The 68,341-nt window shown below is 44.9% G+C and overlaps 5 protein-coding genes and 1 long non-coding RNA gene across 14 annotated transcripts; 1 reads left to right on the top strand and 5 right to left on the bottom strand.

The window, feature by feature from the left end:
• Positions 1-969: 969 nt before the first annotated feature.
• Positions 970-8,420, bottom strand: BCL6B (BCL6B transcription repressor). 2 transcript variants are annotated; one of them, XM_043999562.1, is made up of 9 exons: positions 8,324-8,420; positions 7,430-7,619; positions 6,851-7,072; positions 5,328-5,690; positions 4,747-4,838; positions 4,326-4,505; positions 4,088-4,218; positions 3,708-3,845; positions 970-3,306 (listed from the first exon to the last, which is right to left on the bottom strand). In XM_043999562.1, the coding sequence occupies exons 2-9, from the start codon at positions 7,606-7,608 to the stop codon at positions 3,187-3,189; spliced, it is 1,425 nt and encodes a 474-aa protein (XP_043855497.1). In that variant the 5' UTR covers positions 7,609-7,619; positions 8,324-8,420; the 3' UTR covers positions 970-3,186. The 2 variants fall into 2 exon arrangements, with proteins under 2 accessions (XP_043855497.1, XP_043855498.1); XM_043999563.1 differs by lacking the exon at positions 3,708-3,845.
• Positions 8,421-14,443: 6,023 nt separating this feature from the next.
• Positions 14,444-17,826, bottom strand: C4H17orf49 (chromosome 4 C17orf49 homolog). Of its 5 annotated transcripts, none has more exons than XM_043962481.1 (6): positions 17,492-17,824; positions 16,891-16,985; positions 16,144-16,245; positions 15,201-15,391; positions 14,872-14,976; positions 14,444-14,562 (listed from the first exon to the last, which is right to left on the bottom strand). In XM_043962481.1, the coding sequence occupies exons 1-6, from the start codon at positions 17,510-17,512 to the stop codon at positions 14,498-14,500; spliced, it is 579 nt and encodes a 192-aa protein (XP_043818416.1). In that variant the 5' UTR covers positions 17,513-17,824; the 3' UTR covers positions 14,444-14,497. The 5 variants fall into 5 exon arrangements, with proteins under 5 accessions (XP_043818416.1, XP_043818417.1, XP_043818418.1 ...); XM_043962482.1 differs by having other exon boundaries at positions 14,444-14,558; positions 17,492-17,818; XM_043962483.1 differs by lacking the exon at positions 17,492-17,824 and adding an exon at positions 17,176-17,485.
• A 134-nt stretch (positions 17,827-17,960) lies between these two features.
• RNASEK (ribonuclease K) lies at positions 17,961-19,637 on the bottom strand. Its single transcript, XM_043962486.1, has 3 exons — positions 19,429-19,637; positions 18,569-18,648; positions 17,961-18,397 (listed from the first exon to the last, which is right to left on the bottom strand). Exons 1-3 carry the CDS (start codon positions 19,504-19,506, stop codon positions 18,256-18,258), a joined length of 300 nt encoding a protein of 99 aa, XP_043818421.1. The 5' UTR covers positions 19,507-19,637; the 3' UTR covers positions 17,961-18,255.
• Positions 19,638-19,694: 57 nt separating this feature from the next.
• On the top strand, positions 19,695-20,639 carry LOC122725387. Its single transcript, XR_006352733.1, has 2 exons — positions 19,695-19,983; positions 20,347-20,639. It is a non-coding gene; the product is annotated as an uncharacterized LOC122725387 (long non-coding RNA).
• Positions 20,640-21,913: 1,274 nt separating this feature from the next.
• On the bottom strand, positions 21,914-36,498 carry LOC122756231 (polyunsaturated fatty acid lipoxygenase ALOX12-like). Of its 4 annotated transcripts, XM_044005412.1 has the most exons (14): positions 36,284-36,498; positions 33,933-34,140; positions 33,122-33,203; positions 32,649-32,771; positions 32,410-32,513; positions 31,962-32,122; positions 30,425-30,568; positions 29,899-30,108; positions 27,356-27,442; positions 26,240-26,409; positions 23,488-23,609; positions 22,720-22,820; positions 22,413-22,580; positions 21,914-22,296 (listed from the first exon to the last, which is right to left on the bottom strand). In XM_044005412.1, exons 1-14 carry the CDS (start codon positions 36,416-36,418, stop codon positions 22,117-22,119), a joined length of 1,995 nt encoding a protein of 664 aa, XP_043861347.1. In that variant the 5' UTR covers positions 36,419-36,498; the 3' UTR covers positions 21,914-22,116. The 4 variants fall into 4 exon arrangements, with proteins under 4 accessions (XP_043861347.1, XP_043861350.1, XP_043861348.1 ...); XM_044005415.1 differs by lacking the exon at positions 22,413-22,580; XM_044005413.1 differs by lacking the exon at positions 27,356-27,442.
• A 9,300-nt stretch (positions 36,499-45,798) lies between these two features.
• On the bottom strand, positions 45,799-59,367 carry LOC122756232 (polyunsaturated fatty acid lipoxygenase ALOX12-like). The gene is made up of 12 exons (XM_044005416.1): positions 59,266-59,367; positions 58,864-58,986; positions 58,636-58,739; positions 58,177-58,337; positions 56,175-56,318; positions 55,649-55,858; positions 52,063-52,149; positions 50,997-51,166; positions 47,469-47,590; positions 46,519-46,619; positions 46,218-46,385; positions 45,799-46,099 (listed from the first exon to the last, which is right to left on the bottom strand). The coding sequence occupies exons 1-12, from the start codon at positions 59,346-59,348 to the stop codon at positions 45,920-45,922; spliced, it is 1,653 nt and encodes a 550-aa protein (XP_043861351.1). The 5' UTR covers positions 59,349-59,367; the 3' UTR covers positions 45,799-45,919.
• Positions 59,368-68,341: the final 8,974 nt, after the last annotated feature.

Below are 68,341 nucleotides of genomic sequence, written 5' to 3'. Positions count from 1 at the left end.
CAAAAGGGGGCCATTTCAGGAAAAAAGTTAAGAACCTCTGCCCTGTCTATATTTCTAACAGTCTATGTGCTCCACAAAGGAGGGGCAGGGACCCTTCCTCATCTGACCTTTGCACCTACTCCAGTGCCTAGCATCTAATTCTGCAGGTCAAATCACAAAATCTCAGAATTGGAAGGGAATTCAGAGGCCATCTAGGTTAGCCCATACCAGAAAACAAATCCCTAGCCTCTGTGAGAAGACTTCCAGAAAGGGGAAACCCATGGACTCCTGAGATTGTCCCTTATACTTGAGGATAGCTTTAATTCTTAGGAAGCTTTATCCTGACATTAGGCCTCTCTGCAATTTCTTGCCATCACTCCTACTTCTGACTTCTGTGGTCAAAGAGAACAACTCTATCCTCTCTTCTAAGTGATGGCAAATAAATTAGCTGAGTTTGAGTATTGGAAGAACTTTCTTCTCTTCTCCAAGTTGATCATCTCCAGTTCCTTCTCATGTAGCATGAGGTCCTTCACCATTCTGGTTGTCTTCCTCTGTATGTTCCCCATATGATCAACACCCTTCCTAATGTGCCCAGAACTGAACTTAGTATTACAGATGTTGTCTGATCAGAAGGAGTCCAACGGGATTACCATCTCCCTACTCCTGGACACTGTGCCTCTCCTAAGAATGCATTAACTTCCTTAGATGTTATCACATTGTTCTCATATTAGGTCTGTAATTGACACAGCTGACTTAATAAATCAAACTGTTGAGTTGAATCAACCTATGCAATGTACTTCCCTTTCCCTCTCAACACACATACAATATATCCTGAATTGACAAAGTTGAGAAGGGATATCTGTGTCCTAGGAGGAGAATAAGATGGAAAGAAGGGAAAGACAACACAGAAATCAGGATGTTTAATAATATTTCAGGAAAAAGGTATTACTGCCCCTTGACAGAGGTAGCTTTCTGGTTTCCTTCCCTACCACTCGACTCACATAGGAAGTTACCTCATATGGGACAGGATGCAGGTGGCTCCGGAGCTTTAGGATATCACAAGCAATGAGCCGGAAGATAGGGAAAGCGTAGTTGGAAGAGGCTGGTGTTGTTAGTCTGGAGAGTGTAAGTTAAAATTCACCTAAGCACAGGCTCCCCATCCCAGATCTGACCAAGAAACCAACAAACACCAAATGACATCGATGCTTCTTTATTCCAAGGCTCAAACAATATGTCATTTTAGATCTCCATTCATTGATCCAGCTCCCAGTCACTTCCCCTACTCCTTCATTCTCCCTCTAAATACCACCTCTGGTCTCTCACTTCTCTCCTCTTTCTATCTTCATTTGGGCATAGCGAAAGAAGGGCCCCTTAACTTGAGCCCTTACCCCAACCATATTCAGCTGCCCAACTCAAGGGGTGTACCTCTCCCACACCACCACAAATAATCTATAAGGGAAAATCGGTCTATCCATTGAGCAGCTTTGATATAATAAACTTTCTCTACCCTGAAAGGAATTTATTTTATTCCCAACCCTTTGTTTAACTAGCAGTTCTCATTTGGCCCTAGCTTGTGAAACCAACATCAATTGGAAATGTCTTCTCTAATCCTGGGCCCAGAAGTCTACTTTTCTGTCCGATAGTCACGGAGTGTCTTGACATATTGTCCTTTTGGAATCCCTTAACCTCAACTCAGCAATTACAACCAGCCCCTTAAATGTTCTGTCATAACAAAACCCTTCAATTCCATCAAGCCCATAGTATCCATCTCCTCACATCTGATGCCTTTTGTGGTTCATGAGCAAAAAAAAAAATGATATCCCAGAACAGTTTCTAAGTTTAAAAGAAAACCCCAACAACAACAACCAAAGAGTATTACACAGCATCCGAGACTTCTTGAGCAAAAGGAGAATTTTCTAGTTATAGTAGGAGACCAATGAGGCAATATCCAGGATCAAGGTAAAATAAATGGTCATTCTCTTCTTTGGAAGAGAAAACACTAAAGGTCATAGACCCAAATAGACTCTAAGGTCCTTGTCATTCCAGAAGACAATGTAGAGAACTGGAAAATGTCACAGTTGGAGTTCCAGCAGCCCAGCAGATAAGCAGGCTGAACTCTAGGGTAGCAAGGAATTCTAGATTCCTCTCTAGAGCCAACATAGAAGTTCCCAGTTTTTGCACAAAGCTAATTTTTAAAATGCCAGGTTAAGGAGCGGCTAGGTGGCGCAGTGGATAGAGCACCGGCCCTGGAGTCAGGAGTACCTGAGTTCAAATCTGGCCTCAGACACTTGACACTTACTAGCTGTGTGACCCTGGGCAAGTCACTTAACCCTAATTGCCTCACTAAAAAAAAAAAAAAGCCAGGTTAAGTCCCAGACCCAACTTGACAGTGTTAAGAGAAAACTCATGATTTTATATTCAGAATCACCATGAAGGATCCAGTCCCCCGCTTTCAGGTGACTAAGTATGGACCAGTGAGATTTCTGGAGGTTACCAGCCCCCACTTTGGAGTAATGCAGAGCCCCCAAACTTCTCATGGAGTCACAGTGAAGGATTTATTTTGTCTACATCTAGATTACCCAAGGGGTCAGACTGTTCTATAAGAACAGAGAGAAGCCTTGATCCAGGACCCATTACTTTTCAGAATGGCTTGGCTTCATTACCCCACAGGGTTCCTAACTGCTCTAGAATAAAGGTTCGTATTTTTTTGTAAAATATCTTTTAAAAAAAAGTTTAAGTATAATGGCAATAATAAGAATTATATGAAATACTCAAGCTTAGATACAGAGGGGGTCCCCAGGCTTGGCTCTGCCAGCAGAGCTGGGACCTCACCTTCCTGTGGATCACTTCTAGCCACATAATTCCCTAATGAGGGTGGGGGGAGGAATGAGAAAATTGAGAATATAGTTCCCTGTGAGGAAAAATTATCAACCTCACCCAGTAACTCCAATAAATTATATTTACAGAAGAACTGAAAATCGGTTCTAGGGCTTGAATTCTGCTCCTTGTCAAGGCAGGCAACCTGACTAATTCTTCTTAGGGAACTAGGCAAAAAATTGGGAAGGGAAGAGATTTTGACCAGCAAAATGGAAACAAATCTAGTAGATCTGCTACCCCTGCTCTCCCCCAGGGTGAAAAACAGAACTACGATCAGCTCTGGAACCAGAGAAGGGTAAGGGGAGGAAAGTTGGGCCACAACTCTGGCCCTCAACAAGGGGCCCTTAGAACATGGTAATGGACTTTGGTGTTGGTGGCAGCTCCGTGTTTCTGTCGAAGATGAAGGCGCAGTTGACTTTTGTGGCGGAAATGCAGATTGCAGGCTTCACACTGATGGGTGAGAACGGAGAGTCAGAACTGGGAACATGCGCAAATATTGTCATACCCTGGAGTCAAACCTACCATTTTCCCTTTAAAACTCTACAATAAATTAATTTTACTTGGAATGCTGATCCCAGATCATCGGTCCTACTCCCTAAGTCGTTCCTGAATGACAGCTTTGGTCCCCTCAAGCGGGGCCAAAAAAGTGGGGGTTTAGCTCCATATCTCGATCCCAATATTCCACCTAACAACCATTACCTCGTGCTCCCACATCTCACTTCCAGGATTCTCCAACCGACAAGTCCCCTACTCTGCTCCCGACTCATCACCCCCATAGACTCAGCTCTCATACCACTGATGGGCAGCTTTTCTTTTAGGGAACGTGGCTCTCCCCAGCCCCTAATACCCACGTGATACGGTTTCTCCCCAGTATGGATGCGCACGTGGCTCTTCAGTGTTTGTAGGTGTCGAAAGCGAGTTCCACAGGTGGAACAAGGATAGGGCTTCTCCCCAGTGTGAATCAGCACGTGTGCACGGAGGTGTGCCACCTGCGCGCAAGGGTGGATAGCATTGGGCCTCTGCCATATTTCCAATTCACTTTCCACCTTCCATCCTCTCCCAACCTCTTAGCCATTCCGACCCTCCACATCTTGAAGCAAGCCTAAGTCGATTTCAGGCCTTTGAGTGCTCCTCCTCAGAGCGAGCCTGCCCACGCCAGGATTCAAACCCTGGATCGTGTTCGCATTCTTACTTAGAACTCCCCCAACCTTCCTCTCCGCAACCCCGGTACCTGCACAAAGCGAGAGCCGCAAGTTTCGCATTTGTAAGGCTTCTCTCCGGAATGGATGCGGCTATGCGTTTTGAGATTGGCAGGCCGGTTAAAACGCGCTCCGCAGATAGCGCAGTGATAAGGCTTCTCTCCTGAGAAGAGGAGGAAAGAAGGAAGCCGGGCTCGTCCTCTAGGTTCGCCTACCGCAGGATGGGCCGGGGTTCTTCCCACCCTCTCCATCTCTCTTCCCTCCATGTACCTGTGTGCACCGTGCGGTGACTGGCTAGGTTGCCTTTGTAACGGAAAGCACATCGGCAGAGCTGACACTTGTAGGGTTTGTCTTCGTTCCCCGGGCTGAGAGGGGCCAGTGCCCGCGATCCCACCTCTGCCGGGCAGCCAGTCCCCGCCTCACAGTCCTGGCAGCTGAAGAAATGATTCTCTGTAAGAGTAACGGTTTTTAGGATACTCTCTTTTCTTATTCCTCTGCTTCCCCAGTTGGAAGGAGAGGTAGGATTTCTAGTCTCTACGTGTGGTGGTCGATTTCTGTTCTGGCCTTCACTGTCCCTGGCTCGGTCCCTAGCTAATCTTACTCCCTCTCTGTGACAGCCGGTAGAAAACGCCTGATCCCAATCTGATGCTCTGAACTGCCTATTCTTTTGGGATCCCAGGAGGGCTCTTACCTGGTCGGGGACGCGACGCTTCGGAAGGCGATCCGAGGGGTCTCTGGCTGGGGTGCGTGAGCAGCAAGGGGGGATCGAGCGCGGGGGAGAGCCTGGGGGGGAGGAGCAAGCCAAAGCTCTCCTGAGAAAAAAAGCTACACCTCCCACTCGCGGAGGAGAAGCTGTGCTTGATCTAGAGCTGGTGAAGACCAACGCTTCTTAAACTTTTTCCACTCGCGACCCCCTTTCCCCTGAGAAATTTTTGCGCTACTCCGGGTATATAAAAAAGGTATACATAACCTTTTACTGTTACCAAATTTTGCCTGACCCCCACGTTCAGTTACGGGACCCCATATGGTTTAAGAAGCTTGAGGCTCCCCTCTAGTACTTTGGGATGTGCTCTCCTGGGGTAGTGATTGAATGTCACCCTACATACTAAGGCCATACCCCAAAGTGATCAGTAGACACCTCCTCCCCCAACATCCTAGGACCCCGCCTCTCCGGATGCCACTTGGTGCCAGCTCCCTGAGCGAGGCCACACCCCTTAGATGTTACGTGCCACACGTCCCCCAAACCTCAGAGTTCCCAAGGCCCCCCCGAACCTGCTCCCAGCCCCCGAACAGGAACCCTCCTCCCCGCTGCTGCTAGAGGCCTCCTCGCCAGCGGCAGGCTTTGCTGAGGCAGCTGGTTCCGCAGCAGCGTCCGCCTTCCCAGCTGGGGTCCCTGCTTGGGCTGTCCTGGAGTTGAGGACGATGAATTTGTATTTCTTCCAGTTGCAGGCTGCGGGGTCAAGACTAGGTGGGCTGTCTGGACTGGGAGGGCCATGGAAACAGCTTCGGGACTCTGTTGGGGGGTCTGGGTGCCCCTCAAAGCGGTGAGGGCTACCTTCCGGAGGAGCTGCTGGCATAAGAGGTGCCTGCGATTCTGCATCAAGTGTTTGCAGGGAGATGCCTATGGGCTCATAGCTGTGAGATGGAAAAGTTAGTATTATAGGATTTCCAGCTGGAGGTGGCCTTAAGATCTCTGGTTTTAATTCCTTCAGTTTACAGGACAAGATAAAATGAGGCCTAGAGAGTTTAAGTGATAATCCTAAGCAAGGTCTGACCACGTCACTCTCCTGTTGAATGACATCCAGTGGCTCTCTATTACCCCAAGATCAAATACAAGCTCCCCTGGCATTTAAAGTCGTTCATAATCAGACTCCAACCTACCTTTTGACTCCCACCTCTCTAGCCACACTGGTCTTGTTCACACAACATTCTGTGCCTTGTCTTTGTGTTGTACATTATGCCTGGAGCACAGGCTGTACACTGTTCACATACACTTCCTCCTTTCCTTATCTCTTAGAATCTTAGAATTTCCTTCAAGTTCAGATCAAGTACCACCTTCCACAGGCTGCCTTTTCCTGATACTCCCTCCCCCCAATTACTCTACATTTTCTGTATGTACAGATTGTCTACCCCATACACTCATTTTGGGCAGAAACAGTTATCTTTGTTTTTTAAGTTGGCAACACATAGCATCTAGCAGACATATAATAAATACTTGATTACACTGCTAGGAAGCTGGAGAGCCAGACTGACCAATTCTGATCAAACTTAATCCAACCCTCCAAGCTGGTCCACTCGAATGGCCAACTTATCTTTTTTTTCTTTTTTAGTGAGGCAATTGGGGTTAAGTGACTTGCCCAGGGTCACACAGCTAGTAAGTGTTAAGTATCTGAGGCCAGATTTGAACTCAGGTACTCCTGACTCCAGGGCTGGTGCTCTATCCACTGCGCCATCTAGCTGCCCCAGCCAACTTATCTTTTAAGAAAAAAACAAATGTAGATTTTCCCATGGCAAGCAAGACTACTAGACCCCTGTCATTATTAGGCCAATGGGGATTTTTTTACAGAAAAGAAAACTGAGGCTCAGAGGGAGAAACTGATTTGTTTCCAAGGTGTTAGAACCTTCAACTTTTTCACTATCTCCAAACCTACCCTCTTCTTAGATATTCTCCAACCTGGAATTGTTCCCTCTTTCTTAAACTACTCTGATGACCCCCCCCCCCCCAATTGCAGGAATCTAGTCTTATTCAACTGCCATCTCTCCTTCCAAGCCTCTTCCCTCCAAGGCCCCCTCACCTTGCCTGGATGAATCGGTGACAGGCCTCCACCACGTGGTCCATCTGTAGATAGGTGGCTGCTGCCAGGACGGCTGGGGCCGTAGCCGGTGAAAGGAGGAGGCGGGAAGTGTACATAAAGTCCAAAAGAGGAGCAAAGCCACCAGCTTCAGGGCCCCCAGGTAAGGATAACAGGTCCACTCCCACCCCTGCCCGGCCACGGAAAATGGAATAGAAGAAGCCACTGCAGGCCAGAAAAGGGGAGGTGAGTTTTATTGCTCCCTTGGGTCAAAACCACCCTGCCATTGAGATAGCAGGCATTTGATGCAGCTTAGCCAAAACAAAAACAACCCTCTGCTGAATATACCCTGAGATCCACACATTGGACCCCTGGGCTCTGCTTTTACGGAATATTCTGCTCCTCCCAAGTAAGCCTAATTTTCCCACTGGCCCCATTCCCCAATGCAGGGAAGCTTTCTCTAAACCCCCACATCTGTCTAGTCCCCCCTTCCCACATTTCCACTCTTTTAGGTCTTATCCGATTCAGGTCCTGCCCAGCATTGAAGAACACATTCCTTCCCACAAAGCAGTCCCCTCGAACCTGCAGGCGATCAAGACCGCCTTGTGGGCCCGGAGTGCCCGACCTCCCACTAGCAACGTGACATCGGTGAGGATCCCACGAAGGCGTAACTCGTTCAGGTTCCAGAGCACGTCTGATGCATGGCGTGTGAATTCTCGCACGTAGCCCAGACTCCCAACTGCAGCCCCAGCTGAGCTCATGGCGAAGGAGGCTTGAGAGTGAATAAGAAGTGGCAGTGAAAGACCTAGAATGTTTGTCCTTTCCTCAGGATTTTGAGTAGCCAAACACCTAGCCTGGGCACTTCTTGTTTCCCGGGGAATGCATCTTTCCTCTACCCAGCCTCTTCTCAAGATACAGCCGCTGAACCCCATTCCCTGAGGACTTCATATCACTTAAGAGTTGGAAGTCAAGAGTCCTTTTCCCCCACCTCCCATTTGCCAAAGCAGGGGCTCTTCCCAAGTCCTGGTGCACCCTCCACTAGAACCCCAATTCCCTATCCCATGCCGGTTAGGAGAATTTAAAAAAAACCCCTGCTTTTGGAAGACTAGACGCAACCAATTAACTCATGATACTCTACACTTACTGGAGATAGTGAAGGGCTATTTAATGACATTCCAAAAGCTTAGATTTGGGATTTGCTCTAAATCAGGCATCTTGTTCCTCCCTTCTCCTCCACCCACCCCACTGTATTTCCCAGGGTTCTGCTCTTTGCTCAATCCATCCAGAACCTAGGCCTCTCAAATCTCCAGTCTGAGGTTTATGCCTTCACACCACCCCCCCTTCTGACTCCGAGTTCTGCTGGTCTCACTCCCTACTACACATTACGCCTAAATCCCGGGGATCCTGTTTTTCCTGCTCAACTTGCCCCCACTCTTCTCAGGGTGCCTGGAATGTGGATTCCCCTCTGGCTCTCACCCCTGGCCGGCAGGGGCTGTGTTTTCTCCTCTTGCTGGGATAGGGCGGGGTATCTCTCCCAGTCCTGGCTCCTTTATCCCGGCGGGATGTTGGGGGCGGGAGAACTGGGGAGGAGGGGGTTATTTGGGTCGGCATCCTTCCTGCCTCCCTAGATGGTGGAGACTGGGGGTGGGACCTTGGAAACGGGGGTAGTGGCATGTGAAAAATGGGATCCTGCTGGGCCTAAGAGGAGTGACGTTAAAGGTTAATATGGACCAGGATTTAGGGTTAGAGAAGGGCCTCTTGGAAAGAGAGAAGAATGTATTACAGTTTCGAGGAGAACCTGGGGGTGGTTTGGGGGGGCCTATTGGGAAAGCAAACAGCGAGAGGAAAGTGGGGTATAGCCAGTTAAAAGCGTCTTGGCAGGGAGAAGAAAATTCCAACAGGAGTCAAACATCCTATCCCGGGAGGTGGAAAAAGGGTCGTTGAGAACAGAAGGTTTTGTCTTTGATGATGCAGTCTAAGAGTGCCTAGCAGGAAGGCTGGCCTCAACCCTAAACCTTGCGTGGCTTTCACGTAGCTACAGAAAATGTTCATGGCCGGGCCTCCTGGGGGCACCTGGGAGGGGAGCCCTGATAGGGAGAGGGGGTGAAGGGAGGGGCGGATGTGATTTCTAGTCCATTTCCTGCCATTGTACTGGGACAGGACGGAGAGTCCAGCTGCTTCCCCTAGAGGGGGTGGGGAAACCCCCCATGCCGGGGCGGAAGTCTGGAGAGAAACGGAGGGAACACTGGCATCTCCCCGACTCGAAGCTCTCACTTCCTCTCCTGCCGGGCTCCACCCTCTTCAAGGATAACGACAATATTTTATATTTATATATCAATTTAATTGCAAAGCCCTTAATAGACGTTTTCTGTGAGTTAAGCTATTAGCTATTAATGGCCAATATATAAATAGTAGCTATGATTCTCAATCTTGTATAGGTGAGGCAGCTGAGGCTCAGAGAGGTTAACTGACTTGCCCATGGTCGCACAGCTACTGTTAGAGGCAGGATTTGAACAGTCTCTTCTGACTTCGAATCAAGTACTAGATCGATGCCTATCTAAACTAGGGCTCTACCACATCCCCACCCGTCGCTCCTTCTCCGGGAGCCGGGAGAAGGAAGCTTGCCCAGACCAGGGTCTCGAGGTTTGTTTGTCTTTGGTCCAATGAGGAGTAGTGCATAATTTCATCCACAAGATGGTAGCATGCGCCGCCCAGTCACATCCAGGAGACGAATGGAACTTAAAAGGGAGTCTCAGAGGCCTTGCAAAAATTAAACCTTGAAAGGAACCTGAACCAGTCTTTTCCTCACCCCCTAGCTGTACCCCATTCGTTGCCACTTCATCCATCCATCTCCTCGAGTGTTTGGAGCAAGGAAAGCTAACCCTGTAGAAGCAGAGATGGGAATGGGGAGGGTGTGGGGAGGTGGTGGGGAGAGAATGAGTCTTTATTGATTATTTCCAATTTATCCTGTCTATATCTTGTTAGTACATAGTTACACATAGTCTTCCCTATAAGGCTTCCAACTTCTTGAGAGCTAGGACTTTGTATACCTTCTTTGTATCCCCTTCGGCTTAATCCGCACCCTGCACTTAGTAGGGGCTTCATAAATTTGAGAACTTGGGATTTCTTCCCTTACTGGGTTGGTTGGAGGAGGGTAGACCCAAGAGGCTGGAAAAAATTGTCAGAAGAGGTTTCTAGGTTTCTGGATGTGTGTGGGATTCTCTTAGTAATTAGTCATTCTAATTATCTAAGATTCAATCCTTTAGAGATCTTAAGCAAGCATCATTAATTTTTTTGTTTGTTTTTGTTTTTGTTTTTTTCAGGGCAATGAGGGTTAAGTGACTTGCCCAGGGTCACACAGCTAGTTAAGTGTCTAAGGCTGGATTTGAACTCAGGTCCTCTTGAATCCAAGGCCAATGCTTTATCCACTGTGCCACCTAGCTGCCCCAGCATCATTAATTTATAATTTATGGGGGCAGCTAGGTGGCGCAGTGGATAGAGCACTGGCCCTGGAGTCAGGAGGGCCTGAGTTCAAATCTGGCCTCAGACACTTAAGACTTACTAGCTGTGTGACCCTGGGCAAGTCACTTAACCCCAATTGCCTCACTAAAAAAAAAAAATTATAATTTATGGCCTGATTTGAAAGTGGAGACTGGAAATTTGGAAAGACACAGTAAAGGATTCCAGAGTGGGTCAAGGGGTTAGGGAAAGAGAGAAAAGAACATGAGAGGGAGGTGTGTGGGTGAAAGGGTGCTTGGGGAATAGGTTCTTTCCAAGTCCCCTATCTACTCTTAGTGGGGAAGTGACGGTCCTCTAGTTCTGTGGGGAAACAAAACAGGGGCTCTGGGATTATTTGGAGGTTAACTATGGCTAATTGGGAGCAGAAACAGGTTTTGAGGAACCCCTTTGAGGTTTTGAGAGAGATCTGGATCTTGCCAGGGACAAACACAAGCCCAGACAGGAGGCTCACTCTCTGATTTAGGGAGGGGAAGGACGCTGTTAATAAGTATTTTAGGATGTTGGTGGGTTCCAGGAACAAGAATTCAAAGGCCAGGCATTGGGAGTCTGCTGAGAATTCAAGATGAGGGAGGCAGTTTGGCTGGGAAGCATTTAACTCTTCTTATTTACACAGTTTTGAGAGTGAGAGGGTTCGGGGAAGTCTCAGAATCCAGCCATCACCTTTAAGGGTTTAATTTCAGGAGGGGTTTATGAGGGGGCTTCCAGGGATCGAGAACATGGGTTTGAGAGCTCTTGTCATATTTTGGGGGTGCTGATTTAGGAGCACTTTTCAGTTAGCTATGGGATACATGTGTCTGAGGGACTCAAATTGTTGCTAGATCCTACTAACAAAGAACTACTGTAGCTGTGGGGTTCAGAAGCCAAAGACGGTTTCTAGGGCAGTATAGTATGGGTGGGGATTTGAAATTCGATTCCTGAACAAGAATCACCGGCCCCCCGCCCCCAACCCCCATACCAGGTTGATAATCCATTGGGATTATCAGAAGCACACAGAAATTGGAGGGAGTTAGATTGAAGGATAGGTTCTCAAAGAGAACAAGATCTGGTGTGTGTGTGTGGGGGGGATTAGGGGACTCAAGCATTCTTTCTGCCTCTCCTTCGCCCGTGCCCCAGCCCCCAAAAAAACCTTATACTAAGAACAAAACAAAACAAAAAACCCAAAAACAACCACCAAAAACCCACAGAAAACCTGGCTGTGCAACTGCAATGGCAGATTCCAGTTCCTCCAAGCTTCTCTAAACCACCACAGGGACCCAGGCGGGGGGGAGGGAAGGGGAGGGGGACCCGGGGTTCTCAGCTTCCCAGGGGGGAGGGAGAATAGACTGGGTCCCATGTTCCCCAGATCCTTGGGAAGGATCCTTGATCAGGGACCCAGGTGTCGGGCATCTTAGCCTTGGAGGGGGAGGGGGGGGCGGGCTGGGGCACCCGGGAGGAGGAGGGAGAGAGTGACTTCCAAAATTGGCATCAGGACAGAGCAGGGCGGGCGGGAGGCAAGCAAAAGGAAGAATTTTCCTGGAGAAACGGGGGGACCTGAGTGTCCCAGATTTGGGGAGCTGATCAAGGGTGGTCCCCCCTCGATCCTCAATTTTTTTTGGATTTTTTTTGGGAGCCCTGGACCCCTATAGGGTGGGTGAGGAATGTAGTGTTGGTGTAATCTGACTTGGGCATTTCTGTTGCCTCTCCCACCCAAGTTGGAGACGGATGGATTGGGAGGGGGGGAGGGTGTCCCCAATTCTAACTTGGAGTGGGGAAACCCCACTCCTAAACCCTCTTGGGGGGGGTTCCTCCCATCTTAAGGCACTACCCATTCCTTAAGTCAGCCAGGAGAAAGAGAAGGCCGAAGATACGACTTGGGGTGTCTCCTCTCTCCTGGGCCCCTAACTTGGGGAATATGCTTCCAAATCGGCTCCCTTCAGAAATGAGGGGGGGGACCAGGAACCAGGGGGGAATAGCTGAGGTAAGTGGAGAAGGGGCAGGGAGGTATCCTCAGTTTGGGGGCAAAATGGGGGAAGTTGGGGGGAATGGGTGGAGTTGGGGTATGGACTTTGAAGATAGGGTGACAGGTTGAGGTTACTTCTTGAACCCCCAAATCCAGAGCACACATTGCCTCAAAGCTGAAAGTGGAGACCAAAGGATTCTTTCGTCTCCCCACCTCTCCCATTGGCCTCCGTCTCTAATTTTTAAGTAATTTGCCTGATGATTAAAATTAGGATTTTTTTAGGGGTTCTTAGGTTTGAGGGCTAAGGCAGGTGAAGATGAGCTCTGTAGTGTTGAGGGTAGAGAGATTTAGGAGGGGGTACCTAGGTTCCTCCAAAACCTGAAAAACTGTTTACACCATCTTTGTTCTTTTTTGGTTTCTGGGATTTCTTTTCTTAAGGAAACTGAGAAGGGGGTTAGTTTTGTTGTTGTTGTTTTTAAATATACATATATCTATATCTAGAAGGGACTTTTTCCTGAAGAATGATTTTACTCTTGCTTTGGGTTTATGTATATAACAGATTCACATATAGATTTTTAAAATTGCATCCCCATTACCTTCTAGTGTCCTAGACAAGATGGGAGGACGTGGGAGGACAGGGGAACGTGTCAGGAGGAAGGGCCTGGAGCTTGGGGAGGAGCATGCGTGAGGGAAAGAGGGAATGTTTGTATGTTCAACGTGGCTTCCCCTTGGGGATTTGGGCCTGGTTGATGGAACCAATATGGGGGTGAGTATGTAGAAAAGGACACAGGGATCCCTAATAGGACCCATAGTGGAGCTGAGGAGCAGGGAGAGGTAGGTGGGAACACCAGAAGTAACTTCTCTCTAGGCTTTTGCCTACTCGAACTCCCTACCCCTCCGAACTCCAGCCGTTTCTTCCTCTCCCTCAATATTTTGTGCCAGGCCAGGGGTCCCAAGTAATTTTTTGGCCTCCATCTCCAATTCAGACCCCAGCCCCATCCATATCCAGAACCGGTTTTCACTACCTGTCAGCCTTTCTCTGGCTGGCATTGTATTTGTCTACCTTTGGAGGATGTGTGTGTGTGTGTGTGTGTGTGTGTGTGTGTGTGTGTGTACACATGTGTATAGGGCAGGGGCTGATTAAGGTGGGATTCTTGTCAGTTACCTTGCCCCACCCCCCTCTCCTTTCTAGTTGGCCCCTACCTTATATATACCACCTGATCCTTCTTTGGGCTGGCTTCTCTAGGAAGGGAGAAGATGGCCCCATCTATTTGTCAGATTCTGTGAGAATTTTGTCTATCTACCTGCATGTTCACCTCCCTCCCTCCCATTGCCACTGCATCCCCTAAGATCTACCCAGCAAGCCAGGTTCCAATTTTTCCATTGACTAGCCTTATGTTTCGTTTCTTCCTGCTTCTATCTACCTGTCTCTGTACTACCCTTTTGTTTCTCCACAGCACTCTCTCCCAAATCCCATCCTGCCTCCGCCCCAGCAGCACACTGTGGTTTGTTCAGTGTTGTGGCCAAGTCCAAACCACACTGTGGTGTTAGAGCGAGGGTAGGGGAGGCATCGCCACCATCACAGCCTGGACCCTGGAGCAGGATTCCTTGGACAACCTGGAGGATGGATGACTAACAAAATGGAGAGACCCCATAAGAACACAGGGGGATCCTCACCAGGATCTTTCCTAGGGGCCACCTTTAAGGGAGACTGAACAGAGTACCCCCACATGGACTATGGGAAAAATCCTAAGCATTCAGGGAAAAGTTCTACCTCAACTAAATGAAGTCTTTTGTCTGCAACTTTGTTTTCTACTCCACTCCCACCACCACCTCAGGCCCCCCTGGCTTTAGCAGCACAAAAATATTGGCACCTGAGGGAAAGCCATGCCAGTATTGAGAGTGCTGCTCCAGAAAGGGGGTGGCTAGAGCAGCTGTGGAGAGAAGCCTCACTCGTCTCTGAATGCTGGAGGAATAGCCCCTCGTTCTCTGATGAGACAGAGACAAAGCCATCAAATTAAGAGTGAGATTTTTATTTGATTCTGTAAAAAAATGTCCATCATGGGCAGAGAGCATGTGTTCACACTGGGTCTGTAGGGCAAATATTTATTTTCCTCTAGCTTTCCTTTTTTTTTTTCCGGTTTCCACTCAGGTCCACGATAAAAGGGTCACAGAGGTCAGAGGTGGGAAGGTCATCGGGAGAGCAAAGGAGGATCAGTAGAGGTCGTGAGAAGTCCAGAGTCTAGTTTCAGGCTGTCTAGAACAGGAAATGAAATGAGGAGAGATAGAGAGCCCTAAACCCACCCCTCCAAGGAAATGCCTACCTGTCACAAAATGTATAGAACATCTGATTTGACCCATTCATTTTAGAGAAGAGAAAGGAAGTGACTTAACCAATGTCACACAGCTAGTCAGTGGCCAAGCCCCTAATCAAGCAGTCAAGTAACTCCAATCCACTTTTTTATTATACCATATCTCCCCACCCCACACAGTTCCCTCTCCCCAAGTATACCTTCTCCCCCAAATCCCAACCCTGCACTAATGTGGGAAGGGGAAGGACTCCTACCCTGGTCGAAGTTGAGTTTCTTGGCTGGGGGAGCCTCCCCTAGCCCCTCAATGTCCACTAGGTCACTGTTGGCATCTGAGTCATTCAGGGCGCTCAGCGTCACATCTGAGAGGGAGGCATCAACTAGGTCCCCCCCCCCAATTTCCCCAAACCTTCCCAACCCCAGCTCCCCAGCTCCTCAGCTCCTCCCAACTCCTCTTCTTGCTCTTCCCCCACAGGTTGAGGGAGAACTTTTCCCTTTTAGCCTCATTTCCAAGTTCATTCATTTGACCTCAGATCTTATCTTTCTCCTTAGCACTCCCCTACAAAAAACACTCCATGGCCCTCACCAGCCTTCTGCTTCTTCGGGGGAGGGCCCCCAGTTTCAGGGACACTAGACCCAGTGGGTGGGGGTACAGGTAGGGCAGGAACCAGGACACTAGATGCTCCCTTCTTGGGCCCCTTCTTGGGTGATTCAGTTGGAAGAGGGAGGCCAGAGTCTTCATATACCTTTCTTTTCACTGTAGACTTTATTTGAGCACTGAGGAGGAAAGACAGGGGACAGGGGAAAAGGGGAAAGGGTGTCAAAGGGATATGGTGGATAAGAGGGGGGATGAGATATTAGGAAACTTAGGGGAATCGAATCTGTGGCCTGGGAAACTCTAGCTCAGAAATCCCTAATCTTTTTCTAAGGAGGGATTACTTTTCACTTTTCCAAGTGTTTGGACCACTTAGGGGAAGGGCCAGGAGGTTTAGAAGTAAAATGTCTGAGAAAGGAGGGGAGGAGGCTTCATGCTTCTTTATTTGGAATTCCAGGAAACTACAGAGAGGGAATCCTATGACAGGAGTGGATTGGGGAGAGAGGGGAGAGCAGGCAGGAGGGTAGGACATTGGCTTATAAAGATCTACCATAAATACCTCTCTACAGTGTGGGAACCCCACCCTAGGTAAACATAAGGAAACAACTCCAAATGCAAGTCTCTCTAGAAGTAACTCTCTAGGAGGGGTCTTACAATAAGCACAATCTTCATAAGTACCTTCGGAGATCCTAAGCAAACTACTTTCTGAGGTAACCTAGGAGACCCTACCAAAATATTTCAATAATCCCTGCTTCAACTGTGGTAACTCCCATATCGTTTACATCCAGTTCCCAGGGACATCCTACCAAGATGACCAGAGACAGCAGGAAAGGTAGTACAAGGGGAGGAAGAAAAAGTGGGAGGAGGATGAAAAGGTGGGAGGAGGAAAAGCTGTTCACACCCCCCCATTCCCTGTCTAACCACCCTCCCTCACACAGTCCGGTCCTTGATGACACAGCTGATGCGATTAAGATCGTCCCCAAATCGTTTCACCGCAGCCCTCAGCATCTCTATCTCGGTGTCTGTCCACTTGGCACTGTCAGGAGGGGAGAGGGGGATGGGGAAGTGGAGTAGGGGAAGGAGGGGTAAAATCACCCCACACACCTCATGCTCTGGATTTTCAGTTCCAAAACCACCGAGCCAGCCCCCTTAGTCCTTCCACAAACCCTAAGTGTGTATCTGGGCACCTCACAGAAACAATTTAAACTACCCTGCATAAACCCCCACATCTGCCTCCCTCAACTCTGGGCATGAAACTTACATAAATATGATCTGATTCCTAACATACAAAGAGCCTGCCTGTAATGTTGAAATAACAGATTTTGTACAGTATGATAAAGTTAACAAAGCAGTTATACAAATCTCACTTGATTCTTATAACAGCCCAAAGACTTGTGCCTTTACTAGTGATCCCTCACAGGCATAGAAAATTTAAATGACATGCTCAAGGTCACATAATCAATAGTCTACAGAGACTTGTAAGCCAAGAGGCTAACCCCCATAGTCAAGGGCAAGGGCACGGGCACTAATTTGAAAACCAGGGGTCAGGAAATGGTGACTGTGGAGTGTCTATCCCTTCCCTCGGCTAGGGCAACGTGTGTCAGATCCTCCCTCCTCCCTCCTCCCTGGGTTGGGGGCAGTGGGATCCTGCTCCGCTATTCTCCTCCCAATTCAAACATACCCGGCAGGGGAGGAGTCCGACACTGGATGCAGCTGCATTGTCAATTCACCAAGCTTTGTGAAGGCAGCACCAGCAGCGGAGAAGATCTCCCCAACCTGGAGGATGGCAGGTGATGGATCCAACCACTAGGATTAGGGGGTACATGCCCAGGACACAAGCTAATCCCGAGGGGCGCTTTACTGGAGCATGCTTCTACCTTGGGAGGAGTGTGATACTAGCAGATTCCCGCTCTAGGGGAAGCACTCTATCAGAATCTCCATTCTCCCCGCCAGGTGAGAGATGTACCTGGAGTTCTCCTCGCTGGGTGAAAAGTGGAAACTAAGGACACCCAACCTCCTTTTCCGCTCCCGAGAAAGCGCTATCCAGAGGGTCCCCGTTCCCCCTTTCCCTGGGATGGTAGGGGAAAGGTGCTACAACTTCAGGATTGGTGGGAAGGACGCTAGGCTGGGGGGTGGTTGGAAGGGGGTCCTTTCCCGCGATTCCTCATTCTCCAAGTCCGGTGAGAGGCGTTATCCTCGGGGAGGGGGTCTGGCCTCCCCCCCGCCGGACTACCCTGGCTCTCTCGGTCTCTCCCGGGCGGGGGTGGGGGAGGAGCGCGCACCTTGGTGGAAGCTGACGTCATGGCCCTGGACGCCAGCTCCCGGGGACGCAGCTGCAGCAGCTGCCGCACGAGCAGAGAACGGGAGCAGCCCAGCCACCAAACGGCCGCGGAAGTCCCGCCCCTCTGTTCGGCAAGCTGCTTCTCACCGGCCCCTGGAGTCCGCCGCGCTCGCGCTCCTCCCCCGCACCATCAGTCGGAAGGAACGCTCAGTCCACGGGGCATGAAGGGAAGGCGGCGGGCAAAGGCGCTCGCCCCTACTACCGGGGTTGGTAGGCGGAGCTCACTCAGCTTCCGGCGAGGCACCGGGACACTTCCGTTTCTGATTAATCCTCCTCCGGGTTTGCTTTCTTACCACGCCCCACCTCCCTAACCCTATACTGGTCGAGGGTTCCCTGCTCTCCCTCCAACTCTGCGAGCTCCCCAGGCGCTTAAAGACGGCAGGGGCTACAAGTACAAACTCACACCGAGGCCGCAGAGAACACCATCACTTTATTTTTACTAGCGGAGACAGCCGCGGGGCTAGCACGGGAAAGGGAGAGCCACTCCCACACAGCTGGGATAAACCGCCCAGCAACATGCCCAACTGGGGCCCTCCTCTTCCCCACCCCCCACCCCGACCCACTCTCCAGGGGGCAACCAGCAACACCCTCAGCTCCTAAAGTGAAAGAAATGGAAGAACCTCAAGAAGGAAGGGGAAGGTTGAGAGAAGGGAATTTAAATAAGAGATATGGGGCAAGGGGGACCCGGAAATCCTTGGGGGTGGCCTAACGGACCATGTATTCTTTGCGTTTATTGAGCCGTACTTGGCAGAATGAGAAGCCTCCCAGGAGAAGGTAGAGGCCAGCAGCAATGAAGCAGTTGTAGCTCACTCGTTCATAAAGTTCATAGATTTTCTGAGGACCACTCCTGGAGGATGAAAGTAAGGGTGAGGACGGCTGCTTGGCCTCCCAAGTCCTCACTGCCCCCAGGGTACCTGAAATCCAGCCCCCTCTGTTTTCCGCCAGCTCTCCAAGCTAATTGGGGCCTGAGTCTCCAGCCTCTGTCCCTGGGAAATCCCTCCCATTCCCTACAACTCACTCAGTAAAATCATTTTCAGTAAAAGGTACATCTTCAATTAGCACAGCAGAATGGACGTTGAAGAAAATTCCAAGAAGGACCTGGGGAAGGAATATGAGGCTAAGTGAAACCACAAATCTAGGTTCCCAGTCGCTCCTCAAGAATCAACCTTGACCTGTCCTTCTTCCCTCTCGTTGCCATAACACCAGGCTCTCAGCTCTGGCAGTACTTAGGGATGGGCCCAGACTAAACCAGAACAGGCCGCCTAATTCGAGAGGTCACTGGGGTGAAACTGAGACCACCTTCCCTCCATCCCACCCCCAACTCAAAAAGGACAAGGCCCCATCAAGGGATCCAGCAACAGATCTCACCCACATCGCCCTTGTCTCACCGAGGTGAGAGCACGGGAAGGACTTCCTAATATGGCTTTCTACCCCATTCCCGGGGCCAGGGGAGAATTAGGGGAAACTACCCCCAGCCTTGTCCTTTAACAGATTCGGAATCTCGCTTTCCTTAATTAGCTCTTGTTCCTTAAGCTCGCCAGACCTTTCCCTCTTCCTAACTTCGATTTCACTCCATCAGAGTAGGCTCCTCGAGAGCAGGAGCGGTCGTTTGCGTCGTCTTCGTAATCCCCAGCGCTTAGCAGTTGGCTCAATGCTGTTGTCTGACTTCGCCCCTTCCTCCCCTAGTTCCTCAAATTCTCATTCTGTCCCCCGCCATCCTTTTCTCCCTCAAGTCGGCTCCCACGATCCCTTGAAAACGCTCTCAGGTCCCACCCCAAAAGGGTTTCAATCAGTCAATCCCTCGGTGCCACAGATTTTCCGTGCGGCCCGTCCTAGAGATTCTCCCAATTGCGTCGCGCCCTCCCTCGGCCTCCTCACCAACATGATCACCCCCCAGGCGCTGAGGACGATGCCGCAGGCTGCCAGCTTCGGCCCACAACACAAGAGGGAAGCCATGGCAATCCCAGTCCGGGACGGACAGCGTAGGGGCTGGAGAGAAGTGTCGGTCCCTGGGAACCGAGGCCAGGATTAAGGTGTTTTAAGGAAGCTGGAATGGACGTGGGAGGTTCCCCAGGAGGGAGGGCGGAGCACGAGCCGGTAGGGTCGTGACCCGCGGAAGGGGCGGGACCAAGGAGTGAGGGGTAAGGAGCAGATTTAGAACTCTGGAGACCGACTGTTCTCAGAGAACGGACTGGCAGAGAGAAAAGCTGTAAAGAAGGCATTCCGAGGATGAAATCTGCAGCACATGCAGCTCCCACAAAGTCCTATTTTATCGGATCCGAGGGCAAATACGGATCTTTCCCTCCTCGTTTTCCCGCTGAATATGGTACAGTCCGCGGGTGGCCGGAACAAAAGGGGGGGGGGCGCTTCACGTGACTGAACAATTCCAGAGTCACGTGACTCCGAAGGTCTCCCTGTTAACCTCTCCGAACAGTGAGTGCATCAGTGGATTTCCAGTTCGAAGCACCCCCCCCCCCTTTTTCGGGGTAGATATCGGCCTAGTTTCTCCCATCCCTTAACTGGGAAAATGCAGAGAGGACGCGGGGCAGGGCGGAGGGGACACCTTGCCCAGCTGTAGTGGAGGGGGTACGTCTTATGAGGAGAGGGGAATGAGATCCATTTCCACCTTTGGTTGGGTGGGATGCGGTAAAGCCTGGTTGTCCGAGGGCATGATGGCATGTATGCTCTCAGGTCTGCCAAGTGGGCCTCCAGAGATGTCAGGAGAAGGGGGGCGGGGTAGCAAGAACCAGGGACTGAGACAACCTGAGGGAAAGGTCCTTGTTCCTTCTTTTTCAGTTAACACTTTGGAACCAGGAATAGCATCTTCGGACCATCTCAGCATTAAGCTCCAATTCTCTGGAGTCAGTGGGCCTCTGTGATCCAAACTAGAGGCTTGGGAGTCATCAGGAAAGTAATTTCTCATTGAGAGAAAGCCATATGCTTCGTGCTTCAAGCTATAAGACCCATCTTATCTAACTCCCTTGTTTGCCAGAAAGGAAATTTAGGTTGTGGTTTGTCCATTGTAACAGAGTTGATGTCATGGTCAGAATTTGAACCCAGGTCTCTAAATTAAATGCTCTTTCCACTATCGTACACTTTTCCTTCCTACAAAAACGAAAACAACATTTACCCATTTCTGGAATACTTTATTCATTTCTGGCTCATGAACTTAGAGAAAAGTAGAACAGACTTAGAGCTGATCAGAGTAGCTGTAGTGGAAAGAGGACTGGACAAGTAATCAGTAGACCTGGGTGCCATTCATCTTTTACTGCATAATTTTGGGCAATTGGATTAATTTATATTAATTTCAGTTTCCTCATTTGTCAATGATGATAATACCATTTATACTTCCTACCATACAAGGTTGTTAAAAATAAAGTTATTAAAGGATTTGTTTGGAGGAGCTGTGTGAGCAGACTAAAAGGTTTAGTATTTGACACTGGAGAGTCAACATGGTGCAGTGGAAAAAGCATCGGTGATTTGAAATCCAGGTTCTGGGTTCAAGTTTCACCTCAGATACTACTTTAATGATATAGGATAGGATGTTATTTAGACTTTGAGTCTTTGTACCCATATGTATGTTGATCACAAGATAATGGACATATAGTGTTCCGAATAATTTAGAAGTGTTTTAGAAGTAAATTGTTGGGGGCGGCTAGGTGGCGCAGTGGATAAAGCACCACCCCTGGATTCAGGAGTTCCTGAGTTCAAATCCGGCCTCAGACACTTGACACTTACTAGCTGTGTGACCTTGGGCAAGTCACTTAAGCCCCATTGCCCCGCAAAAAAAAAAAAAAAAAGAAGTAAATTGTATGAAGCTTGAAAGACACAAAATTAAAATAAAAAGAAGGGCATAAAATCAATTACCCTTAGTGATAGTACAGAGTGATGCTGGAAACAGCTTCAAAAAAGGCTATTTGGAGAACTACTGTAAACTTTTGAGCCATGGAAGATGACTGTGTCCTAGAATATCACCTGGATGGTACAGTGGCCTTATGCCAGCATTGCAATTATTTTGTTCTCTGAGCAATATAGGTTGAGATAGCTTATAGTATATAGATTTATCTCTTTATTTCCTGAAGATTGTGGCAAAGGGACGGGGATATAAAAGGACACAGAAGCAATGAGGTGTTGTAGTTAGGGGGACTATCAGTGCTGGAAATAGGGGATACTTTCACATCTGGTTACACTGGCAGCTTTCCCTTCCTTGGGCAGAATGATATAAGCCTGGCCCAGGAGGAGTCAAAGGGAAGGTCATTTCTTACCAGGAAGAGCAGTGCCAGAGAATGAGATGCATGTGTGGGCAGTGGGAGAGGAGTGTTGCCAAGCAGTGAATATGAAAAAATGACCCATGACACTGGAGTGTGATATTAAGCATGCTTTATACCAGATGGAGAAAGACTCCTCAGTGTGGGGGTGAGAAAGAGCAGGCAGGTCCAATGTGGGGACAGAGCCTCAAGTTTGTGGTCTTTGTTTCTGTGGATATGAGAGTAAAAGGAGTAAGGTTAGGAAAGGAAACAGGGCTTTTCCAACCCAATCAGAGTGGTGGTCAGCCAGGTGTTGGACTTAGATGGTAACACTGTTCTCTATACGTTTTGGCTTAAGATGTTCATAGGGCAGGTCCAGGCCTTTATTCCGGGCCACAATCTCCCCTTCCAGGGTTTCTAGATCATCCTGAAAACGTCTCAGTACAGCCTTGGGCCCAGGTCCTGAGAAGTATTCCTCCTTGTGATGACCAAGGGGTACCTGGGACAGAGAAGAGGGTCATCTCAGTCACAAGCTTCAGGTTTGCAGACCCTTGGCTAACAGTTTTATTCCTTTACCCTCTGAGCCCTATTCCCTCTGTTGGCCCTGGCTCTCACCATGTCTGGCTGGAACCGACCCAGGTGCCATGAAATAGTTATCTGGAGACAGGCCTGATGGACATTGGGAAGTGTGGCCATCACCATCTCTAATGTCACATCCTTTGTGGTTGGTGGTGGCTGCCTCATAGTGCATGGAGCATTAGGGACCCAGCCATACCAGTCTAGCTGTGGTAGAGAGAGACTGAAGTCACTTAGAGACCTAGGGATCTGAGCCCTTAGTTCCCTTCCTCTAAACCCTTCCTTTGATAAAGAAAGGTATTTGGCCTGCACACACTCAGGGATTCACATTTCTAAATTACTTTACCTGTCCCTGATTAACGGCTGAGTGTTGAGCTGAGCATGTGAAGATGCACATGGTGACAAAGTAGCAGAGCTCAGCACGGGACTGGAAAGAGACAGGAAACCCTGGAGGAGAGAAGAGTTTGTAGATGAAACAGAAGACTCAGGGAGAAAGAAGTGCTGGTGTCCCCATGAGGTGGCCAAAATACTGGGATGTGTGGACTTAGGAAAATATTGGCTTTTAGAAGCTGTATGATCCAAAGTCTCATTTTTCCCTTCACTTTTAGAGGGCTTTAGAAGTGTAAATCACTTCCTCCACTCACAAGTCTTTGTGTTCTGTAGGTTTAGATATAAGTTTAGATTTGCACAAGGACTGTATGTGGTGGACTACAACAGGCAGGGGTAGCCAGAGACAGCCAGAGGACTATAGGTGAGGAAGGAGGAACTTAGTCCTTGATGGAAGAAATGTCTCTTACTTTTATCCTTGCAGAGAGGATGGAGCTTGAAGGATGAAGATGCTAAGATCTACCTACTGGAAAAAGAATCCTGCCAAGTGGTGCCTTATGTGGCTCTTGGTGCATTGTGTTTGTGGGCTGGGGTTGTTTCTGTCTCTGTGTTATCAACATTTGGGGTGTAGGGAAATGTTAGGGGCCTGGGGTCTGAGATGATCTTAGGTGGTCACTATGCCTGCAAAGAGTTTTATGAAGGTAGAGGAGCTCAGGGAGACTTTTAGAGAGGTCTCTAGGAAGCGTTTAGAAGAGATGATTTTTCAGCATGAGATGTGGAGTCTTACCTCGGTCCTGGGCCCCACACAGCCCAATCTCAGTGATCTCTCGGCACCAAGCCTGTAGCTCAGGGTCACTCTGCACAACCTCATCCCCTGAATAATGGAGTTGGACCATTCCTTGCACATACCTGCTCCCCAAAAGAGAAAGGGGTCAGGGAAAAGCAGCTAAGGGGGACAGATGGGGCTTCACTAAGAATCATAGAATTAAAGTTAGAAGTAAGTTCAAGGAACATCTTTTTCACCCCAAACTGATAAAAAATTCTTTATATCATATTGCCAAAAAGTTGTGATTTTGGTTTCATCTGAAGATCACCAATAAGGGAGACCTGTTACTTTTTGAGGTATCTTATTTCCTGTTGGGTAGCTCTGTATTTTAAAAAACTTCTTTTTACTTTTCTCATTTGCTCTTAGTGCTGCCAGGTGAGGCACAGAACAAATCTAGCATTTCTTATAAGTCCTAAGCTGGTCATTTAAGTGATTGAAAGCTTCCTATTCCTCTCAAATCTTCTGCCTTCTCTTCCCAATTTGGACAGTTGGGACCTTTGTCCTTCTCCAGTCCTGCAGTATCTTTCTCATTCTCCTGACCTTTCATACATCACTAACATTCCTTTAGCAATGGTATTGATTTGGGCTCAGGGACTTGAACTTGTCCAAAGGGCAAGTTGCTGACTTTGGCCTTCCAGCCATCATCATGCCATCTGTCTGAGCAGTAGTTCTGTCTTTCCTTTGGACCTTTTTTGCCCAAACATAACTTAGAATGCCTTTTGTTGTCTTCAGCATTCATTACCAGAGTCAGATCATTCTGTGCTTGACACTGTTCTCCTAGGATTGTTCTACTCTTGTGTTCATCCCCAATTAAGGTTAAGTGGTCAAAAGATGCAGTAGTCTTTTCAGAGGATTTTCACTTTTCTTCCTCATTGGCATTTTTCTATTTCCTTCCTTAGATATTAATTTTTGAGAGCTTCCCCTCCTTCCTAGGCTAGCTTTGAGTATAGACTTTGGAATTTTATTCTATACTTTCTCTGAAGCTTTTGAAATTTTCTCTTCCTATCAGCCAGGTTTGCAACCTAGGTGCTATCCTTAGACTCTCTTTTCTCTTCTTCACCCCATATATCCAGGAAGCTGCCAAATCGTGGCATTTCTACCTCTGTGATATCTCTTGCACCATTCTCTTTCTCACATAGCCAACACTCCTTATCACTGTATTGACCCATATCACTTCTTGCCTGGACTATTGTAACAGCTTTATGTCTCCTCTTTCCAATCCATCCTACACACAATGGCCAAAGTGATTTTATAAAAGTGCAGATCCAGTGGCTCATTTTTAATTCAAATATTATTTCTTCATTATCTTGTACTTTTTATTTCTATTTTCGTATCTTTTACAGTTTATATACTTATTAGTTCAGTATCACACAATACTAATATATATATATATACAAATAAGTATAAATATAGATATATTGGAGGTGCATGCTAAAACAATTTATTTATTTATTTATTTAATTTTTTTAGTGAGGCAATTGGGGTTAAGCGACTTGCCCAGGGTCACACAGCTAGTAAGTGTTAAGTGTCTGAGGCCGGATTTGAACTCAGGTACTCCTGAATCCAGGGCCGGTGCTCTATCCACTGCGCCATCTAGCTGCCCCTAAAACAATTTTTTACTGAAATGATCACATGGTAACAGGAGTTGGGAAGACCAGTTGTCCAGGATATAAAAGCCTAGCCCATGAGTAGTCAATACTCTTTAGATTTGGTGGACTTCTGAGTGCCCTATGAGGAAAGATCTCCTGATCATGTGCACCACTATGCCTACTATGGAATTGAGGGGAGCAATTGAACTCTTGCTCTAGGTTTGCTTACCCTGATTGAGTGAGCTTCCTTTTGTCAAATGGTATATGGAGCATGAGTGTCTCATCCTCATTCTGGTCACAAACTTGAAGTATCACACTGTCCTGACTTAGGCTTGGAGCTTGAGAAATAACTTTTTTTTTTTTTTTGCTTTTTGTCCCTTGTTATCCTTTACCATTTGAATAAGCCATAACTTTCTATAGCAGTGTTCTATTCATGAATCATACTAAATCTCACTGGTGCCAATTTGCGATCTTGCTTCTTATTCATCCATTGTGCATCTGTGTCATGTATTTGATGGATTTGTGGGGTTTTTCCCTGGGATTCTCCTGTGAATTGTTGGGCATCTCTCCTGTTATTCTTCCTCCTATGCTGTAGCTGCTTCTCTCTCTCCTCCCTTTCCTCCCTCCCCTCATTCTCATCATCTTTTTTTTCTCTCCATTTACATTTGAAGATTCCTAGACACCTTTTAGTTTCAAGTTTCTTTTCCATAGGCCCTGAGAATTTTTCATCGCTGTGTGACAAATCATGTAATGTTGCTAAGTCTCAATTTCCTCAGCTGGAGTGAAATGGAAATAGCATTCACTCTCTATAGAGTCCCTACACTTCATAGGTAGTTGTGAAGAAAGCGATTTGAAACTATAATATGCCATGTTAATGTGGACAATGACTTTTTCCTCCAAAAATAGAGATGATGCAAGCTCCAACCCCTTCAATGACCTTCTTTTTCTCATATCCTGGCCCCGATCTCATGACTCTTTTATATGTCCTTTCAGGCTTGGTTGTCTTGTTTTCCTGTTTTAAATTATCTAGTTCCCAGTCCTTACTTGTCTTATCACTATTGGAATCCCTTGGCCCATGTTCTCCCTGTTCCACTCCATTCCTCCCCTAGGTACCACCTCCTCACCGGGAGATGATGTCCCAGAGCCGAAGGGCATCGTGAGCATAGAGAGCTGATGGAAGCCCCAGGAGCCCTCGGTCAGCCAGGTCATCAGGAGGGCAGAGGGATCGATAGGTCAGACAGGCTGTTGCCCTTCGGAGGACATCCAGGTGACCTCCCCCACCAGTGTTCACCACCTGTGTTGGTTGAATGAAAAGTTAGGATGGGATGAAGGTGGAGAGCCAGATTTAAAAATTAGAAAGGAAGATGGGAAGAATTTAGGGAGTTGGTTTATTTCTTTTCCTTTCTTTTCTTTTCTTTTTTTTTTTTTGCTTTTCCCTCTTTCTTATGTCCAATCAGTTGCTAGGCTATTAAGGTATACCTTAATAATGTCTCTTGTTACTTGTGGCCTGCACTAATGAAATAACCTTCTAACAGCTTTCCTGGCCTCCAGACTCTTCCTTTCTAAGTCATCCTTCAGTGCTGGCAGAACTCCAAACAATTCAGATTTGATGTTTTCATTGCTCTGCCCCCAACCTTAGGTGGCTCCCCATGTACGTACAATAAAATACAAATTCTTCAGCCTAGCATTCAAGGTCCTCCCTAACCTGGCTCCAGCCTCCCTTTCTTTATTTCATATTACTCCCCTTCATACACTATATGTTCCAGCTAAACTGGCACAGTATCCCCATATATTACCATAATATAATCCTTCCACATCCATCTATTGAAATATTTCTCTTCCTTTGAGGTCTAGCTCAAGTGTTACTTCTCTCACATACCCAGGTAGATATGATCTCCTTCCTCGAATTGTACATTGTTGTTTAACTCTTCTTCTGTACTTAAATCATCTTCTAACTTGCAATTATATGTATATGTCTCTTTTCTGCCATTTGTAAGCTTATGAAGGACAGAGATTATGTCTGGTTTTATCCATATAGTCATAGTGTATGCTAGGTGATTAATAAATATTTAATTGGATTAAAAATAAGATAGTATCAGGTCATTGATTTGAAGTTGTAAGAGGGGTAAGTCTTTATGGGTTCCTAAGGATTAAAAAAACAAAGCATCTGGGGTGGGGAGGTCCATATTCTTCCCTGACTCCCCCATATTTTTCTAAGTCCTGAGTCTACCCCTTCATACCTGATCAAAAATTCCCCCATCAGCAATGAGCTTGGTCCGAGCACGAGTATTAATCTCCAGTGTGTACCGGAAGTGAGGCATCAGGAGCTATTGGAAAAGGACAGGTGGATAAAAGAGGGGGAAAGCTTCTGTCCCACAGGACAATAGACCCTGGGCAAGGACAGTGCTGCAGTAGAGGAGCATTATAAAGTATGTGGACAGATTACCTGTTTGGTATGGGATGAGATCAGATCTAGGGGAAAGAAGATAAAAATGATGATCTCTTGAGGTTCTTTCAAGGATAAGAAACTTGGGTGAGAAAGAAGGGTAAGGCATTTGAGGTTGGTTGTTTTGTAGGAGCAAGAGAGAAGAACAGTAGTAAAGGTATGAAAGTGAGACTGAGCCTATCATATTTGGGGAAGACCAAACTGATTGGAGGAAAGGGTTTGTATGCAGGACCAAATTATAGAACAAAACTTAAACTGTGGGTCATGACCCCATAAGGGGCTGCATAACTGAATGGAGGGGTTGTGAAAAATTTGGCAGGAAATGTTTGATTTGCATACTGGTTTTATATACCTACATAACAGGGTTTGTGTGAAAATTTCTTGGGTAACAAGTGGTCTTGAGTGGAAAAAAGGTTAAGAAGCCCTGCTATAGAAGACCATGATGGGAAGTAGCATTCATTGTAGTGTGTTGGGAAAGAGAATCACCTGATACATATTTTTGAGGAAATTTAGGATTCCAAGTTTATTTGTGTACTCCCTTCTGATCGGCTCAAAATCTTTAATTTCATTTTCTCCACATCTTTTGAGAAGTTTTTTCCTTGGATCATTGAGGAATTATTCACAATCTATATCTGTAATCTCTGTAAGTTACCTTCTTTTAATGGCTCATCTTCTTCCTGCCCCCAATAGTGGATACCCTAATAGGTTCTGTCATCTTCTCCACATCTTCTTGTACCCTTTGTCATATTTTCATGGCTTTGGCAGTCGTCTCTGTCTTATACAAATCTACATGTTCAGCCCAAACCTTTTACTGGGTCTCCACTGCTATATTTCTAGGTCCCAAATCTCCCTCTTCTCAAATGTCACGCAATGAATTTCAAGTTAACTTGTCTAAACCCATACACATCATATATCCCCAAAATTATGTCTCTTCACACCAAGTCTTCAGCTTCTGTCACTCACTCAAGCTCAAAAGATCAGTAATCCCTGACTCCTTACTCTCCCTTGTTCTCCATCTGTAATCACCCAAGCCCTGTTGAATCTTCCTTTGTAATGTCCTAGCTCCTGCCCTCCCTTTTCACTGTCACACCATTCCGATAGGATTGCAACCTAATTGTTGTCATTGTCTCTCTACTCCATTCTGTGCAGATTAGTCTTAAAACACCCATTTTCACCCAGCATAAAGTCCAAAGTTCTTAGCCACCTTTAAGATCTCCACAAATCTGGTCCCCAAATATCTTAAGAAGCCCTTACTTCTGCCCTGCACAGACTCTCCAATTCAGGTAGCCCGTTCCCACACTTTCCCCCCACCTATGCCATTTGTTTGTTTGTTTTTTAAATTTTTGGGGGTGGGGTGGGGAAATGAAGGTTAAGTGACTTGCCCAGGGTCACTCAGCTAGTAAGTGTCAAGTTACTGAGGCCAGATTGGAACTCAGGTACTCCTTAGGCCAGGGCTGGTGTTTTATTGACTGCGACACCTAGCTGCCCCTCCATGTTTGTTCTTCTCTCTACTAGAAGTGAAAAAAGAAGGGGAAAGCAATTGAAAGAGAGGGAGTAAGAGGAAAGAAAAAAATGGAGAGCAGGCAAGCAAGGGACAGGAGGAGAAGGAATGTGAAAGGGAAGGAGAGGGAGAGTGTGCTAGGAGATATTAGAAAAAAGGAATGAGGGGCAGCTAGGTGGCGCAGTGGATAGAGCACCAGCCCTGGAGTCAGGAGTACCTGAGTTCAAATCCGGCCTCACACACTTAACCCTTACTAGCTGTGTGAACCTGGGCAAGTCACTTAACCCCAATTGCCTCACTAAAAAAAAAAAAAAAGAAAAAAAAAAGAAAAAAGGAGTGAGCACCTAATTCATGTCCACATTACTACAGTCTAGAACTTCAGAATATAAGATGGAGAAAGAACCTGAGATATCATTAGTTCCATTTAATTTCACAGAGGAGGAAACTAAGGCCCAGAGAAAGAAAATGACATTCTTTTTTTTGTTTGTTTTGTTTTGTTTTTGCAGGGCAATGGGGGTTAAGTGATTTGCCCAGCGTCACACAGCTAATAAGGGTTAAGTGTCTGAGGCTGGATTTGAACTCAGGTCCTCCTGAATCCAGGGCCGGTGCTCTATCCACTGCACCGCCTAGCTGCCCCCGAAAATGACATTCTTTTAGCTGCACTAAAGCTTCTTTGCTGCCAGATGAAACACATAATGCTTAATTGGTGTAAAGAAACCCTCCCTGAATATTCATCTCTAATTGCATTTGGCTTCTGGGACCCTTAGAGGCAATCCTTTCCCCTGGCTTCACAAGGGTGGGATATGAAGGGTAGTTCTAAGGTGGGGGGGGTGTACCTTGAAGATGGGATGCATCCCTGGGAGGCACCTCATAGTGGCTACAGCAAACACCTCAGCCATCAAATGGGTTTTCAGCAGATGTGCTTGCAGCTCATGCAGCTGAAAATCAGAATTTTTGACCCAGGCCTTGGCCAGGAGCCAAGTGAGGGAGGGATCTGAGGGCAGGAAGAGTGGTGGGACTGGAGAGTCAGAGCAGGGAGGCTGGAGCTGGAAGACAAAAGAATCAATACAGTCAGAGAGCTGGAAGTGGCAGGGACCTCAGAGGCCCAGGGGAGGTTAAATGACCTGCCCAACATCAGACAGGGAGTGAATGTGAACTCAGGGCCTCTATTCCAGTCATTGCTCTTTTTACAGTACTATATGAGTAGGGCATTAGATCCCTGGGTCTGTGATAGAGAGGGGTTGATGAGGCAGAGCAGAGAGTCAGAGGTCTTTGTCCCAGGAAATGGGTTGGTGGGGAGGCAGTGGGGTGGAGGAAGGATGAGTAAGGGAGCTGGGTAGAAGGATGCCTGGGTTCCCTCACCTGGATGGCCATGGGTAGCAGCTTCCCATCAGGCTCCATCTTGAACATAACTAGGGGGGCAGCCAGGTGCTGCCTCTCTCCCTGGATCTCATTGGCCTGGATTCCAGCCAGCAGGGAATAGTCAGCTTCAAACAGGCGACCCTCCTGGGGGATATATTAGTCTGAGGTCAAGGTTCAGAGCTTAATGTAGAACAACAGTTTTAATACCAGGGACAGTCAAAGGATCAGCATAAAGGACTGAAAGAGAAATCCAGATTCTGAACTTGACCCAGACCCACAGAATATGAAACCTGGAGGGTACCTTGGAGGCCATCTTGTTCAATGCCTCATTTACAGAGGAGGAAACTGAGGCCCAGAGAAGTGAAATGACTTGTCCAGGGTCACACAGCTACTAAAGCAAAGCAGGGCTTAGAAATCAAGTCTTCTGACTCCAGAGGCCTTTTGTTTTTGTTTTTGTTTTTTGAAGCAATTGGGGTTAAGTGACTTGCCCAGGGTCACACAGCTAGTAAGTGTTAAGTGTCTGAGGCTGGATTTGAACTTAGGTCCTCCTGACTCCAGGGCCGGCGCTCTATCCACTGAGCCACCTAGATGCCCCTCTCCAGAGCCTTTTTAATTTACATTACACTGAGACAGCTTTAAGGGCCCCTTTGCTTGGATTGCCTTGTTCCTCTTCTAATCTCCCTTTCCCAATGGAAACTCCCATACTATTTGGCCTCTCTCCCTAGCACAAGCTTCTCTACCTCCACAAACAAACTTTCCACCTTTCTTTTTCTTTTCTCACTTCCAAACCAGAGGTTGTTCTTCCCCCAAATTTCTTTTCCCTCCTCTCAACCCTTCCAAACTCCCAAACCCTACCCTCCTACTTCCCCCAGGAAAGTTTCCTTAAATGATTTTATCTGTCTCTTTAAAAAAATATATCTTTTGACTCCCATCTCTCTCTTTTCCCCTGTGCACTGTACTAATCTTTGTTGGGGGGTGGGGCAGGCAGCAGCTAGGTGTCCCAGTGGAATTTTCAAATCCCACCTCAGACACTTGACACTTACTACCTGTGTGACCCTGTGAGCAAGTCACTTAACCTTCAATGCCTGGCCAAAAAAAAAATCCATTTGGAGATTCTTCATTTGTTAATCTGTTCCTGTCTCCATTTGTTTCTTCTTTTTCTATCTTGTTTCTCTTATACTCCAAGTTCTCCAGAAAAAGAATAGTAGATTCATTTTGCTCTTATGTTCCTTTTCTTTGTGTTTTACATATCCTCAGATGCAGAATGAGGTTCTGCATGAAGGTGTAACTCAACTGCTATTGACTCTTCTGGTTGCACTTGTGTGGTTGGTCATTGTTTTTTCCAGGATTTAATTAGTGTTTCTCCATTCTTAAAATTGTTATCCTTATGTAAACTAAACTTCCCTAAACTTCAAACATTGTGTTGTTTGTGTTTAGAAACTGACCTAATTTAATTCCTTGAAGCCTTTTTAATATTGTATCATCAGAGAGATATCAAGGAAGAAGAAAAGATTGGAGTAGAGAGGAAAGTGGGTACCTGGAGCTTTCTTTCCAGCTGGGCCTGAAGACCCTCTGTCCCTGGGGGGATCACGAGTCTAGTGGGGAGTGAGGTGGACCTTCTCAGCAGTGTGGGATTGATACCATTGAGGAACTGGTAGCCAAAAAAGTCATCATCCTTCCAGGACTGGCGCACCCTCTCTGGGAGCAGAAAGTAGAGGTAGGGGTCCTAACCTCCATGTTCTGACTCCCTTCAGGGTCCTAAGAACTTGAGCCCTCCACCCTGAGATGCCCAGGACACTCTCAGGAGAGAGGCCTGAAGTGAGTCACCTTTAGGGACATTTCTGGGTAAGATGGTCAGTGGGAAAACAGCAGGATAGAGTATTTGGGAGAAGTTTGGTGTTATGGGGAGGGGGAGCACAGAATGTCATGGATGGGTCATTGGAGAGGATGGGAATGGACTGAAAGATTATGGGGCTGTTACTGACCAGACAGGGCACTCTTGTTGCGCCAGACAATTTGGTTAAAGTCTTCCAAGCTATCCCAGGAGCTCAGGCAGGTGTACAGGCGTTTTAGACCAATCTCTATCACTCTAGGATAAGGAATAAAGGAATTAAGTGGGGAATTTGATGCTTGAATGATTGATCCCCTCAAGCATCATATCTGTCATTGTGCCTGGGAGCTCCCACCCCAAACCCCAGTTTTTAACTCTGGTCTCTTTTCCTACCCTGCAACCTGTGTCCCCTCAAAGTCAATCTTCTTCCCCTCATAGAATCTCACATCCACCGGCAGGTCTTTCTCTGATGCTGCATCCACTGACAAGGGTATCCCTTCCTTCCAGGTGGCCCAACTGGAGGTCCATGGAATCAGAAGTTAATAGGTCAGTGAAGGGTTAAAAATAAAGGATCAAGGGGCAGCTAGATGGTGCAGTGGTTAAAGCACCGGCCCTGAATTCAGGAGTACCTGAGTTCAAATCCGGCCTCAGACACTTGACACTTACTAGCTGTGTGACCCTGGGCAAGTCACTTAACCCCCATTGCCTGCAAAAACAAAAACAAAAAACCAAAAAAAATAAAAAAATAAAAAAATAAAGGATCAGTGGAGGATGAGAGGCCACTAAAGGGTCAAGGGTCACAGTTTAAGGTAGGGCCCAGGAGTCAGAGCTTAAGTGACTGAGAGGTCAGGGGTCAGGGACATCACCGATAGAGTGTCCTTCTCTCCTCCAGCTCCTCTTCTGCATGTTTCTGAAACAGGCCCTGGGCTTCATTCCTCATCATCCAAGCTGGGGAGGCATGGGAACAAGGTCTAGCTTACCTGCTCCATCTCCGTGTAAGTGCTTCCAAACTGCTCTCTATCCCCTGAACCCAGCTCGCCAGTTTCCTGAGTCTTATCCCCATTTTCTGTTGTTCTCTGCCTCCATGTCAAATCCATTCCCCATCCCTTTTCTTCCCTGCTGTCCAGCCTTACAGTAGGTCTCCTGTTGTTCTGTGTCCTCACCCCAAGCCTCCTATCCCCATCTTAGCCTTTCCCCACTTGTAAATACCATGTTTTCTATCCTTGCCTAGCCCTCCCTCATTCCCACACCTCCTGTTTTCTAAAATCGCATTCTTCACATTTTCCATTGTGAGGCCTTGTTTATTATCTGTCTCTATTACTAAGTCCCTAGAATTACTCATTGTACATTTTATTCCTCATGTCCCCAGCCTAACCCAGGTAGAGCTACTGCTTTATAACATAGAACTATCAAATGACTTTTCTTTCAGCTCCCTGTACTTCTGACCTCCTGCCCCCTTGCTGTACTGTCTTCCTTCTCAACAACTTTCCTCAACAACTCTCTCCTATTCTTTCACTTTAACCCCAACCAAACCCCACCTTTGTGCCAGTCACATTTCTTTAATGAGCCTCAATCTCATTTTCTTTAAAATGAGGGCATTAATTTGGATAACCTCTATGCTCCCTTTCAGCCCCAAGCCCTCTGCCCTCTCATAGCCCCAGACTCCACCCTTCTCACCAGTAGCCACAGGCAGGCAGATGATGTCATCCCCTTGCACCCAGCGGTAGCAGGGGAACACCACCTCCTTCTCCATGCTCTGCTCAGAGCCCCAGACAGTTATGTGGTTGCAGAACCAGGCATCCTTCACCAGAAGGTGGATTTTACGAAGCTTCACAAACACGAGGGGACCCAGGTCTTCTGAGACATCAACTTCAAAATTCATTGTCTAGGATATAGGTTGGAGGGGAAAGTAGGAGAACCAGGAGGTAGAGAACTGTAATTATAGCTCACAAAGTCATATACTTTGGGGCAGCTAGATGGCGCAGTGGATAAAGCACGCCCTGGATTCAGGAGGACCTGAGTTCAAATGTGGCCTCAGACACTTCACTTACTAGCTGTATGACCCTAGTCAAGTCACTTAACCCTCATTGCCCCACCAAAAAAAAAAAAAAGGAAAGAAAGAAAGACAAAGTCATGCATTTTTATAGATTTTACAAAGGAGGAAGCTGAAGCTTCAGATGTAAGGGTACTTGCCTGATGTCATAAATAAGGTAAGATTTGAACTTAGGTCTACTAACTTCAAGACATTCTGCCTCTGTATTAAAAAGATGTTTCATAGGTAACTGTTTATTGTACAACCCAGAGCCTGGTCTCCTGTGTGTGGGTCAATGTCAGATAAGAATGTGAGGAATGAACTTATTATGTTCATGCACACTGTTACTGTTGGAAACAAAAATCAAATCCAGATTGCCCCTTACAGCATGTATGATCTTGGGCCTCAGTCTCCTCATTTTTGGGGGGGGGAGGTGGCAATAAGTGTTAAGTGAGGGTTAGGATGGATTTGAACTCAGGCCTTCCTGAATCTAGGACTGGTGCTCTATCCACTGCACCACCTAGCTGCCCCTAGTTTCCTCATTTCTAAAGTGAAGGAAGGAGTTGGACTAGATGGTCACAGTGTAAATTCATGGTAGGTACCATGGTATTTGGTCAATGGAATTAAATATTTTAAGGTTCTTTCCATCTCATATACTATGTACCCATTAGATACCATTATGGGGGATTATTCTTTGGTCGAGTAGTTGGGATCAATACAATTAAATCAAACTTAAAAAATTTTTCTTTAAAGTGACACAAGTTTATGAAAAGTGGTTTGTCTGGAGAAAGAACACGTTGAGTGGGGGGAGGCAAGGATTGGGAAGCCTATGAAGGACATGGTATCGGAGCTGAGCCTTGAAGGATGAGTGGTATTTCAACAGGTAAAAGGAATGTGAGAGTTAGACTGCTTTCCATGCTTTCTATGATCCTTTTTTAGAGATAATCTTCTGTGAGTTACATACCTCATGCATATCTTATAAGTAATAAATTCTAGAACATTTATAAGATCTAGCCCCCAGAGAATAGCTTTTCAAATAGTCAAGGGACAGGCATCACAGAGCCTGATGTTCATATATATGTGAATATAATGGAATACTAATGTGCTCTAAAAAATGATGAAGTTGACTGAAAGAAACTTGGGAAGACTTGTATAGACTGATGCAGAGTAAAGTGGGCAGAAGCAGAACAATATAGAATAACAACATTGTAAAGAGAAACAACTTTGAAGGACTTAAGAACTCTCATTAACCAACCACCATTCCAGAGGGCTCATGATTTATTGGACTCAGGATGCAGATATTTTGGACATGACCAGTTTAGTAATTGGTTTGCTTGACTATGCATATTTTTCTTTCTTTTTCATGGGGGAAAGATGGGAGGGAGAAAAGTAGTTCTTTGTTTAACAAAATAATTCTTTTTTTTTTTTAATTCTAAGAGAAGCATGAGGGGGAAAGTAGGACCATAGCGCTTTCTAGAACTTCCTCTTTCATAAGCCTGTCAGGTATGTAGGCTAGTCACCCTCATTTTCCAGAGAGGGAAACTGATTCCCAAAAAACTGAAGTGATTTGGCCACCCGGGAATAAACTAGATCCTCAGTGACAGAGCAGGGACATGGTAAGCCAGGTCTTCTGGCTCCCAAGTCAAGCATTATTTCTACAGTTCCCTCTCCTTTCCCACACCCCTCTGCCTCTTTGGCTCCGAGGTAAATGGCCTCTCCTGGGCATCCCAGAAGTCCATACATAGTTCATGACTATGTCCTTTCAAGGTTTTTTTTTTTCTTTTTTCCGTTCAAGTCCATTGCCCAGGAACAGGAGAGTTCCGGGTGTCCCTTATGCTCCAACTCCGTCGTTTTCCTGTTCTCCAGTCTAGGATCAGCATGGCAATAAGCTGGGGAAAAAAGCCTTTTCCCGATCCTTTCTCAGCTGTCTCGTTCCGTGGCACTCAGACTCCCCAGTTCCCAGACTTCCCCTTCGCATCCTAACCCTCTCACTGACCTGTCCCTTAATTGGCCACAGCGTCATCCCCAGTTCCGCCTCTGCACGCAGCCCGACCAGCCACAGCTGCACGCTGTTGACGGAGCCCGAGAAGGCAAAGCTCCCGGTGGCCACCGCAACCCGGTAGTGACCCATCTTGTCTGGAGACTCTGGCTGCTGTGAGAAGAATAACGGGAAAGCTGGGCAGAGCCCTGCCCACTGCTGTCCAGTGAGGCTCCTGGGCGCAGACTCCAGCCTTTTAGTGAAGAAGCCCTTCCCACACTAGGCAACGTACCTACACAGTCCCCGCCCTTGTCAGAATCTTGGAGTTTCCACTTTCCTCACCCCGGGGATGCGCCTGGACCTGCCTTGGAAAATGGGCGGGGAGGGGGTAACGTCTGGGGTTTCGGGGTTTCTTTGGAGGTGATTATGACTAAGTGGATGGGAAATTAGAGAACTTGGTTATCAGCAACAGGAAACTTTCCATTTGCGTTTTGGGGGATGTGGGGAGCCGATAGACAAGCCGACTGATGCCAGAAAGAAAATAGCCTGTTTCTTATAAAAACCAGGGCTAATTTCCCGAAGCCCAAGCACCTTTAGGCAAAGCCATTTCTCTTAAGTTTTGGTCGTATTTGGTTATTTTTGTTGTTTTTGTTTTTGTTTTTTAGTGAGGCAGTTGGGGTTAAGTGACTTGCCCAGGGTCACACAGCTAGTAAGTGTTAAGTGTCTGAGGCCGGATTTGAACTCAGGTACTCCTGACTCCAGGGCCGGTGCTCTATCCACTGCGCCACCTAGCTGCCCCCGTATTTGTTTTTTAAGATGATTTTTGGAGTAGGACATGATGCTATCTATGCCCCCTTCCAGCTAATACTGGCTATGTTTTATGACATAACTCGTTTCTAGAGTTTTAAGGTTTTCACAATCCTCCAGTAACTTGTAGCATCCCCATTTGACGGAAGAGAAAACTGAGACCCAGAGAGCCCAAAGAACTCATCTAAAACGACCCAGCTAGTGAGTGGCTGTTAGGACTCGTACTCCTGATTCAACTCCAGAATTTATTTCGGTGCAACAAAAGATTTATTTATCTTTCCCTTGCCTCCAACATGGAAGCTTTTTTAGAGAGGGCTCCAAGATGGCTTAGGGAATAGACTAGAGTCTGGGACTTTAAAGTTTAAGGGGAAGTCCTACTGAGCTTGGGAAAGCGTTGTGGGAAGGGAAGGGGAGGGGCGCACTCAGGTGACTGTTCGCTGTTCGACTTGGCTGCAGGTATTCTTGGGCTGGGTTTTACTAAACATTCTTCTCTATGATCTCCTTTTCCAGGGAGTTCAAATCCTCCCTAAAACAACTCAACACAACCAGTGTCCCAAAGCTTGAGAAGTACTCTTTGTGCTGTCCCAGGGGAACCTGAGCCTGATAGAACAAGTATATCAACCCAAAAGACTGGGGAAGAGGTTCCCTAGTATCCCTAGTAGGATCTTAGATTTAGAGCCAGAAGGAGCTCCCCTCCCCTACTCCACCCCACTTTGGTCCTGCCAGTTCCTCCCTGTTTTGTAGAAGATAGTCAGACTCAGAGAGGGGACCCGTCCAAGGTCAGAAAAGAACTGTCAGAGTTAAGCTCATTCCAAACCTAGCTTTTGTCAGTAAACATTAAGTATCAGATACTATGCTAAACACTGGAACTACAAAAAGGCAAAAGATAGTTGAATCCTAGGGTTCATAATCTAATGGGGGAAACCACAAGCAAATATGTACATGCAAACTATATACAGGATAAATAGGATATAATTAACAGAATGAAAGCACTAAGATTAAGAGTGGTTGGGAACGGCTTCCTGTAGAAGATGGCATTTTAGTTGAGACTTAAAGGAATCCAGGAGTTGAGGAGAGAGAGCATTTCAGGACTGGGGGATGACCAGAGAAAATGCCTGGCGCTTAGAGATAGAGAACAGTATCTTGTCCATGGTACAGCAAGAATGCCAGTGTCACTGGATCAAAAAGTATGTGGTGGAGGGGCATCTAGGTGGCTCAGTGGATAGAACACCAGCCCTGGAGTCAGGAGGACCTGAGTTCAAATCCAGCCCCAGTCACTTAACCCCAGTTGCCTCACACACACACACAAAAAGTGGAGAACATGATAGAAGATGACTGGAAATGTGGAAGGGAGGGGACCCAAGTTAAGCAAGATTTTATTGCTAAACAGGATTTTGTATTTGATTCTGGAGGTAATAAAGAACCACTGGAGTTTATGGAGTCAGGTGGGAAGATGGGGGGTGGGGTCGCATGACTGAACCCTTAGCTTAAGGAAAATCACTTTAGTTGCTAGATGATTAAGTGGAGTAGGGAGAGACTTTTGTAATGTACTCTTCATCTGAGGTTTAGATCCAGCCACTGGTCCTCAACTTTAATTGCCCATCCCCTCACCCAGTATCTGGAAGGATACCTGGTGAGTGGGTAGAGTGGTTGTCATTTCCAGTGTCACATCTTTTGTGCTAGGTGGGGTATGTGGGGCTTTGGGAACCCAGGCATACCAGTCCAGCGCCAAGGAGGAAACAATTTTTAGAATCACTCAGAATCAAATACATGTCTCTCAGTTTCCTTTCTGGCACCACTGACTTTCCATCTCAATCCATGAGCGGGTCCCTTTCCCAGCCTGAGTGTGATACTGTACAAGTGAAGATGCACAAGCAGCAGAGCTCCATTCCTGAAATGGAGGAATGGGAGGTGTAGAGACAGTAAGAGAAGACTGCATAGGATTGTGGTGGGCACCTCGTGAAATCTCGGGGGTGTTCTGGGTTTTTTGGATTTGGAGGAAGCTGTAGAGACATGATGGGGGTGGTGTAGTTTGGGGAGATATTTGGAAGGTCTTGGGTTCTTTTTAAAAATTGATTTTCAATTTATGGAATAAAACAAGTATTTCCATAACATGGTATAGTAAAAAAGATGATTGCACATGAAATTGCAAATTTGTTATGTACAACTTGTTATTCCTTTTAAATATATAATAAAGTCATCATGTAAATGTATTTTTTTTCCTTTCCTCCCCCCCAGCCCACCCTAGAGATGGCCACAATGTGGGAGGGGGTGTAAAATTATTCTATACACACTTCTATTTATTAATTCTTTGTCTGGATGGAAATAGCTTCATGTTTTTTAATTTTCAATTTGTGTAAGTCAATATGACTTAGTTGCTAAAAGTCATTTTTAAAACAATATTGCTGTTACTGTATACAATATTTTCTTGGTTCTGCTCACTTTGCTCTTCACCATTTTGGGCAAGTGTTTCCATATCTTTCTTAGATCACTGAGCTCATCATGTCTTAGAGCACAGTAGTATTCCATCCCAACCATACACCACAACTTGTTCAGCCATTCCCAATTGATGGGGATCCCTGCAATTTCCAGTTCTTTTCCACCACAAAGAGATTTGCTATAAACATCCCATTTACATTCAAAGTTATAATTAATATTTATGAATTTCCTTCCATCTTATTTTTATTTATTATTTTCTTTCTCAGCCTCTCTTTTTATCTTTTTCCTGCTACTTTATCTTCTCTCTCCTACTTTCCATCCCACCCACCCCTCCAAAAGTCCCACCCACCTTCCTAATCCCAATCTACACACCCCTCTAAAATTCCCTCCCCACCTTGTCCCCCAGTTATCTCACCTCTCCACATGTTCAGAAGACTTCTACAGCCTTCCATATGTACATGTAATTTCTTCACCCCAGATGAGAGTAAGATTCCAATGTTACCAGCCCTCTACCCCTCAATTGCTTCCTCTGTATTAGTTCTTCCTTTCATACCCGATTTTATACGATAATTGCTCCCTTTTCTCTTTTCCTACCCAATTTTGATTTTTAGAATCACCCCATCATATACAACTCAAACCCAACCTTTCTTTCAAACTACTTTAGTAATGATGACAGTTTTGAGAATACTGGTAACATTTGTTGTTGTTGTTGTTGTTTTTGCAGGGCAATGAGGGTTAAGTGACTTGCCCAGGGTCACACAGCTAGTTAAGTGTCAAGTGTCTGAGGCTGGATTTGAACTCAGATCCTCCTGAATCCAAGGCCAGTGCTTTATCCACTGCACCACCCAGCTGCCCCTCTGGTAACATTTTCATATTAGATAAGTAAACAATTTGACTTTAATGAGTGCCTTATAATTAGTCTTTAATGTTATTCTTATATGCCTTCTGGATTATTTATATTGAATTTTCCATTGAGTTTTGGTCTTTTTGTTGCAAACACCCCATTCTTTCAGTTCATTAAATGTCCTTTATTTTCTCATTCAGCAAAGCTGAGCTTTGCTGGGTAAGTTATTCTTGGACACAACTCTAGCTCTTTTGCTCTTTGAAACATAATATTCCAAGATCTACAGTAGCTTAGAGGCTGCTAGGTCTTGTGAAATTCTTTTTTTTTTTTTTTTTTGTGAGGCAATTGGGGTTAAGTGACTTGCCCAGGGTCACACAGCTAGTGAGTGTTAAGTGTCTGAGGCTGAATTTGAACTCAGGTCCTCCTGACACAAGGGCCAGTGCTCTATCCACTGCACCACCTAGTTGCCCCTAGCTTTACTATTTCTTGATGTCTTATAACATCATCCAATTCCTCTGGCCCAATTCTAGTTTTCAAGGAGTTATTTTCTTAAAATTTTGTATCTCTTTTTCTATTCAGTTGACTTTCTTTTAGGGAGGGTTCTTTAAGGAGGGAGAAAGGAAAGTATATAGATCCAGGTTTTTTGGCTTTTATCCGATGTTCATATTTTTTCTTCTCTTTCCTTCTCGGTGCCATCTAATTCTCCTTTTTTTTCCTGCTGTCCATGGAGGCATCCTACTGGCATTGGAATTATCAAATGGCATTACTGTAAAAGTTATATTCCAAACAGAAGCTCTTTGGACTGTGGGGGTCAGTGAGACTAACCCCTTGACCAACAGGTGAGATTGTTTATAAGAATGTGTGGAACACCTGGATTTTGATGTAGCTGCCTTATTATCCAAAGGGATTTTGTGAAACCCTGGATTAGCAAAATGCCCTTTGACTAAACTTTGACTAAACTATTCACTAACTTCTTTCCCCAAGAGAGTAAATAGATCTCATTGTTCTCCTTATCAAATATCCTTGTCCTTGGTAAATCCTTCCTGTTTCTTTAAATTGCTTGTTATAGTATTTGCTTTAGGTTAATTTGTATCATACTAATAAAACTGACATTACTCTGTCACCAGTGAGCAAAGAAACCTTAGAAAAAGGGAGTCGGGGGGCAGCTAGGTGGCACAATAGATAAAGCACTGATCCTGGATTCAGGAGGACCTGAGTTCAAAAGCAGCCTCAGACACTTGACACTAGCTGTGTGACCCTGGGCAAGTCACTTAACCCTCATTGCCCCCCCCCCAAAAAAAAGAGGGAGTCTGAGAGCTTCTTAGGAAGGGGTCTCTGCATGAGTCATGCTGCTTTTTCTTGAGATAAATAAACTGATACTATGGTGTATTTTTCGGTCTGTCTCTGATTTGATTTTTCTTGTAGGGGACATTATATTCTTTGATCTGGTTTTTTTTTTCTGTAGTATAAAAAAATGGCTTGTAGGAGAAATTATGAAAATAATTTCTCTGGGGCAGCTAGGTGGTGCAGTGGATAGAGCACTAACCCTGGATTCAGGAGGACCTGAGTTCAAAAGCAGCCTCAGACACTTGACACTTACTAGCTGTGTGACCCTGGGCAAGTCACTTAACCCTCATTGCCCCCCCCCAAAAAAAAGAGGGAGTCTGAGAGCTTCTTAGGAAGGGGTCTCTGCATGAGTCATGCTGCTTTTTCTTGAGATAAATAAACTGATACTATGGTGTATTTTTCGGTCTGTCTCTGATTTGATTTTTCTTGTAGGGGACATTATATTCTTTGATCTGTTTTTTTTTTCTGTAGTATAAAAAAATGGCTTGTAGGAGAAATTATGAAAATAATTTCTCTGGGGCAGCTAGGTGGTGCAGTGGATAGAGCACTAACCCTGGATTCAGGAGGACCTGAGTTCAAAAGCAGCCTCAGACACTTGACACTTACTAGCTGTGTGACCCTGGGCAAGTCACTTAACCCTCATTGCCCCCCCCCCCAAAAAAAAAGAGGGAGTCTGAGAGCTTCTTAGGAAGGGGTCTCTGCATGAGTCATGCTGCTTTTTCTTGAGATAAATAAACTGATACTATGGTGTATTTTTCGGTCTGTCTCTGATTTGATTTTTCTTGTAGGGGACATTATATTCTTTGATCTGTTTTTTTTTCTGTAGTATAAAAAAATGGCTTGTAGGAGAAATTATGAAAATAATTTCTCTGGGGCAGCTAGGTGGTGCAGTGGATAGAGCACTAACCCTGGATTCAGGAGGACCTGAGTTCAAATCTGGCCTCAGACACTTGACACTTACTAAGCTGTGTGATCCTGGGCAAGTCACTTAACCCCAATTGCCTCAATAAAAAAAAATAATAATAATAATTTATCTGATCTGTTTATATTTTTTGTAGGAGACAGGCAAAATGCAATAATTGACAATGATAATACTATTTATACTGAATGCAGTCTTGTTAAGAAGAAAACATGTAATAACATGAAGCCTTGAAGTATCATAAGTTATTAAGGGATTGGGTTGGAGGAGCTTCTGTGTGAGCAGACTAAAAGGTTTAGTGTTTGTCATTGAAGAGTCACATGGTTCAGTGGAAAAGGCAAGGTTAATTTGGAACCCAGGTCCTGGATTCAAGTCTCACATCTGACACTAGCTGGGTGATATAGGATAAGTCACTTAGCCTCTGAGTCTGTGTACCTGTGTGTAAAATAGTGATAATAATAACTTCTATTTATCTAAGGGTTGTGAGGATCACAAGATCATATACATGAATTGCTGAGAAAATCTTCAAAGAGTTAACAAGTAAGCTGTTTACTTCTCCTGGAAGGATGAAGAAGACAGGAATTGATTGAAGTTTGTGAATTATCCCCATGAAGCTTGGAGGAAGCAAATTGGCACCAAAAAGGAGGGCATAAAACCTATTACCATTAGTGGTGGTACAGAATGATGATGCTACAGCTTCAAAAGAGATTGTTATATTCATGGATTATGGACCTTTCAAGGCTAGTTGGGGAGCTACTCTGACCTTTTGAGCTAGGAAAGATGACTATGTTCTTGCACATTCTGTTTCTTTTTGTTATGGTGAAAGGTATGATTAGCCTGTGGGCTAGTGCCCCCTTACAGTGGGCAGACCTCAAGCTGGGGAGGGGTGGGCTCAAAGTACCTGGGTTGTGGGGAGGCACTGGATTCGAGGCAGGGGTTGGGGGCTCTCTAGCCATTCCCAAAGAAGGAGATGGCAAGGAGAAAGGCCTGACTGGAGGGAAGGCAAGGACCATATTCATAGCATTTTCAGCTCCCACAAAGTGCTGTTTTCCAGATTTCCAGGGAAAACACAAATCCCTTCCTCCTCTACTCAATAAGAGGATCCACCTTGGGGGTGAAATGACTGACTATGTATGAGTCACATGACCTGGATGTGAGCACTTTGTTTGGCAGGCAAGTTGGTTGGCATCCACTTATCCCTTAAGGGAGGTCCCTGATCCCTTAAGTGGGGGATTCAGGGAAGGATCTTACCTGATTCCCAATATTAGTATTATCATCAATGACTGACTGCCATTTCCACCTTTGGCTTTGGGTGGGATGTGGGCCTAGTTGTAGCTGTAGTTGATGGGGGTAATAGCCTATCTTTTGATTTCTACTGTGAGGGCCTTCTGAAATTTTAGGAGAAATATGTGTAGGAAGAGCCAGAGACTGAGACATCAAGAAGGAAAGATCCTTTCTTCCTCTGTTTGAACTAATTATGAACTAGGAAGAACATCTTCCAGCCATTTCTCAAAGTTAAAAGCCAAGCCCCTGTCACAAGTCACTGTGCTTCTGTGGCCCAGCAAAGAGGAAATCATCAGGAAAGCAGTTAGAATCAATTAGAGAATGACTTTTAGTTTACTGGAAGCTAAAAGAGCCATTTTATCCAACCCTGTTCTTTTACCAGAGAGGAAATTTAGGCCCAGAAAAGTTGGAATTTGTCCACTCTTAATAGAGGAGGTATCTGAGGACAAGATTTTAACCTAGCTCTCTAAATGAAATAATCTTTCCACTACCCTATGCTTTCCTTCCTACAAAAGGATCATGTGCCCACACCTAGAATTGTGTATTCAATTCATTCTTATGAACTCATGGGAAAGTAGAACAGACTTGGAAATGGTACAGGGACAGCCAAATGTAGCTGTAGTGGGAAGATCTTTGGACATCCATTCCTAACTCTGATCCCTTACTTTGTGACTTTGGGTTATTTGGTTCACTTTTAGGAACTTCACTTTCCTCACCCATCAGTGATAATATTTATACTATCTCACAAAGTAGCTTTGAAGAAAACACTTTATAAGCATTAAAGTTTTATGCAAATATGAAATGATTGGGTTGGGTTAAAGGAGCCTGGGCTAAAGTGAACTGACTAAAGAGTGTATATCTGCTCATTGGAGAATGAGGATGGTTTATTGGGAGAAGCAAACTGTACTTGGATTCCAAACCTACCTCTAATTCTTACTGCTGAGGTGACTTCAAATAAGTTACTTAGCTTCTAAGACTGTTTACACATGTGCAAAATAATAATAGTAAGTATCTTATTTATCTCAGAATTGAAGGATCCCCTTTAAAAAGTACATAAATTGCTTTGCTAATTATAAAGTAGTATGTTAAAGTGAATTGTTACTTATTCTGGAAAGATGAAGACAGGATACAAAGAAAGTGTGCTAATTAAGCTGTAGTAGAATGGCAGGATACCTCCATGAAGCTTGAGAGACACAAATTTGGAACAAGATGAAGGGTAAACTATATTTACACAGTGACTTTGTAGAGCCAGTTACTCAAAGGGGTTTACAGAATGACAATGGAAACAAAATGATAGTAGGTAAAAGTTTAGGCATATCCATGGATGACAGAGCTGAATGGCTATTTAGAAAGTTACTCTAAGCTTCTGAGCCAGAGAAGATGGCTATGGTTTCTCATACCACCTTTATTGATGATATAAAAAATAATACTAGTCTGTGGCCTTATGCCAGCATTACAATTATTTTGTTCCCTGAGCAATATGGGTTGAGATAGCTTATAGTATATAGCTTTATCTCTTTATTCACTGCAGATTGTGACAAAGGGACAGGGATATAAAAGGACACAGGAGCAGGGAGGTGTTGTAGTTAGGGGGATTATCAGTGCTGAGATTAGGGGATACTTTCACATCTGGTTACGCTGGGAGCTTTCCCATCCTTGGGCAGAATGATATGGGAGTACTACCTGGCCCAGGAAGAGAGTCAAAGGGAAGATCATGTCTTTCCAGGAAATCAAGTGCCAGAGAATGAGACAAATGTGTGGGCAGTGGGAGAGGAGTGAATGTGAAAAAATGACCCATGACACTGGAGTGTGATATTAAGCATGCTTTATACTAGAAGGAGAAAGACCACTCCCCAGTGTGGGGGTGAGAAAGGGCAGGCAGGTCCAATGTGGGGACAGAGCCTCAAGTTTGTGATTTTTGTACCTGTAGGTATGAAAGTAAAAGGAATACGGTTAAGAAAGGACACAGGGCTTTTCCAACCCCATCAGAGTAGTGGTCAGCCAGGTTTTGGGCTTAGATGGTAACACTATTCTCTATAAGGCTTGGCTGAAGGTAGTAATAGGGGGGGTCCAGGCCTTCATTGCGGGCCACAATCTCCCTTTCCAGAGTGTCTAGATCTTCCTGAAAACATCTCAGTACAGCCTTGGGCCCTGGTCCTGAGAAGTATTCCTCCTTGTGATGACCCAGGGGTACCTGAGACAGAGAAGAAGGTCATCTCACAGTCAAAAGCTTCAGGTTTGCAGACCCTCAGCTGCCACTTTGATTCCTTTGCCCCCTGGGCCCTGTTCCCTCTGTTGCCCCTGGCTCTCACCATGTCTGGCTGGGTCCGGCTCAGCAGCCATGCAACAACCATCTGGTGACAAGACTGAGGGACATTGGGCAGTGTGGCCATCACCATCTCTAATGTTGCATCCTTTGTGGTTGGTGGTGGCTGCCTCATAGTGCATGGAGCATTAGGGACCCAGCCATACCAGTCTAGCTGTGGTGGGAGAAGACAGTGAAGTCACTCAGAGACCAAGGAATCTAGTTCCTCTCCATCCCGCTCTTCTTCCTTCATAAAGGAATGTATCTGTCCCCCATTCTCAGGGATTCACATTTCTAAATTACTTTACCTGTCCCAGATTAACGGCCGAGTGTTGGGCTGAGCATGTGAAGATGCACATGGTGACAAAGTGGCAGAGATCAGCACGGGACTGGAAAGAGACAGGAAACCCTGGAGGAGAGAAGAGTTTGTAGATGAAACAGAAGACTCAGGGAGAAAGAAGTGCTACTGTCCCCATGAAGTGGCCAAAATCCTGGCATGTGTGGACTTAGCAAAATGTTGGCTCTTAGAAGCTGTATGATTCAAAATCATGTTTCCCTTCATGTTTAGAGTGCTTTAGAAGTGTAAATCACTTCCTCCACTCACAGGTGTCTGTGTTCTGACAAGTAAATTTACAGTGTAAGTTTAGATACAAGTTTAGATTTGCACAAGGACTATATGTGGGGGCCTACAGTGGGCAGGGACAACCAGAGGACTAGAGGTGAGGAAGGAGGAACTTAGTCCTTGATGGAAGAAATGTCTCACTTTTATCCTTGAGGAGAGGTGATGGAGGTTGAAGGATGCAGATGCTAAGATCTACCTACTGGCAACAGAATCCTTCTGCCATGTGGTGCCATCTGCCTTATGTGGCTCTTGGTGCCTTGTGTTTGTGGGCTGGGGTTGTTTCTGTCTCTGTGTTGTTTGTCAACACCTGGGATGTAGGGAAGTGTTAGGGGTCTGGGGTCTGAGATCATATTAGGTAGTCACAAGGCCTGCAAAGAGCTTTCTTTTTTTTTCTTTAGTGAGGCAATTGGGGTTAAGTGACTTGCCCAGGGTCACACAGCTAGTAGGTGTTAATTGTCTGAGGCCAGATTTGAACTCAGGTATTCCTGACTCCAGGGCCAGTGCTCTATCCGCTGTGCCACCTAGCTGCCCCTGAGCTTTCTGAAGGTAGAGGATTGCAGGGAGGTTTTTAGAGAGGTCTCTAGGAAGTGTTTAGAAGAGAGATGATTTTTGAGCATGGGAGAGGTGGAGTCTTACCTTGGTCCTGGGCCCCACACAGCCCAATCTCAGTGATCTCTCGGCACCAAGCCTGTAGCTCAGGGTCACTCTGCACAACCTTGTCTCCTGAATAATGGAGTTGGACTATTCCTTGCACATACCTGCTCCCCAAGAGAGAAGGGGGTCAGGGAAGAACAGCTGAAGAGGATCAGGCCAGAATTACAGAATTGTAGTTAGAAGGAAATTTAAAGAACATCTGTTTTGTTTTGTTTTGTTTTTGTGGGGCAATGAGTGACTTTCCCAGGGTCACACAGCTAGTGTCAAGTGTCTGAGGCAGGATTTGAACTCAGGTCCTCCTGAACCCAGGGCCTATGCTGTATCCACTCTGCCACCTAGCTGCCCCAAAGAACATCTGTTTTAGCCCAAACTGACTGAAAATCCTTTCTACATCATCATTTGACCATCATTTCTGAGGGCAAACCTGAGGGAGCCCATTACCATTTGTGTAACTCTATAGCTTCTCCTTACATCAAAATTTAGGTCTTCCTTCTCTACCACTTGCCCCATTGTTCCTAGTGCTGTCCCCTGAGGCCCACACAGTAGAAATCTAATGCCTCTTCCCATGCGGGCCCTTTGAGTGATTGAAAGCTAATCCATTCCTCTCAGGTCTTCTATCTTCTCTTCCCTCTTTGGACAGTGGACCTTTGTCCTTCTCCAGGCCTGCAGCAACTCTCCTATTCCCCTGACCTTCCATACATCACTAACAGTTTATCAAGCATGTTTTTCAGGTCTTTAGGACCCTGGAATTTCATTCCTTTGGGCCTAGTGAGTAGAACCAAAGGACTTAGTTGTTCTCCTACTAGCAGCCTCTAGGTGTCGCACAGTGTACAGCACCAGCCTAGAGTCAGGAGTCATGAAGACCTGAGTTCAATGTAGACTTTTGACATTTACTAACTGTGGAAAGTCTGTTAACCCTGTTTGCCTCAGTTTCCTTGTCTGCAAAATGAGCTGTAGAAGGAAATGGCAAATCACTTTTTGCCAAGAAAACCCCAGATGGGGTTACAAAGAGTCATATACAACTGAACAACCATACTATTTCCCTATTTGTCTTGGGTTTCAATTTCCTTTTCACCCTCTTTTTTCTTTTCAACCCAAGATCTTTCTTCTCCACATCATCATCCCACCCACTCCAGCAGGAGTCCTATCCCTTCTTTGGGCCCTTTTTGTTTTTATTTTTTTCAGGGGCAATGCGGGTTAAGTGACTTGCCCAGGGTCACACAGCTAGTAAGTGTCAAGTGTCGGAGGCCTGATTTGAACTCAGGTCTTCCTGAATCCAGGACCAATGCTTTATCCCACCTAGCTGTCCCACCTATAGGCTTTTATGTCATGGGAACTTATTCTATCCTTTCTCTGAAGCTTTTGGAATTTGCTCTCCCAATCAGACAGGTTTGCAACCTTGGTGCTATGCTTGATTCTCCTCTCTCTTCTTATCCTCACATATCCAGGAAGCTGTCAAATCTTGTCATTTTAATCTCCTTTCTCACATGGCCAGTCAATCTTATCACTGCAGTGGCCATTAACAGCCCTTCTAGTGTCTTCCCCTCTCCATTCCATCCATACAGTGGCCAAAAGGATTTTTGTGAAGTTAGTAATCTCCTTGAGTTGGTGAACTCCCTTTTTTTTGTTTGTTTGTTTGTGGGGTTTTTTTGTTTGTCTGTTTTTCAGGCAATGGGGGTTAAGTGACTTGCCCAGGGTCACACAGCTAGTAAGTGTCAAGTGTCTGAGGCCGGATTTGAAGTCAGGTACTCCTAAATTCAGGGCCGGTGCTTTAACCACTGTGCCATCTAGCTGCCCCGTGAACTCCCTTTTGATTTAAAAAATTATTTCACCTTTATCTCATCCTTTACATATTTCTATTTTTGTGTTTTATAAGACACATAATTATTAGTACATTAACACATTATATAGTATAAATGCATAGGTGGTGGCTAGGTGGCGCAGTGGATAGCGCACTGGCCCTGGAGTCAGGGGGGCCTGAGTTCAAATCCGACCTCAGACACTTAACACTTACTAGCTGTGTGACCCTGGGCAAGTCACTTAACCCCAATTGCCTCACTTAAAAATAAATAAATAAATATAATTTTAAATAAATACACATAATTTGGAGGTACATGCTCAAAAATTATTGTTGCCTCATCATAAAATTTGGGTGACCCATGGCCTAAGATATTAGAGCCCAGCCCATGAGCAGTCAGCACTCTTTGGGTTTTATCAACTTCCCAGTGTCTTGGGATTCAAGACATCTTTCTGACCTTGTGAACAATCATGCCAAATATGAAGGTGAGGGTCACTACTAAACTTAGGTTCTATCTTATACATCCTATATGTGTCATGTTTGAGTATACTTACTTTTGTAAATAGGATATGGTGTATGAGTATCTCATTTTATTCCAGTCCCAAAATGGAAGCACTATATTTTCCTGGTTCAGTTTTTTCCCTTTTTCTTTCTTTCTTTTTTTTTTTAGTGGGGCAATGAGGGTTAAGTGACTTGCCCTGGGTCACACAGCTAGTAAGTGTCAAGTGTCTGAGGCCAGATTTGAACTCAGGTCCTCTTGAACTCAGGGCCAGTGCTTTATCCATTGCACCATTTAGCTGCCCCTTCCTGGTTCAGTTTTGGAGTTTAACACAGACTTCTAACCTTTTCCCTGTTCTCATTTTCCTTTTTTAAAAAAATATTTACAATATTTTATTACAAACTATTAAAATTTCTACAACCATGGTCCTGTCATGTGTTGTTCTTCTCAGGGTCCTCTTGGTCCTAATTTGCCATCTTGCTAATTTTTTCCCTACAATTCTGTCTCCTCAGAATTATTGGCTATTTTTACTGCTATTTTTTTTTGGTGGGGGGTTAGGGCAATGAGGGTTAAGTGACTTGTCCAGGGTCACATAGCTAGTAAGTTTCAAGTGTTTTAGGTCAAATTTGAATTCAGATCCTCTTGAATCCAGGGCCAGTGCTTTATCCACCGGGCCACCTAGCTGCCCCCTTTGTTGTGCTTTTTACTCTCTCTTCCTCTTTCTTTCTTTTTCTCTCCATTTTTATAGGTAGACAAAATTGTCATCACTTTTTGTTTCACACCTTCTTTTATAAAGGCCCCCGCCACCTTAATTTGTTTCTCATTACTGTATATCCAAGGACAAGTCACTTAATGTTGCTGAATCTCAGTTTTTTCACCTGTAAAATGGATACACCATTCAACATCTCTAATACTTGTCCATGTACCACCTATTTCACAGGCAGTTGTGAATAACATGCCATGTTAATGAGAGCTATGATTGTTCACCTAGAAACACAGATAATATAAACAGCTCTACCCCTTGCAACAACCTTCTCTTTCTCAGACTCTGGCCACCATCTCATACTTCTTCCAAATATCTTTCAGGCTTGATCATCTTGTTTGCCTTGTTTAAATCCTCTAGTTCTTGCCCCTTCACCATTGGGATGCCCAGGTCCATGTTCCCGTTTTCCAGAACTCTACTCCATCCCTCCACTAGGTGCCACCTCCTCACCGGGAGATGATGTCCCAGAGCCGAAGGGCATCATGAGCATAGAGAGCTGATGGAAGCCCCAGGAGCCCTCGGTCAGCCAGGTCATCAGGAGGGCAGAGGGATCGATAGGTCAGACAGGCTGTTGCCCTACGGAGGACATCCAGGTGACCTCCCCCACCGGTGTTCAGCATCTGTGGTGGTTAAATGGAGATTAGGATGGGATGAGGGTAGTTAGAAATTAGAAAGGAGGATGGAAGGAATTCTGGGGAGCAGGTCAGTTTTGACCTTATCCTCTTCCTCAGGTCTTAGCACTTGACAGACCACTAAGGTGCACAGTAATTATGTCCCTTGTTACTTTTGGCCTGGACAATAACAATAAGAGCTTTCCTGGCCTCCAGGCTCTTCCTTTCTAGGTCACCCTTCAGTGCTGCCAGAACACTCTAGACAATACAGATTTGAAGCTGTCCTTGCTCTGTTCCCAACCTCCTGTGGCTCCCCATGCTTACAGAATAAAATACAAATTTTCAACCTAGCCTTCAAGGCTCTCCCTGATCTGGCTCCATCGTACCTTTCTCACTTTATTTCACATTACTGCTCTTCACACACACCTAAACTGGGACACTTTCCCCATGTGTGGAATATCCATCATCCATCTCCACATCCATCTATTGAGATCGTTCTATTTTTTTGAGTCACCTCCCATGATACCTTCCCTCATATGCCCAAAGAGGTGGGATCTACTTCTTTGAATCTTGCATTGTTTGCCCCTTTCTCTAAGCTTAAATCATCATGTAGTTATTTGTGTATGTCTTTTCCATTCTACCAGATTGTAAGCTTATTGAGGGCAAGGCTTATTCATATATCCACAGTCCTTCTGCATATTTGACATTTAATAAATAATGAATTGGATTAAAAATAATACAGAATCATGTCAATGATTTGGAGGGTTGGGGGAGAAAGAAGTGTTAATGGGTAAAGTACCGGGGTGTTAATGGAAGAAGTGTTAATGGGTGAGGCACCTCTAAGATGCCTGTCCCTCCCCGATTCCTCCAAATTTTTCCAACTGCAGAGTCCCACCCCTTCATACCTGGTCAAAAAATCCCCCGACAGAAATGAGTGTGCTCCGAGCACGAGTGTTGATCTCCATGGTATAACGGAGGTGAGGGACCAGCAGCTGTGGAAGAAGGCAGGTGGAAATAAGAGAAAGGAAAATCTGGCTTTCTCAGAAGAAAAGGCTGCTGACAAGGATGGTGTTGCAATAGAACATTGTAACCTGTGGACAGATTCCAGTGCTTGTCTGGGATGAGATTAGATTTAGATGCAAGAGGATGATCATGATAACCTATCAAAGCATCCTTCAAGAAAAGAAATTTGGCTGAGAAGGTTTTAGAAGCAAGAGAGCAAAAATAGCAGCAAAGCTAGGCAGATGGGATTGAACATGTTTGGTGAACGGAGAAGACCAAGTTGACTGGAGCAAAGGGTTTGTTTCGAGGACCAAATTATGCAAAGTATTCTGAGTGTGGCTTGAAGGTCAAGTTGAGGACTTTGGACATTTTCTTGAAGGCAGTGGGGAACAATGTGAGAAAATGTAGTATTTTTTTTTAAAGCAGGGCAATGGGGGTTAAGTGACTTGCCCAGGGTCATACAGCTAGTAAGTGTCAAGTGTCTGAGGCCGGATTTTAACTCAGGTCCTCCTGAATCCAGGGCCGGTGCTCTATCCACTGCGCCACCTAGCCGCCCCGAGAAAATGTAGTATTTTAAGAAGATTAATTTGCATAAAGTGGAGTGGGGAGAGACTGGAAAAAGTGATACCAATCAGGTTGCAACAGTACCAGAACAGGGTAGCAGTGGATCTGGATAACTAGAGATGGAGGAACAAGGAAGAATAAAGAGTAAGGGATGACTAATCTTTTGTGCTTGAGTGAATGACAGACACTGAAGAGCTGGTGTGAGTAGGGATACAATTTGGAGAACACATGATGGTTATGGTAATAGACAAGTTAACTTTGAGTTCACTGTGGGACAGCAAGAGGAGACAGACTTGGGTAGCTAAGAATATAGGACTGGAGACCCAATGAAAGGTCCAGGCTAAAGATGGAGATTTGGAATAAAGTTGTCAGTGTAACAGAGAGGTGATAACTGAAGCCATGAAGGTATGAATAGGTATAAAAGGAGACCTGGGAGAAATGACAAAACCTTGTAGAATATGGGCACCAAGAAAGGGGGCCATGGATGGAAGGCCATGCCTAAAGAGATTTCAGAGATTGAGGAAGAAAGTAATTGGTGAGGTAAGGTAAAGCTCCAAGAAGATGTAGAGGAAATTATATTAAAGATTCCTTTGAGCTTATCAGAAGTATACAACTTGTATCAGAATCCTAAAGATCCTCCAAGATACAGATCAAGTGACTCTCTTTCTCAGGATCCTAAAATACAGCCACACTCAGAATACTTTGCATAATTTGGTCCTCGAAACAAACCCTTTGCTCCAGTCAACTTGGTCTTCTCCGTTCACCAAACATGTTCAATCCCATCTGCCTAGCTTTGCTGCTGTTTTTGCTCTCTTGCTTCTAAAACCTTCTCACATAACTGCCTAAATCAAGTTTCTTATTCAGGGAAAATACAATCAGTCTACCAAAGAATTACTTTCTAGAGCTAGAAAGAAAACATAATCACAAAATTGATCTGGAAGAAGAAAAGATCAAGAATATTAAAAGAATACCTGAAAAAAGAATGGCAAATAAGGGACCTAATAGTACCAGATCTCAAACTAACTCTAACTCTACAAAGCTATAATCATCATAACCATTAAGTACTAGGTAAGAAACAGAATGGTTGATCAATGGAACTCCATATACAGAAACAAATGAGCACAATAACCTAATGTTTGATTAAACCCAAAGAACCCAGCTGTTGGGCAAGAACTCACCATCTGACAAAACTGTTGGAAAAAACAAAAAGTAGTCTGACAGAAACTAGGCATAGACCAACAGTTCCCATTGTATACTAAGATAAGCTCAAAAAAGTATCATGATTTAGACATAAGAGAGGAAGTCATAAACAAATAGGTGGGGTATGGAAGAAATTACTTACCAGATATATGGATAGTGGAAGAGTTTGTGAACAAACGACAGAGAGAGAGAGAGAGAGAGAGAGAGAGAGAGAGAGAGAGAGAGAGAGAGAGAGAGAGAGAGAGGGAGAGAGAGAGGGAGAGAGAGAGAGAGAGAGAGGGAGAGAGAGAGAGAGGGAGAGAGAGAGAGAGGGAGAGAGAGAGAGAGGGAGGGAGAGAGAGAGGGAGGGAGAGAGAGAGGGAGAGAGAGAGAGAGAGAGAGAGAGAGAGAGAGAGAGAGAGAGAGAGATCACCAGAGATAAAATATTTTCTTTTGAATATGTAAAATTTATAAATGTTTGTACAACAAAACCAGTGTGGCTAGAATGAAAAGAAAAGCAAGCAATTAGCAGGGATAGTCTTTGCAGTAAGTTTCTCTAATAAACATGTCATTTCTGAAATATCTTAGGGACCTGAGTCAAATCTCCCCTGAGTCAAAGCATATAAAGAAGCAGTTTTCAGAGGAAGAATTCGAAGTTATCAATAGCCATATGAAGCTCCAGATAACTAATAATTTGGAGTAAGGTTAATTAAAACAGCTCTGAGGTACCACTTCACACCCAGCGGATTGGTTAAGATAATCAAAAGGAAAATGACAAATGCTGGAGAGGGTTGTGAAAACAGATAAACTAATGCATTCTAGGTGGAGCTATGAACTACCCCATCCATTCTGGAAAAAAATTGGGAACTATGCCTAAATGATATTAAATTGTGCATACCTCTTGACCTAGTAATATATCTTGTAGGTCTATACCCAAAGAGGGAATACCAGCTTTTTTTTTGTGATGACAATGAATTGGAAACTGAGTAGATGCCCATCAGTTGGGGAATGGCTGAACAAGATATGGACTATGTATTCAGTAGAATAATATTGTGCTATAAGAAATCATCAGGGTTTCAGAAAAACCTGGAAAGACATATGAAGTGAGGAAACGAGTCCAATCAGGAGAACAAATTAGACAGTAACAAATATTATAATCAGTTCTGAAAGACTTAGTTATTCATATCAACATAATTACCAAGCTTTCTTCCTACAAACTCATGATGAAGTATGTTACCCACCTCCAGATAAAGAAATAACAGATTCAGAATACAGATTGAGGCAAATTTCTTTTTTGTTACCTTAAAAAATATTAAACATAGCTAATGCAGAATGTTATTTTGCATAACTAAACGTATTCATAATGGCTTTTGGGGGGCAGCTAGGTGGCACAGTGGATAAAGCACTGGCCTTGAATTCAGGAGGACCTGAGTTCAAATCCAGCCTCAGACACTTGACACTTAACTAGCTGTGTGACCCTGGGCAAGTCACTTAACCCTCACTGCGCTGCAAAAACAAAAAAACAAAAACAAACCTAATGGCTTTTGGTTTTCTCAGTGGGTGGAGAAGTGAGGAAAGGAAAGAATTTGGACCTGAAAAAAAATGAATTAAAAAAGAAGAAAAGAAACCCTCCCTAAATATTCACCTCTAATTGGATTTGGCTTCTGGGACCCTTAGAGGCAATCCTTTCCCCTGGCTTCACAAGGGTGGGATATGAAGGGTAGCTCTAAGGTGGGGGGGGTGTACCTTGAAGATGGGGTGCATCCCTGGGAGGCACCTCATGGTGGCTACAGCAAACACCTCAGCCATCAAATGGGTTTTCAGCAGATGTGCTTGCAGCTCATGCAGCTGAAAATCAGAATTTTTGACCCAGGCCTTGGCCAGGAGCCAAGTGAGGGAGGGATCTGAGGGCAGGAAGAGTGGTGGGACTGGAGAGTCAGAGCAGGGAGGCTGGAGCTGGAAGACAAAAGAATCAATACAGTCAGAGAGCTGGAAGTGGCAGGGACCTCAGAGGCCCAGGGGAGGTTAAATGACCTGCCCAACATCAGACAGGGAGTGAATGTGAACTCAGGGCCTCTATTCCAGTCATTGCTCTTTTTACAGTACTATATGAGTAGGGCATTAGATCCCTGGGTCTGTGATAGAGAGGGGTTGATGAGGCAGAGCAGAGAGTCAGAGGTCTTTGTCCCAGGAAATGGGTTGGTGGGGAGGCAGTGGGGTGGAGGAAGGATGAGTAAGGGAGCTGGGTAGAAGGATGCCTGGGTTCCCTCACCTGGATGGCCATGGGTAGCAGCTTCCCATCAGGCTCCATCTTGAACATAACTAGGGGGGCAGCCAGGTGCTGCCTCTCTCCCTGGATCTCATTGGCCTGGATTCCAGCCAGCAGGGAATAGTCAGCTTCAAACAGGCGACCCTCCTGGGGGATATATTAGTCTGAGGTCAAGGTTCAGAGCTTAATGTAGAACAACAGTTTTAATACCAGGGACAGTCAAAGGATCAGCATAAAGGACTGAAAGAGAAATCCAGATTCTGAACTTGACCCAGACCCACAGAATATGAAACCTGGAGGGTACCTTGGAGGCCATCTTGTTCAATGCCTCATTTACAGAGGAGGAAACTGAGGCCCAGAGAAGTGAAATGACTTGTCCAGGGTCACACAGCTACTAAAGCAAAGCAGGGCTTAGAAATCAAGCCTTCTGACTCCAGAGCCCTTTTAATTTACATTACACTGAGACAACTTTAAGGGTCCCTTTGCTTGGATGGTCTTGTTCCTCTCCTAATCTCCCTTTCCCAATGGAAACTCCCAAACCATTTGGCCTCTCTCTCTGGCATAATCTTGTCCCTCCCCAAACAAAGCTTCTGCCATCTTCTTCTTTTCTCACTTCCAAATCAGAGATTGTTCTTCTTCCCCCAAATTTCTTTTCCCTCCTCTCAACCCTTCCAAACTCCCAAACCCTCCCCTCCCACTTCCTCCAGGAAAGTTTTCTTAAATGATTTTATCTCGACTCCCATCTCTTTCCCTTTCCCAGTGTACTGAGTTGCAGCACTAACCTCCATTTGGGGGTTGCCCCAGTGGATAGAGCACAGGATTTAGTGAGGAGGACCTGAGTTCAAATCCTGATACTTGACACTAACTGTGTGACCCTGGGCCAATCACTTAATCTGAAATGCCTAGCAAAAAAAAAAAAAGATCCATTTGGAGATACTTCATTTGTTAATCTATTCCTGTCTTCATCTGTTTCCTCCTTTTCTGTCCTGTTTTTCTTATTCTGCAAGTTCTCCATAACATTTTGCTCTTCTTCCTTTTGTTTTTCATATCCTCAAGATTCTTCCAAAATGAATTTCTGGATGAAGGATGGTATTGAGTTTGACTACCTCTTTTCCAGTTGAGAGAAATGATTATTTTCTCATTATATTAACAATCAATTTTATATGTGGGACCCAAAGATCTTCTTTTTGCTTGTTCATTCAAAATCCAATCTTTCCAGCACATGTTCAAAATTTCATCCCTCCCAGACCATCTTATCTAGGTAGAAATGTTACTGTAATCCCAGCATTGTTCAGTTTAAGTAGGACAGGTTACAGATTAGATTCTTTTCTATAGACTCCTGGGAGTGCTGGCCAGATCAAAGTCCCCCAGACTCCTCATTAGACAAAATTCCAACCTCTATAATATTCATTCTCTCATTCATTATTGTTGTTGTTTTTTTGTTTTGTTTTGTTTTGCAGTGCAATGAAGATTAAGTGACTTGCCCAGAATCACACAGCTAGTAAATGTCAAGTGTCTGAGACTGAATTTGAACTCAAGTCCTCCTGAGTCCAAGGCTGGTGTTTTATCCACTTCACCATCTAGCTGCCCCATTTTCTCATTAATTGTTAACCAATCAGTTGCAAAGATTCAGGGCCCTCCAGACCAGGTCTTTGGTTGTTACCTTTTTGGTTTCCAAGAAAAATTTATTGATTATTTGTTAACCTAATTAATAAATTTATTATTAATCATTCAGAAACTCTGTCTTTTGGATTTTTCTTTCCTGTCCCAGTTGCACTCTCTTGATTGATCAATGTTTTTCCAGAATCTAGTTAGGGTTCCACCATTGTTCCTGTCAAGTTATCTTTATGGCATTTCACCCTATTCCTTTCCCTAAATTTCAAGCAATATGTTGGGTGTTTATAGAAGGTAACCTAACTTGATGCCTAGGAGCCTTTTTAATTCCATATTATCAGAGAGATGCCAAGGAAGAAGAAAAGATTGGAGTAGAGAGGAAAGTGGGTACCTGGAGCTTTCTTTCCAGCTGGGCCTGAAGACCCTCTGTCCCTGGGGGGATCACGAGTCTAGTGGGGAGTGAGGTGGACCTTCTCAGCAGTGTGGGATTGATACCATTGAGGAACTGGTAGCCAAAAAAGTCATCATCCTTCCAGGACTGGCGCACCCTCTCTGGGAGCAGAAGGTAGAGAACATAGCACCCCAGGGGTCCCAACCTCTATGCTCTGACTCTCCTTAGGGTTCCATGCATTTGACCCCTCCACCCTGAGATGCCCAGGACACTCTCAGGAGAGAGGCCTGAAGTAAGTCACCTTTAGGGACATTTCTGGGTAAGACGGTCAGTGGGAAAACAGCAGGATAGAGTATTTGGGAGAAGTTTGGTGTTATGGGGAGGGGGAGCACAGAATGTCATGGATGGGTCATTGGAGAGGATGGGAATGGACTGAAAGGTTATGGGGCTGTTACTGACCAGACAGGGCACTCTTGTTGCCCCAGAAAATTTGGTCAAAGTCTTCCAAGCTATCCCAGGAGCTCAGGAGGGTGTACAGGCGTTTTAGAGCAATCTCCATCGCTCTAGGATAAGGAATAAAGGAAGTAAGTGGGGAATTAGATGTTTAAAACTCCACCCTCCATCCCCATATCTGTCATTATGCTCTCACCCCAAACCCTAGTTTTTAACTCTAGTCTCTTTTCCTACCCTGCAACCTGTGTCCCCTCAAAGGCAATCTTCTTCCTCTCATGGAATCTTGCATCCAGGGGCAGGTCTTTCTCTGATGCTGCATCCACTGACAAGGGTATCCCTTCCTTCCAGGTGGCCCAACTGGAGGTCCATGGAATCAGAAGTTAATAGGTCAGTGAAGGGTTAAAAATAAAGGATTAGTGGAGGATGAGAGGCTACTTAAGGGTCAAAGGTCACAGTGTAAATAAGGTAGAGCCCAGGAGTCAGAGTTTAAGTGACTGAGAGGTCAGGGGTCAGGGACATCACCGATAGAGTGTCCTTCTCTCCTCCAGCTCCTCTTCTGCATGTTTCTGAAACAGGCCCTGGGCTTCATTCCTCATCATCCAAGCTGGGGAGGCATGGGAACAAGGTCTCATTTACCTGCTCCATCTCCGTGTAAGTGCTTCCAAACTGCTCTCTATCCCCTGAACCCAGCTCGCCAGTTTCGTGAGTCTTATCCCCATTTTCTGTTCCTCTCCGTCTCCCTTGTCAGATCCATCCCCATCCCTTTTCTTCCCTACTGTCTAGTCTTAGGGCAGGTCTCCTGTGCTTCTGTGTCCCCACCCCTAGTTTTAATGTTACTTTTCCTCATGTTCCCAGCCTCACCCAGGCAAAGCTATTGATTTGTTACATAACTTCTTCCAGCTCCCTCTACTTCTTTTTTTTTTTTTAAGTGAGGCAATTGGGGTTAAGTGACTTGCCCAGGGTCACACAGCTAGTAAGTGTCAAGTGTCTGAGGCCAGATTTGAACTCAGGTACTCCTGACTCCAGGGCCGGTGCTCTAACCAATGCGCCACCTAGCTGCCCCCTCCCTCTGCTTCTGATCTCTTGCCCCCTTGTACTCTGCCTTCCTTGGGCCTTCCCTTCCTTATGACTTCCATCTGATCCTTTTGTCAACCACTATTCAACCACTATGTCAACCTTCCTATTCTTTCACTTTAACCCCAACCAAACCCCACCTTTGTGCCAGTCACATTTCTTTAATAAGCCTCAGTCTCATTTTCTTTAAAACGGGGGCATTAATTTGGATAACCTCTAAGCTCCCTTTCAGCCCCAAGCCTTCTGCCCTCTCATAGACTCAGACTCCACCCTTCTCACCAGTGGCCACAGGCAGGCAGATGATGCCATCCTCTTGCACCCAGCGGTAGCAGGGGAACACCTCCTCCTTCTCCATGCTCTGCTCAGAGCCCCAGACAGTTATGTGGTTGCAGAACCAGGCATCCTTCACCAGAAGGTAGATTTTACGAAGCTTCACAAACAGGAGGGGACCCAGGTCTTCTGAGACATCAACTTCAAAATCCTCCAGCTAGGGTGTGGGTAGAGGGGAGGTAGGAGGACCAGGAGGTGGAGAACTGTAATTATAGCTCACAAAGTCATGGATTTTTATAGATTTTACAAAGGAGGAAGCTGAAACTTCAGAAGTAAGGGGACTTGCCTGATGTCATAAATATGGTAAGATTTGAACCTAGGTCCAATGACCTCCAGATACTCTGCCTCTGTGTGGGGGTACTGAAAAGAAGCTTTATAGGTAACTATCTACTCTACACACCACACACACACACACACACACACACACACACACACACTCATACCCACACTCACAGACACAATCCCTTCAGGAAATGTCAGAGTTGGAAGGGATCTGAGGCCATCGGCTCCAATCTGTACTTTAAGATTTACTTTGCGGGGCAGCTAGGTGGCGCAGTGGATAGAGCACCGGCCCTGGAGTCAGGAGTACCTGAGTTCCAATCCGGCCTCGGACACTTAACACTTACTGGCTGTGTGACCCTGGGCAAGTCACTTAACCCCAATTGCCTCACTTAAAAAAAAAAAGTTAAAAAAAAAGATTTACTTTGCTAAGTTACATTTTGTTTTTGTTTTTCTTTTTTGCAGGGCAATGAGGGTTAAGTGACTTGCCCAGGGTCACACAGCTAGTAAGTATCAAGTATCTGAGGTTGGATTTGAACTCAGGTCCTCCTGAATCCAGGGCCGGTGCTTTATCCACTGTTTCATCTATCTGCCCTCATCATGTAACTTTCTTTTTCCATCCCTCCCCCCATTTCTCTAGACATAGCCACCATTAGACACAAATATTAACATATATATATAAATCCACACTATATTTACTTGTATTTATCAGGTCTTTCTCTGTATTCAGATAGAACCTTCGTTCACAGGCCTTTGTGGTTACTTTGGGTATTTATGATAGTCAAAATGCCTTGGTCACTTAAACTTATTTTTAAAACAATAATTGGTGTTACTATATACAATGTTCTCTTGGTTCTGCTTGCTTTGCTCTTCATTATAAATCTTTCCATGTTATTCTGAAATCACTGTGTGACCCTGGGCAAGTCACTTAACCCCAGTTGCCTCAATTTTAAAAAATCATATTAATCAATGATTTATACATGATATCTTATGGTTTTTTTTTCATAAAACTAACTCCCAGCTTTATTTAGTTAGTTAATGGTTTTCTTATACTTAATTTCATTATTCTCACCTTTAATTTTAAGATTTCCAATTTAGTATTGAATTCAGGATTTTAGTTTGTTTTTCTTCTAGTTTTAAAAAAATTGCACATGTAATTGATTGATCTATTCTTTCTCTATTTTGTTGATTTAAGCATTTGGAGACAGAAATTTTCTTCTGATTACTGCTTTTGCTCTGTTGATTAGGTTTTGATATGTTGTCTCATTATTGTAATTCTTTTTTTTTGGTGAGGCAATTGGGGTTAAGTGACTTGCCCCGGGGTCACACAGCTAGTAAGTGTTAAGTGTCTGAGGCCAGATTTGAACTCAGGTCCTCCTGACTCCAGGGCCGGTGTTCTATCCACTGCGCCACCTAGCTGCCCCTGTTATTCTTTTTAATGAAACTATTGTTTCTATGATTTGTTCTTTGTCCCACTCATTCTTTCATATTAGGTTGTTTAGTCTCCAATTAGCTTTTTTTGTTTTTGTTTTTAATATTTTTTATAGTGAGGCAATTGGGGTTAAGTGACTTGCCCAGGGTCACACAACTAGTAAGTGTTAAGTGTCTGAGGCTGGATTTGAACTCAGGTCCTCCTGACTCCAGGGCCGGTGCTCTATCCACTGTGCCACCTAGCTGCCCCTTCCAATTAGCTTTTATTCTATGTTTCTGTGGTCCCTTATTAAATATCATTTTTTATTGCATTCTGATCTGAAAAGGATGCATTTGATATTTCTGCTTTTAACTATAAAATGTTTATGCCCTAACATATGGTCAATCTTTTTACCTTTGTAAAGGTATTGTGGTAAAAATTATTTGTGGTATAGGCCGCTTTTGTCATGAGGATTTTTTTTTGTGGGGCAATGGGGTTAAGTGACTTGCCCAGGGTCACACAGCTGGTAAGTGTCAAGTGTCTGAGGCCAGATTTGAACTCAGGTACTCCTGAATCCAGGGCCGGTGCTTTATCCACTGCACCACCTAGCCGCCCCTATAGGTCGCTTTTGAAAGACCTCCCCTTTTGGGGGAGAAAGGATTGAATGCTCCCTGAAGGGAGGTTGGAGGGCACTTCTAGAAAGCTAGCTCTTGAGGCACTTCTGGAATGGGAGTTCGTTCTCTCTGCCCAGGGACTGCTGTCCTGGTGGCGCACGAGCAACCTTAGACTGGTGGGCTGTTCAGGTGTTTGGTGAGTTAATGACAGAAAACCCTAAATTCCTTTGAACTAGCTTAATAGAAAACGGTCTGGGGATTGCATAGGCTAAATTTAGAGTTAAGAATATCTATCTGTATTTCTATTTTCCTATTTCCTTATCTTTGATTTTTATTAGTTTCATCTTTGTTGTTTAATTAATTCCCAAGTAATAAAATCTGATCCTTTTGTGAACTAAAGCTTAGAGGCTCCTTTCTTATTGACCTGGGAGAAATATCTAAAAAGGGCACTTCAGAGGGGAGGGTTAAACCTTAAAGGTCCCTCATATTTCCGGGACCCCAATATTAAGGTGAGTCACCCAAATAACACTCCGTATATCAAATTTTGGCCCTCACAGTATAGAGAAAAATATATATTCCTTTCTATTGCCATTTATTTCTCTCCAGCTATTGATCTAACTGATGTAAAATTGTATTTACTTCCTTGACTTCTTTCTTGTTTACTTTTTGGTTAAATTTATCTAGTTCTGAGAGGGGAAGATTATTATAGTACCAGGATATCACTATCATAGTACTTACTATATATATTATAGTACTATATATAGTCCATTTCCACCTATAATTCATTTAACTTTTGAAATTTTAGATGTTATAGTATTTGGTGCATATAGGTTTAGTATTGATATTGATTGACTGTTTATGGTACCTTTTATCATAATGTAGTTTCCTGTTTATCTCTTTTAGTTAAATCTATTTTAGCTTTAACTTTGTGATCATGATTGCTGTCCCTGCTTTTTTTTTTTATATCACCTGAAGCATAATAATTCTCCACCAATCCTTTATTTTAACTCTATCTATCATTTTAAAAGGTGTTTCTTGTAAACAATATATTGTTGGATTTGGGGGAATTCATCAAATTCCCATTCAAAGTTATTATTACCATTTGTATATTTTATTCCATCCTAATTTTCCTCAGTATTGTCCTTCTCCCCTTCTCTGTTTACCCTTCTAACCACTACCTCCATTATCCACATGGTTTTAAAGAATCCCTTCCTTATCCTCCTCCCACCCACCCCTTTAAGAGTCCCACCATAATTCTTTCCCAAACAACCTACATTTTTGGGGGAGAGGGCAGGGCAATGAGGGTTAAGTGACTTGCCCAGGGTCACACAGCTAGTAAGTGTCAAGCGTCTGAGGCTGGATTTGAACTCAGGTCCTCCTGAATCCAGGGCCAGTGCTTTATTTACTGCGCCACCTAGCTGCTCCCCCAAACCTCCTAAATCTTAATCAAGTAGCTCGCCCTCTTATTTCTTTATAAATTTAGAATACTTTTATATCCTTTTAGATGTAAATGTTGTTTCCTCTTTACCTCAGATTCAGTGATTCCAACACTACCAGCCCTCTAACCCTACCTGCTTCCTCTGTATCACTTTTTCCTTTCACAACTCATTTGTATGAGATAATTACTCCTTTTTACCTTTTCCCACTCAAGTTTGTTGTTTAGAATCATCCCATCATAGCCACTCAGCCCCAACCTTTCTTCCAAACTACCCAAGTAAAAATAACAGTCTTAAGAATACTGATAACATTTTGACATATAAGAAGTAAACAGTTTAACTTTATTAAGTCCCTTCTGTCATTAATCTTTATCTTAAATTTCTCCAGGATATTATATGTCAATTTTTTTGTGTGTTTGGTTTTTATTCAATTTGTTTTGTTCTGTCACAAAAACTTCAAATTTCTTTCAGTTCATTAAATGTCCTTTTGGGTTTTTTTAGGATTATATTGAACTTTGCTGGGTAAGTTATTTTTGATCAAACCCCAGCTCTTTTGCTCTTTTAAATTCAATATTCCAAGACATATAGTCTTTTAGTGTGGAAGCTGCTAGGTCTTGTATAATCCTCATTATTATAGTATTTGAATTATTTTCTTTCTTGTTGGTAATATTTTCTCCTTAACCTGGCAGCTTTGAAACTTAGCTATGAAATTTCCCTAAGTTTTCATCCTGGGATCTCTTTCCGAGGGTGATTATTAGCAGATTTTTTTTCTCTATTTCTACTATACCCTCTCATTCTAGAACTTAATAATGTTTTGTAAAATTGTATCAAGATTCTTTTTTTGATTTTAACTTTCATAGTCCAATAATACTTACATTGTCTTTTTTTTTTTTTTTGGTGGGGCAATTGGGGTTAAGTGACTTGCCCAGGGTCACGCAGCTAGTAAGTGTTAAGTGTGTGAGGCCACATTTGAACTCAGGTCCTCCTGACTCCAGGGCCGGTGCTCTATCCACTGCGCCACCTAGCTGCCCCCTTACATTGTCTTTTATCTTGTTTTATTATTTCTTGGTGTCTTATAACATCATTTGCTTCCCCTAGCCCAATTTTAACTTTCAAGGAGTTATTTTTTTTCCTTACGTTCTTGGATTTATTTCTCTAATTGTTGATTCTTTGCATAATTTTCTTGGATTGCTCTTATTTTTTCTCCTATATCTGGGATCAGCATAGTAATGCACTAAAAATCCCCAGCCCAGAGCCCTTTGATGAATCCTCTCTCAGCTGTCCTGGTCTGTGGCACCCAGAATACCCCAGACCTCCCCTTCAAATCCTCACCCCTCACTGACCTGTCCCCGAGCTGGACGCAGCCTCAGCCCCAGTTCCACTTCGGCATGTTTCCCTACCAGCCACAGCTGCACCTGGTTGTTGGAGCCTGAGAAGGCAAAGCTCCCAGTGGCCACACGCACCCGGTAGTGACCCATCACTTCTGGAAAAGCTGGATGCTTCAAGCAGAGTGCCTGCTGTGCACTGCTGTCTATCTAAACTCCTTGGCACAGACTTTTAGTGGAGGAACACTTCCCACACCTGCCTATATTCCTTCCTACTCCCCACCTTTCTCCCACTTTCTCCACCTAGGTGCAGGCCTAGCCAATAAAGATGGGCTGGGAGGGGGAATCTTCTGGGAATTCTCTGGGGTTGGGTAGTTGCACTGCCTGGGTGGGGAATAAAAGATAGGGCTTGGGTTTGGGAGACAAGAAAGTGGCTGTGTTTGTTTGGGGTTGTGGGGCACAAATACTGTTGTTGCTCATCACCAGTGGGCCAGATACCAGAAAATAAGTAGCCCCAGTTTCCTGTTTTCTTTTCCAGGGCTAATTTCCTGAATTCCATGCGGCTTTCATCGAAGTGACTTCTTTAGGTATGAATGCTCTTTAAGAGGAAGATTTTAATGACTAATATGGCAATGGTTTACATAATCATACATGTATAACATATATCTGAGTACTTATCGCCTCAGGGAAGAGTGAGGGCAGGAATGGAAGGAGGGAACCCAAAAGTATAAATAAAAATATTTATTACTTAAAAAAAGATGAAGATTTTCATGCTAGGACGTGATTTCTAATCCTCCTTCCAACCTAGACCAACTATGTTGTATGACATACCCCACATCATTCTAAAGTTTTAAGGTTTATCCAGTGTGTTCTTCACAACCCTCCTGTAAGTAGTAGTATTCCCATTAGCCTGAATGACTTGTCTACACATCACACAGCTAGTAAGTGGCTGTCAGCATTCATACTCAAGTCTACTATTCATTTTAGGTTACCTAAAGCTGTATTTCTCTATCCCTCCCCTTGGAGACTTTCTTATCAATAGTTTCCCAGGGAAGTATTGTAGCAAATTAGGAAGAGACTTCTGGTGTGCACTTAAGGTGCACACATAGAGTATGAGCTAGACAAGCACAGGGAAGTCACTCAACCTTTTGACCAATCAACCCTCTGAGCACCTGCCCCTATACCTCTGATTCACCCTGCATAGACAAAGAAGGCTTTCTGCCAGGTGTGCTTATATGTATAAATATCAGGAAGCTTGGGGAGGAACTACACAGAAATTCATGTAACTTCCCCTGGCCATCCCAGACACTGACTCCCCCTCTAAGTAAGACTCCTTTATAAATAAATTCTATCACTTTAACCCTGGAGCTGCCAATGGCTTTCTTCAGTATCAAGTGGTTATCTAGGGCTCACAGGGGAGGTGTACATCTGAGCCCAGGCTTGTACCCAACAAGGGACATAGTCAGCAGGATCCTAGACCCTACAGAAGTGGTGGCTGTTCTCTACCTGGCTTGACCACTCAGTATAAGGTAGTTTCAATTTAGCATTCCTTTCTATGATCTCTTTGTCCAGGGTGACCAAATCTTCCCTCAAACAGTTCAGTATAGCCAAGAGTCCAGATCCTGAGAATTACTCAGGATTAGCAAAATTTAGAACAGAAATTAAAAAAAAAAACTTATCAGCCTAAAGACCAGGGAAGAGGTCCCCTAGATGAGGTCCTAGGAAATCATGGATTTAGACCTGAAAGGAACCTTAAGGCTCTTTCTTGTTTTTCCTTTATCCTGGGAATCCCAGAAGGCCATTGCACGTGACTATGCCTTCTCAAGGTTTCTTCCTGCCCAAGTCTATGCTAAGTTACAAAAATGAAACTCGTTCTGCCTTGAGGTGAAGGGCCCACTGATAGATCCAATCTACCTTTTTGTAGAAGAAACAGACTCAGAGAATTTGTTCAGGGGTCATAAAAAGGGTAAGTGTCAGAGCTGGGATTCAAGCACAAATCTCACTACAAATCTAGTGGATTTTGGTCAGTCAATAAGCATTTCTTAAGCTTTTATTAAATGCCAGGCAATGTGCTAAGGACTGGCACTACAAAAAGTCAAAAGGTAGTCTTGGGACGTGCTAGGTGGCAGAGTGGATAAAGCACTGGCCCTGGATTCAGGAGGACCTGAGTTCAAATATGACCTCAGACACTTGACCCTTACTAGCTGTGTGACCCTGGGCAAGTCACTTAACCCTCATTGCCCAGCAAAAAAACCAAAACCAAAACCAAACCAAACAATACTTTCTCTCTCTCTCTCTCTCTCTCTCTCTCTATATATATATATATGTATACACACACACACACATATATATACTCTCTGTCCTCTAGGAACTCACTATCTAATGAGAGAGAATTACAAATAGGTATGCTCAAACAAGCTACATATAGGATAAATAGGAAAAAATAACAGTGAAAGCACTAGAGAGGATGGGATTTTAATTGGGACTTAAAGGACACCAGGCAAGTTAGGAGGTGGAGATATGGAAGGGAAGCATTCCAGGTCTGGGGGACAGTCAGAAAATGCCTGGAGACTGGAAGGGGAGTATCTTCTTTGTGAAACAGCCAGGAAGCTAGCTAGTGTAAGACTGGAAATATGGAGGGAGGGACCTAGGTTGGGCAAGGTCTTATCATCAAATAGAAGACTTTGTATTTGATCCTGAAGGTGATGAAGAGCTTCTAGGGTTTATGATGTGTGTGGGGAAGTCTGGGTTGGGGGGCAGGTGACATGGTTGAACCTGAGCTTAAGGAAAATCACTTTGGTGGCTGAATGGAGGATGAATGGGAGGAGGTAGAGACTTTTATACTACAGTCTTTGTTTGAGGTGTAGACCAATCAGTATTCCTCAACCTTAAACCCAAATTCCTTTGCCAAGACTGAGCTCAGCCTATGCCTGTGGACACTGGGCAGAGGCCTTCACCATCTCCATCATCACATCCTTTGTGCTGGGTGGGGGGATAAGCATAGTGCATGGGGCTTTAGGAATCCAGGCAACCAGTCCAGTTGGCTTTTCAAGCTGTTGACTTTTTTCTCATGACCTTCCTGCATCACTCTCATTTCTCTTTCTATTTTTTCCTCTACCTCTCTTACTTTATCTTCAAAGTCCTCTTTGAATACCTCTATGGCCTGAGACCGATTCATATTTTTCTTGGAAGCTTTGAATGTAGGAGCCCTGACATTGCTATCCTCTTCTGAGGGGACACCTC

The sequence above is a fragment of the Dromiciops gliroides genome, chromosome 4, assembly GCF_019393635.1.
Source record: "Dromiciops gliroides isolate mDroGli1 chromosome 4, mDroGli1.pri, whole genome shotgun sequence".
Taxonomy (NCBI): domain Eukaryota; kingdom Metazoa; phylum Chordata; class Mammalia; order Microbiotheria; family Microbiotheriidae; genus Dromiciops; species Dromiciops gliroides.
This window is presented reverse-complemented; position numbering and strand designations above follow the sequence as displayed.

Excerpts from the sequence above, each read along its gene's own strand:
- LOC122756231 (XM_044005412.1), bottom strand. The coding sequence starts at position 36,418 with ATGGGTCACTACCGGGTTGCGGTGGCCACCGGGAGCTTTGCCTTCTCG. Across the intron at positions 23,610-26,239 it reads CTCTGGGACATCATCTCCCG|GTATGTGCAAGGAATGGTCC; the intron begins GTGAGGAGGTGG and ends TTTGGGGAGCAG. Across the intron at positions 22,821-23,487 it reads GTGTGGGGCCCAGGACCGAG|GGTTTCCTGTCTCTTTCCAG; the intron begins GTAAGACTCCAC and ends TCTCTCCTCCAG.
- BCL6B (XM_043999562.1), bottom strand. The coding sequence starts at position 7,608 with ATGAGCTCAGCTGGGGCTGCAGTTGGGAGTCTGGGCTACGTGCGAGAA. Across the intron at positions 4,219-4,325 it reads TCACCGCACGGTGCACACAG|GAGAGAAGCCTTATCACTGC; the intron begins GTACATGGAGGG and ends TCCTCTTCTCAG. Across the intron at positions 3,307-3,707 it reads CTGGGGAGAAACCGTATCAC|TGTGAAGCCTGCAATCTGCA; the intron begins GTGGGTATTAGG and ends CTCACCCATCAG.
- RNASEK (XM_043962486.1), bottom strand. The coding sequence starts at position 19,506 with ATGGCTTCCCTCTTGTGTTGTGGGCCGAAGCTGGCAGCCTGCGGCATC. Across the intron at positions 18,649-19,428 it reads CCTGGGGGGTGATCATGTTG|GTCCTTCTTGGAATTTTCTT; the intron begins GTGAGGAGGCCG and ends TTCCTTCCCCAG. Across the intron at positions 18,398-18,568 it reads ACTGAAAATGATTTTACTGA|GAGTGGTCCTCAGAAAATCT; the intron begins GTGAGTTGTAGG and ends TTCATCCTCCAG.
- LOC122756232 (XM_044005416.1), bottom strand. The coding sequence starts at position 59,348 with ATGGGGATAAGACTCACGAAACTGGCGAGCTGGGTTCAGGGGATAGAG. Across the intron at positions 58,740-58,863 it reads GAGGGGACACAGGTTGCAGG|AGCGATGGAGATTGCTCTAA; the intron begins GTAGGAAAAGAG and ends TCCTTATCCTAG. Across the intron at positions 56,319-58,176 it reads AGCTGGAAAGAAAGCTCCAG|GAGGGTCGCCTGTTTGAAGC; the intron begins GTACCCACTTTC and ends TATATCCCCCAG.
- C4H17orf49 (XM_043962481.1), bottom strand. The coding sequence starts at position 17,512 with ATGACGTCAGCTTCCACCAAG. Across the intron at positions 14,977-15,200 it reads CCCGAAGAAGCAGAAGGCTG|ATGTGACGCTGAGCGCCCTG; the intron begins GTGAGGGCCATG and ends CCTCCCTCTCAG. Across the intron at positions 14,563-14,871 it reads GAAACTCAACTTCGACCAGG|ACAGCCTGAAACTAGACTCT; the intron begins GTAGGAGTCCTT and ends TTCCTGTTCTAG.